The sequence below is a fragment of the Lathyrus oleraceus genome, chromosome 6, assembly GCF_024323335.1.
Source record: "Lathyrus oleraceus cultivar Zhongwan6 chromosome 6, CAAS_Psat_ZW6_1.0, whole genome shotgun sequence".
Taxonomy (NCBI): domain Eukaryota; kingdom Viridiplantae; phylum Streptophyta; class Magnoliopsida; order Fabales; family Fabaceae; genus Lathyrus; species Lathyrus oleraceus.
This window is the reverse complement of record NC_066584.1, coordinates 133,625,549-133,697,637: the sequence shown is the minus strand read 5'-3', so window position 1 is coordinate 133,697,637 and position 72,089 is coordinate 133,625,549.

The following is a 72,089-nucleotide window of genomic DNA, read 5'->3' as shown; positions in this document are numbered from 1 at the left end:
CGTAGTCTCCCTAGTTGTGTCTCCCTCTGTTATCTGGTTAGGCTAGTCCTTTATCCCTCTGTAGGGGAACTACATCGCCCTGATCTTCATACCAGATGAAGTATGTAGGCAGGAGATTGAGCTGATCTCTCCGGGCGCCTTTTCTTTCTTTTGTGTGTGTTGTCTGACCTTTGCTAGGCTCGAGTCTGTGACTCCTTAGCATTTGCTGTCTGTCTGTTTGTGTGTGTTTGACAGCTATAGGCTGAGTCCCCGACTCCCTATCAACCTGTTGTGTTGTTGTGTGCTTGGAAGCCGATGTAGGTCCATCGAGTGGCATTTGGGTTCCAGTGTGTGTGTGTTTTGGTTCGGATGCTGACGTAAGCCCAGTAATTGGCATTCAGGCTCCACGTTTGCCTCTTTGCGTATTTTCTGGTTCGGATGCTGATGTAAGTCCAGTGATTGGCATTCGGGCTCCATGTTTGCCTCTGCCTGTGTTTGTTTGCGTGCGTGTCAGCCGAGCTACGAATGCTCTGATTCTTCTCTCGTCCGAGAAGATACGTATGCATAGGACGTGATATCCTAGCGAGCATGTGTTTTCCCCAGTCCGAACTACTTCGACTCTGATGTCTATGCCTGATAGACTAAGTAGGCCCAGGATGCGACATCCTGCCGAGTCAGTTTCAGTCAGTTCCTTTGTCTCTTTCGGCCAGTGTGTGTGAGTATTTGAGCGGTGTTTAGCAACCAATTTTCCTTTCTATTGTGCGTGGATCCCGTAGAGTACTACGGATGCGTAGGGGTGCTAATACCTTCCCTTCGCATAACCGACTCCCGAACCCATTCTCTTTGGTCGCGAGACCATGTTCTTTCCTAGGTTTACTCTGAGCGTTTCCTTTCCCTCTTTTGGGATAAATAACGCACGGTGGCGGCTCTGTTGTTCTTTCTTTTCCCGCCGGTTTTTCGCGCGATGCGACAGGTGGTATCAGAATTGGAGGTTCCTGGAGATATTTCTTGATTTTGTCAAAGGCTCCTTGGCATTCGTCATTCCATATCATCTCTTGATTCTTCCTCAGTAATTTGAAGATGGGTTTGCAAGTGGCGGTCAAGTGGGAGATAAATCGGGCAATGTAGTTCAAGCGTCCCAAGAAACCTCTGACCTCCTTCTCCGTACGGGGAACTGGCATTTCTTGAATAGCTCTTACTTTAGCTGGGTCAACCTCAATTCCTTTACCACTGACAATAAAGCCCAAGAGTTTACCGGATCTTACCCCAAAGGTGCATTTGTTCGGATTCAATCTCAACTTGTACTTCTTCAACCTCTCGAACAGTTTGTATAAATGATCGAGATGTTCCTCTTCAGTATGAGATCTGGCTATCATGTCATCCACATATACTTCTATCTCATGATGAATCATGTCATGGAACAAAACCACCATAGCACGCTGGTACGTTGCCCCGACGTTCTTTAGACCGAATGGCATTACTTTGTAACAGAAAGTGCCCCATTGCGTCACAAACGTAGTTTTCTCCATGTCCTCAGGTGCCATCTTAATCTGATTATAACCCGAGAATCCATCCATGAATGAGAATACTTTGTGTTGAGCGGTGTTATCTACCAGAACATCAATGTGCGGGAGTGGAAAGTCATCTTTGGGACTCGCTTTATTCAAATCTCTGTAATCTACGCACATTCGCACCTTACCATCCTTCTTTGGCACTGGCACCACATTAGCAACCCATTGAGGATAAGAAGTAACGGCTAGGAAACCGGCATTGAATTGTTTCATAACCTCGGCTTTGATTTTCTCAGACATTTCAGGACGCATGCGGCGAACCTTTTGCTTGACGGGACGACAGTCTTCCTTCATGGGCAGACGATGCACTACTATGTCAGTATCCAATCCGGGCATGTCTTCATAAGACCAGGCGAAAACCTCTACATAGTCATGTAACATCCGAATCAATCTTTCTTTGACACTGTTTTCCAATCCTGCTCCTATTCTGACTTCTTTTCTTTCCACTTCAGTACCTAGATTTACGACTTCGAGTGACTCTTCATGCGGCTGTATAGTCCTTCCCTCTTGCAGTAATAGTCTGGCAAGCTCTCCAGGGACTTCACAATCTTCCTCACTTCCATCTTCGGCTTGGTAGATCGGATTTTCAAAGTCATAATGAACAGTAACGGAATTATTGTCAATAGGATCCAGAGTGGATACGGATCTGCGATTTGTGACGTGAGTGTGTGTAAGAATGCATAGCTTGTTTGAAAGACGACAGGAAAAATAAAGAGCGCAATATTTGAATGCGAAAACGTCCATAGATTTATTGAATATGAAAATATGCTTATGAAATGACAAAACCCTTAACAAATTAGCTACTGTGCCCCGGGTATAGACACAATGCTTTAAGAAGTCCAATTAAAATTTGCAATGCTAAATAGACAATAACAATTACTCCTGACTAAAGGAGATCGGGATAGTGTCTTCAGCCTTCCAATTATTGAGTCCGTCACCAATCGTTGGGAAGATCCAGCCATCTAGGTCGCAATCACTGTCAGCCTCTTCTATAGCATTGATTTGATCTTTGACCATCTTTTCAGAGCTAAATCCCAGACCAGATTTATCAGACTTGTAGGGTATGTTGATCAGTTGACCCCAGCCAGTACAGCCACCATCTTCAACTACAGCTTGAGCATCTTTAAGAGAAATCATAGCAGGAGGAGCACGACCAACCTTGGGCATACAGGGAGTTGGCTTAAGGACAGGATCGGGCGGGGAAACCACTTCAAATGACTGAGTTGGAGTCTTGAAGAATTCACCATCCATTTCGACGTATCTGAAGGTATGCACACTACTGACAATGTATTCTTCTTCCCCACACACAGTGACGATCTTACCCTCTATTGGATACCTCAGCTTTTGATGGAGAGACGAAGCTACAGCACCTGCCTCATGAATCCAAGGGCGCCCCAATAGGCAGGAGTAGGCAGGACGAATGTTCATTACATAAAAGGTAGTGTTGAAAACCTGAGGTCCTATCTTGATAGGGAGAACAACTTCACCGTGGACAACACTCTTTGCACCATCGTAAGCCCGCACCACAATGTCACTAGGCTTCAGTTCAACGCTCTTGCAGTCAAGTTTCTCGAGCACGGCTTTCGGTAACACATTCAAAGAAGAGCCATTATCGATCAACACATGAGACAGGGTGATCCCTTTACACTCAATGGAGATATGCAGGGCCTTATTATGGTTCTTTCCCGCTGGTGTCAGATCAGCGTCGGAAAATCCTAGGCCATTGTCAACAACCAAGTGAGCCACATAATGTTTGAACTGATCGACAGATGTTTCCTGAGGCACATGAGCAGTCTTCAAGAATTTTATCAACGCATTGGCATGAGATTCAGAAGATAACAGCAATGATAACATTGAGATCTTAGATGGGGTATGCCCCAACTGCTCTACAACATCAAAGTCACTCTTGCGAATGATTTTCAACACTTCTTCCATTTCTCGTTTGGCAACGTCTTCAGTAGTAGCTTCGATCGGTGTCTCTGACTGAGAAGGGTTGACTGGTTCCTTTCCTCGGTTTTCGGGAACCGGAGGTGAGATCTCTGGAGAGAAGATCCTTCCGCTTCGAGTAACTTTACTAGTCCCAACAATGTCATTAGGATTAGCAGAATCACCAACTTGCTTTACGCCATGGACATAAACATCACCTCCATAATTCCACAGAATAACTTTGCTTGAGGAATACGGGATCGGCCCAGGTGCAGTAATGATCAGGGGAGCTACTCTGGGCTCAGCAATAATCTTCACAGGTATTCTGGGAGCAGTAATCTTCACTGGAACCTTGGACCTTGCAATCACAGATACTTCTTCAACAGGGTTTTCCGTCTTAGAAACCCTTTCAAAGAGAATTGTACGATCGTCCATCAGCTGTTGAATACCATTCCTCAACTTCAGACAGTCCTCGGGCCGGAGTATGCAGAGATTGCAATCTTCAGTACAACCTGGAAATAAACCAGCTCGCAATAAATTCCTCTTTATGATCGGGAGAGGAGATGTTAAGTCCGCTATAGTAGTGATGAGAGAATCGTCATCGAAAGCATTAACAGCCTTGTCATGATTAGGCATAGGAGCAGTGATGACATTAGGAGTCTCCGGAGGCTCGAACTCAATTTCCCCAGCGTCGATCATGTCCTGAATTTTATTCTTTAACAGCCAACAATCGTTTGTATCATGCCCGGGGCTATCGGAGTGATATGCGCACCTGGCATTGGGATTATAACGAGGCGAAGCAGTGTTGACATTTGCAGTAGGACCTCTGAGAGTGATTAAATTTACCTTCAGCATGCTTTGCAGTGCTTGTGCTAAAGTCATATTGAGCTTGGTAAACTGCCTTCTTGGTCTGTCTTGTCTTTGCTGGAAGTTTTGAGCTGGTGGGGCTGCGATTGTCACTGCTCCAACGGCATGGTCACCATTTTTCTTACTATGATTCTTTTGACCATACACAGCGTTCGATTCATTCTTCCCATGGTAGGACTTTTTACCGCTTGTAGAAGTAGCCGCCTGTAACTTTCCACTTCGAATGCCGCTCTCCACCCGTTCACCTGTCAGTATAAGTTCAGTGAAACCTGATGAAGAACTCCCCAGTAGGTGGCTGTAGAATGGGCCAGTCAGGGTACCCATGAACAGGTCTACTAATTCTCGGTCAGTCATAGGGGGTTTGACTCTGCCAGCCAAATCTCTCCATTTCTGAGCATACTCTTTGAAGCTTTCTTTAGATCCCATAGCCATATTCTGCAACTGTAGCCGAGTAGGCGCTAATTCAGAATTGTACTGGTACTGCTTATAGAAAGCTGTTGCTAAATCAGTCCAGGTGCGGATGTCAGAGCTCTCGAGCTGATAATACCATTCCAACTGGGTGCCAGACAGACTTTCTTGGAAGAAATGGATCCACAGTTTCTTATCAGTGGTATGCGGCTGAATCTTTCTCACATAAGCCCTTAGATGCATCTGAGGACAAGACGCACCATCGTACTTAGTGAAAGTGGGGATTTTGAATTTGCGGGGAATGGTCACATCGGAGACCAGACCCAGACTTTCGAAATCCAGACCAGGTGTCTTCTGACCCTCCATGGCTAGCATGCGTTCCTCCAGCAATTTATACTTATCATCTCTCGGAGAGTACTGTTCATTTTCATACTCTTCATCGTCATCCTCAGGGTTAGAGAAATCAGCATTCTCCTCCTCTGAATCATTCTCCGCCCCCTCTTCTGGACCATTCGGGATTCCAAATTTGATTCCCGTAGCCTGTCCTTTACGCCTTCTTCCCGGGTTAATGAAACTCACAGCTTTCTTGTCCTTCTTCTTTTCGGCCAAAAGAGCCTTCAGTTCCTCCTGCCCCTTGGATAAGCTTAGCATCATCTCCTTGAATTGAGCATTCTGAGTCTGGAGATCTTTGACAGTTTGTTCGAGATCCATTTTTCTGTTTAAGAGGCAGACCGTGAGAATATGGTCTTTTAGAACACCTGTTATGCAATGTTATGTTATGCGATGCAATGTATGAAATGTTTTCAAGGACTTTTGGGAATTTAACTCTGCATAAATCCCCAACAAGAGGGAAATGTTTTATTGCTACTTTTTTTTTTTATGTTCATTACAAAAGGAATAGTAGTAAAAATACAAAGCTCAAGTCTCCCAGGGGCGACTTCTTTTCGGGCGAAGATATGCATTGAGTCTTCGTTCCTCATTAAGCTGACTGGTGAGCTCTAATACTTTCTTCCTTTCTGCATTGAACTGAGCTTCGAAAGTATCTCTCTCTTCTCTCAACTGGGTCCAGGATCTTTTCAATTCCTCAACATCAGTAGGCATATCTGGATAAGGAATGATCTGGGGAGTAGCTCCTTCGGCCTCTGATTCAACAGTCAATGGTCCGACTGCAAGATATGGCATGACAAGTTCGCGAGCTCTGGCGCGCACCCATCTGAGATAAGGCTTCATAGGAATAGAATTTTTCTTTCCTAAATTGCTTCTTTTCACCATGCCCCAAGCTCGTACAAACCTTTGGCGGAGACCTTGAGAGTCATTGTCATAGTCAAACACTGTACCTTGAATAATCATTTCATGTGGACCATCTCTTCGAGCATGCCCAAACTGACGTAGGGCTAAGGCAGGATTATAAGTAATACCTCCCCTTATCCCCAGGAGTGGTACATTAGGGAATTCTCCACAACGGTCGATGAGGGTGACGTTTTCCCTGAGATTGGAACACCAACGGATGTCTGAATGGGAGAGTGCCATTGTCCTTTGAGACCATTTCAGATTTTGATCATTCTTCAAGACTGATTGAGGGAGGTGCGAAATAAACCACCTAGACAACAAAGGTACGCAGCACATGAGAGTCCCTTGCCTCCTCATAGTACGAGTGTGAAGGGAATGCAAGACATCTCCAAGCAAGGTAGGCACAGGATTATGTGTGAGGAATATCTTAATAGCATTCACATCTATGAATTGGCCCGGATTAGGGAATAGCACCAAACCATAGATTAGCAATGCTAAAACATCTTCAAAAGCATGGACATTCACAACTTTTAGGAATTCTCGGGCCTTACTTATCAGAAATTTGGCAAGTAAACCTTTCGTTCCACTCCTTGTTACCCAATTGGTCTCAATGTCAGATTTTGTCATGCATAAAGCTGCGGCAACTTCTTCAGACTTTGGCATCTTTTCTAAACCACTGAAAGGTATTTGGTCCAGGATAGGTATCCCGAGCAGCTGGGAGAATTCTTCTAATGTGGGTACCAACTGATAATCTGGGAAAGTGAAGCAATGATGTTTAGGATCGAAGAACTGGAATAGGACTCTCATCATATCTTCTTTGAAACCAGTGGTAACTAAGTTGAGAAGATGACCATGTTTCTTGTTGAACTGAGCATGATCGGGAAGTTCTAACACCAAATCCTTGAGTTGAGGAGAGATCGTTACAAGATTGATCCGGATAGTCTTCCTGGAAGCCATAGCCTGCTCACCTGTCCAAAGCTAAATTCCTAAGTCCTTGAAATGGTTAGTATGATGATGCTATGATGTTATGATGTTATGCAAACTCAAGTATGTCACACAACAATTATTCCTAGGTTTTAAGGCTTGCATGAGTTCCATAGGCGAGTACCCTCCCCACTGAAGTTTGGTTGGTTCAACCTGTCCTAGAATAGTAACCGGGTTCTAGAAGGATCTCAAATCATTGACCTTTCTTTAAGTCCACTTCAGTGCAACACCAAGTGGTTGACCGAAGCTTCCCTAAAGTCCAATCTCAAAGAGTGTAGTATCGAGTATCAACCAACCTCAGTCGGAACCGAAGCCAGTTATCTCACTACTTTCTAATGGCTAGGATGAGTCAATTAGGGTTCTAAAGGTCTGGTTAATGCTTTAATGACACCACGCGGAAGCCAAATTTTTCCTCAAGTAACGTGAGGAACATCAGGACAACCAAAGTATCACATTAACCGTAGCCATCATTTTAACCATTCCAGTATACGCCGGATAGTCGCGATGATCTATTGCTACTTACCTAAGGTACACTAGATCCGGGTGTAGGATCTTTCACTCAAACAATCCCTTAAAGAAAAAGGAACAATTTAAAACATAAATGATTTTTTAAGGTGGACCTCTCTTTATGGTCCCCAGCAGAGTCGCCAGTTCTGTCATACGGTGAACTGGACCTTATTGGATTTGTAATCGCAATGTCGCGGTTAGCAAGAGTCGCCACCGACTTTTCTTTTATCCCATAAGGAAAGGCGGAAAAGAACAGGAAAGACCTTAATTTAGATTCTTAGGTTCGGGAGGTACTTTATACAAAGGGAAGGTATTAGCACCCTTTGTATCCATGGTTATCCATGGGCTCTTAATTGCTCAATCATTTATGTTTTCCTTGTTTGAAAAAAGTGGTGGAGAAATGTATGAAAAATGTTTTGAAAATGAGAATTTAACTTTGTAATGATTCTTGCATGAATGTATACAAAGTGGTTATCTCGTATAGTTTTTGAAAGTAGTTTAGAAAAATATAACTCGGCAATGATCCTAGTACGGATGTATGCTAAGTGGTGATTTTCTAAAAAAAGATGTTTGAAAGGTGTGAGGTGGGAAAAGTATTTTTTATTATGAATGAGCAATTAAGGTTACACCTGTCCGAGGTCTTTCCGGGCATTTCCCATCCTTATGAGGGTAAAACTGTCCTTACTATTGAGAAGTAAGTAGTTTTATCCTGGGGATGTAGAAGGGTCATCGTAGGGTCATCGATAGGTCATTGAAGGCAACAGTTGTGAGGATACCTTAGCATTCGAAGGGACTATCATCATTTAACCGTAGGCTATACCGAAGGGTCATCGAGGGACAAAAATGGTATTTTCGAAGGCAACGTCCGAGGGACTATGATGATTTTACCGAAGGGTCTTTGCTAAGGATATCCCCATATTCGCAGGACATGACCGTAATATTGTAATCGTGGGGTAATAAAGAGAGGTCCGATATCATTTATTTAAAGTCCATGTTTTAAGTTCATTTGGTAATTATGGTGATACCGCATTAAATCGATACATTAAAATCAACACATTAAGGATCACTACATTAAAATTAATTAGGCAATCAATATGAATCTTCACATTAAAGTGAAACAATTTAGAATCCATCTCCATGAAAGCTTCCCATGCATAAAGCGGAGTACCTAGCCGGCTATTTCTTCGGAAGCATGCTAGCCTTTACACCATGAACACACGGATTAAAGCATCGAGATAAAATATAATTGGAAATTGCACCATAAGATAAATATAACAGCCAGGAATTTAAGCCAAATAATGCAGGATTATCATCAGGTAAACATGAAATGGGCAGCAAAAGGGCAAAGTAGCCCCTGGCCTGGTCGCCTCTGCTTCGCCTAGAGAAGGCTCAGCGAAGGCTCGCTGCGGGCTCGCCTAGCGAGGAGCTAGCGAGCGGCCACGGGTTTGAAATTTGAGAACATTAGGACCTCAACCTGCAGCATGGCTTATGGCATCCAACACATAATTATATGGTTCAGTTTCACAATATTCAAGCACATTTAAATTCTCATGCAAAACTCCAAAATATTTATGAATTCAATTATAATATCCTCCACAAATTAAGAACATGAAGTGATACCATATGCCAAATGAGAGTACAAAACGATATCATATGCAAATTAAGACACTAAAGTGGTATCACATGCAAAATAAGGACACAAAGTGATAATCATGTGTAGATTAAGACCCTAAAGTGATATCATATGCCAATTAAGAAACTAAAGCGATAATAGTGAGGCAAACCTGTTTGCAAATCGAGTTGCAACCTTGAATTGGCGAGCCGGATTGAGTTGGGCGACGGTAGCTTCGGAGCGGGTAAGCGGCCTTCAGGGTTTCCGCCTTCTGAACTCTTTGGACCAGCAGGGTTTCGGTGCTAGGGTTTTCTCGGGATCTCTGTGTGAGTGTCTCCGGGTGAGTGAGTCCGTCTCTGTGTGTTCTTTTTCGTGGCAGTGGAGCATGTATTTATAGTAGTGGTAATGGTGACCTAATGGGCTTAAAATGAGGTCCAAAAATCTCAAACTTTCGCAAACTTCGCTAGGCGAAGGAATTGCTCGCCTAGCGAGCAAACTAGGTCTGGGCTTTTTCCTGGATCCAACGCTTCGCTGGGCGAGTGGCATGATGCAATGTTCGCTAGGCGAAGGAGCTGCTCGCCTAGCGAGCCAGCTGTTTTGGGCCGCCTGTGGATTGGGCCTGTTGTGAGTGGGCTTTTGTCCATTTGATACCAGTGCCTTGCAGAACAAGTCAGAGGGTCTTGGAAAATGTTTGGTAATGCCAACGGGCAAATTTTGGGGTATGACAGGTTACATTTCAAATTTTCCACATAATTGCTTTTATTGATGGTTCTTAACATTTCTGCTCTTAACACTGATGGTTCTCTCATTTCTAACCAAGAGATCCTAAGCACTCATGTGATAGACCATTTTAAGAATTTATTTTCTTCTCCCGTTGGAAATACTATTGACTATGACCTTATCAAGGATATCATCCCCACTCTCATTAATCAGGATACCAATCAAAGGCTCAATGAAATCCCTTCTGATCTTGAAATTAAAGAGGTTGTCTTTAACCTTAACAAAGATGGTGCGCTTCGTCTCGACAATTTTGGTGCTTTCTTCTTCCATCATTTTTGGCATATTATTCAGTACTATGTCATTATGGTTGTTAAGCAATTATTTATCTCTTCTTAGATTATGTCTAATTATAATGCTAACACTTTGATTCTCCTTCCTAAAGTTCCTAATGTTGATTCTATTGAGCTTTTTAAACTGATTGCTTTAGCTAATTTTAAACTTAAAATCATTTCTAAGGTTATTGTAGATAGACTATCTCCCATTTTCCTTCAATCATTTCCAAGGATCAAAATGAGTTTGTTCAAGGGAGATCCATTAAATATTGCATATGGCTCACGTCTAAAGTGGTCAACTTGATGCATAAGAAATCTTATGGTGGCAATTTGGTTATGAAAGTGGACATTAAAAATGCTTTTGACTTTATTAACTGGCTTTTTTGTTGCAGTTCCTTAAGCAATTTGGTTTCAATGATACTTTCACAAACTGGATTTGGATCATCCTCTCTTCATCTAAGATCTCTATCTCCTTCACGAAAGAGGTTCTTAGCAGAAGTTTAACCAATCTTGTTATCCAAAATAAAATCAAGCTTATCCTAGGTCCTAGAGGGTTGGAAGTCCCATCTCATTGTTTGTTTGCTGACGATGTCATGATTTTTTATAGAGGTGACAAAGGCGCCATAGCTTCTCTCATTAATCTTTTTTATAGATATACAATTCCTTTGGGCAGATGGTGAATCATCTTAATTACTACATCTTTGTTAGGTCTATTTCTGAGGCTAGGTTTCACTATATTGTCAATCAGTTAGGTTTCAAGATTGGTCGACTTCCCTTTTCTTATTTGGGGATTCCCGTTTTTAAGGGTAAACCTAAGGCTAAGCATCTTAGACCTCTCCTGGATAAAGATATTTCTATGTTAGCCAAGTGGGAGAGTTCTCTTTTAAGCTTTGCGGGAAGAATTTAAATGGTTAAATACTTTGTTTCCTTTATGTTGGTGCATAGTTTCACCATCTATTAAAGAGTTAGAGAGAAGCATTAAGTACTTCATTTGGTCTGGTGATCTCACTAAGTCTAAGTTGGTTACTATGGCTTGGTCAAAGGTGTGAAGACCTTTTGATCAAGGAAGTTTAGGCCTAAGGTCTATTTCTACTCTCAATGAAGTCTTCAACATGAAAGTGACTTGGGATCTTTTGAGTTCCTCTGAAAATTAGGTTATCTTGTTAAAAGCTAGAGTTCTTTGGGACGACAGACCTATCAGGTATAATATTGCTTTTTCTATTTGGAGCAGTATCAAAAATGAGTTGGTTTGTGTTACTTCTAACACCAAAAATATTTTGGGCAATGGTTATAACACTAATTTTTGGCTTGATTCTTAGTGTGGTCCTCCTCTTGTGAATCTCATTCAAGACCAGGAGAATACCAGTACTCACAATATGGTTTTGATTTCTTACACAATGGTTCATGGAACTTTCCTTCTACTATTACTAATATGATTCCTAATTTGTGTTTGTTTGCAGATCAGGTTGATATTCCTTTAGATAGCATACATGACAGTAAAGTCTAGATTCATTCTACTTCGGGAGATCTAACTCTTAATGATGCTTACAACTTGAAATCTGATTGTTCTTTTTCTCTCTCTTGGTCCAAGCATATTTGGAATTTTGATATCCCTCCTTCCGAAACTTTCATAGTTTGGAGGTTGTTTCATAATCGGATGCCTACGGATGATAATATTTGGTTGCATGGTTGTCACATGCCTTTGACGTGCAGTCTGTGCAAGTCTCATTAGTAAACCTCAGACCATTTTTTCTTTTATTGTCCTTTTGCTTTGCATATTTAGCACTGGTATTTTTAATATGATCAAGATCCTTATAGTGTATAACATTGTTAATATTTTAGAAATTTATGATAGGAGTTGGAGTCCTCAGTGCAAAACCATCATCCAAGCTTCCATAGTCCACATTATTAATTGCATCTGGAGGACCCGTAATCATGTCAGATTTTGTAACGATACCACCCATTGGAAGATGGCTCTTAACCAAATTCTCATTGAGGTGGCCTTCAATATTACTTCAAAGATAGCTAGCTCCTCAATCCATGAGTTCACTATTATCGAGTCCTTCAATGTTAAGTTACATCTGCCTAAGACTCCAAGAATCATTGAAGTTATTTGGAGGCGCCCGACTGATGGTTGGCTTAAGTGTAACAAGGTCGGCTCCTTCTCCACAGATTTGGCTTCTTGTGGAGGTTTGTTCAGAAACTCTTTGAGTGACTTTGTTTTTCGGTTCGCTGATAAGTTTGGTTGCTTTTCCTCTATTCAGGCTGAGCTTTTTAGGGCTATAAAAGCCATTGGTTTTGCTTCTAATTTCGATTGGAATAATATTTGATGTGAAACTGATTCTTCTTTTGTTTTGTTGGTTATTCATGATCCTAATTTGGTCCCTTGGTTAGGACCGTTTGGGTTAACTTTAGTCAAAATTAGTCTTTTAAGATTTCACATTTCTCATATATACAGTGAAGAGAACCATTGTGTGGATTTGTTAGCCTCTTTGACTATCAATTCCTCTTTGTTGCTGACTTGGGACACGCCTCTGGAGGCCTTTATCCCCTTACTTGTGCACAACAAGTTGGGGCGTCCACATTATCGTTTTGTTAATTTATGAGAGAGTTTCGATCTAGTCCCCCTCTTTTATTTTTTTTATTTTCTAATATATATATATATATATATATATATATATATATATATATATATATAATATATATATATATATATATATATATATATATATATATATATATATATATATATATATATATATATATATATTGTAGTAATCTATAAGATTACTAGCTAAAAAAATTAAAAAATATAACTTTAATATATTAGTAAAAAATTATAATGATAATATTTTAAATATTTAAAAATTAAAATGATTGTCTGTCATAATTTTTTTTTTAATTTGCGTGGTTTTCATCCATAGAACTTTGATCTTTCTTTACAGCCAAAGATATGGTACATGTCGGTGTCTTTCCTGATGAGTGGTGATTAAAATGTTATGCGAAAGTAGGGCACTATTAGGTGACACACACTGAGAATTGGGCGTATTGGTTTGGGCACGCGTAGAAAGCACTATAAGAGGGTAAGAAACATGGATAGCATCCCTACATCTTTGTCAATTATTACTTTCTAAATCCAACAAAAATAATAGAAGAATTGAGAAATATTTTTAAACAATTTTAATTTGCGTAATTAAATATAGAAAGTTGGAGAGACCTATAAATAATTGGGTAAAAAATGCTGTAAAAAAAATTAGATAAAGAATATGATTTGTTAAGGAAAATTTGGATCACTAAATTTGTAACTTTTTTGTAATAACTCTTAAAAATATAATGAATTAGATAGTTATTTTTTCCCTTAAAATAGGTTGTTTGATTGAATTGAATAAATATATTTTTTTCTATTAAATTAAACTTAAATATATTTTAGGATGCAAATTTATGGTCTTTCAAGGTGTTTTTTCGACTATCTAATTTTCTTTTTCTTTATCACGAATTCTCTAACAATATCCACCTTTATTTGAAATCGTGGTTATGTCAATTTATCTATCAACCACCTTACTACTTTTAATCATGTTAAATTAATATTCAACAACTTTGATAAAAGCCACCCTTAAACATTGATCTTGCCACTTGCATCCATTTATTTTCAATCACCCTTTTTCCTGCTCAGGCAATTTAATAAGCCCACAAGAATGGCTCTTCAACCATATTAGACTGACATTGCTTTTGAATGCCTCTCCAAAGGTCCATGTTTTCGATTTTTTATATCCTTGAGTTACATTCAAATCATAAAACACAAGGCCATCATAATTGTACCTTTGTGATGGTACAATCTTCAATCTTACCTTATCACGAATCAAATGATAATTAGAGGCCTCTATCATACCCCAATTTTGTCCGAGTATTTTTTTTAAAAACTTTCATGTATCCGACTTTACTTAACTTTCCATCGTCTGCATAGTAACATGCATTTTATCACGCATAATGCCTAAAATGTCTACCAAAATAAATTTTCGGTTTTACAAACAGACTGATTGAATCGTTTCTTAAATATGTGTAAACTTAGCGGGAAAAAAATTTAAAGACCGGGTTTGCAGACATCAGTTTTATTGACCTACGATTCACGTAGTTCAACCTGGCGTGCTCATTTAATTTTTTCGACTCCTTTTGCGGTTGCATCTTGATCAGTCTGAACCTTTTCAATCGTGCGTTTTTTACTTTAAAAATTTGATCAAAACCTGTCTGTTTTCTAGAAGTTTATTTCGCTCTGATCATTTTAGTGTATTCATTTTATTTTTTTGAACATTTTTGTGCCTGATTTTTATTCATTTTGAATCCTTTCATTTTTCATTTTTTAGTCAAAGTGTTCGTAGAAAATAATTAGAATTTACTATGCAATTTCTATGATTTTATTCTGATTATTTGATTTTATGTGTTTTGTTTAGTTGTATCTCTTTATATCACAAAAATTGCTAGGAGGTATTTTGGTCATTATTTAAAAATCTCTAAAACCCTAGTAAGTTTCATATAAGTTATAAGAAGTGTTAATGAATAAGGGAGACAAAAAAAAAGCATCCGCAGCAGCCAATGAGAGGGTTCCCCATTTTGAAAAAGTCAGCAAAGTGAAAGAAATTAAAAGAAATTCTCCATGGAAACACTTTCTTTTTCCCATATTTTTTCCTCTTGTTTTCTTCTTTACATTTTCGACGGGTCCTCTTCTTCTTCAGTCAGTCACGACCATTACCTCCCTTTTCTCCTTTCCATCTTTTCTGGCGCCCTTCGTCCCTGCTCCACCATCTCCTCCAAGCAAACCCACACTGTCCCAAACCACTACCCTTCATACAACAATCTCCTTCGTTCAATCCCTTCACACTCGTCATGCAATCTCTTTCCTTCTTCCATTTTACACCCCCACGATAAACTTCCCAACCACCATACTAAACCTTACTCCGACGACGAACCATTGTTAACAATTGGAATACCTCCATATCTCTCACCTTAAATCCTTTATCCTCCGCTTCACAGCTTCATAAACCTCCCTACTACACAGTCCACCTCAACACCGTGCTTCATCACCTAAACTACATAAACACCATTCACTATTCACCTTCAACACAAACCCCTCCCTCCAATCCGTTTCCAGCAACTTTCAAATCACACCACTATAAACCATCACGAAAACACTCCCTCAGTTTTTTCTTCCCTGCAAACCACAAGTTCCCCCCGCCGGATTCATATCCTCACAACAAAATTAACTTCAACAGTACCACAATAAACTTGAACTATCGTTCATTCTTCACCTTCCATCATTCAAAGCATTCCATACTCGACATTACCTAACATTCAACATACACAAATTATTGAAGTCAATAGGGTACTCAGCATACACATGTGAGTTCTCAGGTGTTGGATCCCTCTCAAAGGATGTTTAAGAGTGATCAACTTTGATGCGGAAGCTTTTGATAGTAGTGATCCTTTGCGTCATTTTCATGGTTTTTGAGTTCATTATTCCACTTCCGACACAGTAACACAAGCCATTGCGGACAACTATATCTGTCACCATCAATTCAACAACTTCGACAACATCATCACAAAATCATTTTAGTCGGTAACCTTTTCATTTTAAACAATTTGTGTGATGTGCTGATTGAGTTAAATGTTCATTGTATTGTGTGGATCCATCCCCCCATAGTGGGTTAAATGTTTCCCCATCCCTAGTCATGTAATAACTTAGATTTATTGCTTTCCAGTTAGTTCTATATGCATGTTAATAACTAAGATAAAATACAAAATGATAAATAAAGAATTTCAAAAGAAACAAAAAAAGTACTTGATTCAACGTCAAGTTGTTTTCCGAATAAAGCTCACACCATTGCAACGTGAATGTTTGATCCAATGTCAAGCATTCTCCATCCGCTCCATGATCCATTATCCACATCCCTCCTCCATTCCATTCTCAAACCCATTCTATCATCTCTTCTCCATTCTCTTCTCGAACTCCTTCTATCTCTCACCTCCGTTCTTCACTCACACTTTTTCATAATAAATTCAAATGCTTGATCCAACGTTAAGTACTCTTTTCAAAACCATTTTCATAACAAATTAGAATGCCAAATGGGGTTTACGTGTTTGTACACAACATTCAAGTAATTGGGTTGTCGGCCGTACCTAGCCTGAGGACCCGACACTTGACTTCCCCCTGGAAACATCTAATGATTCAAACAAGTTAGATCTAGGTGTTATGAGGAAGAAAAAGAGTAGTTAGGACTCCATTGTCCTCTCGATTCCCAAGTACTCTGATTGTTGACTGTACTTAGTCAAGGGTCAGAGACTTGTATCCCCCTAAGTTCCAACGATTAGACTTGCCAAAATCTTTTCACAATTCAAATCTATTTTTTGGATGAAAAAGAGTGGTTAGGACAACATTGTCCTCTCAACTCCCGAGTTATTGGACCGTTGACTGTATCTAGCCAAGGGTCTGATGCTTGTCTCCGTACATAAAATCAACCATAACAAACCAAATCATCTTTTGCCTTAGTACACTCTATTCAAAACCTTTAAATAAGAACGTGTTACTTTCGTTCTACCGTGAACGATGCTTAAGCCTCCATGTGCGAGCAAGTAATGTTTAACTGCTAGAGTGTGACCCAAGCGTATCCATTTTACTGTAAACAAGCAAATACTTTCCACTCCAATGACAGGGTATACAAGCAAGTGAACAGTAGCATGTGAACGCCAATATTATTCAGTAAAAACAACCCAACAAATGTTTCGTTTGTGAGCCGAACTACGAAACTCTGACTTCCTTATTGCACGTATGAGGATACGTAGGCACAAGGGCCCAAATCCTTGGCGAGCACACTAAATTAAACTTATTTTCTCCCATATCTTATTCTCTCATCTCATTCCCGATAGCAAGCAACTTACAGATAAATAAACATCCATACGCATTTGATACAAGTAAGTGGTTCCCATGGAGTACCATGGATGTGAGGGGTGCTAACACCTTCCCCTTGCATAACCGACTTCTAAATTCGCTCTTGGTTGCGAGACCGTTTCTCTCATTTGGGGTTTTATCGCTATTTTCCCTTTCCTTTGGAATAAATAAAATCTGGTGGTGACTCTGTATTTTTCGCGGCGCTTCACTTTTTATCTTTTATCATTCAAAGAAAACCATTAACATAAGCTAACATTCAATCATAAGTTTAACTAAAAGATTCGCATTGAGTACAACGGATGTTAGGGGTGCTAATACCTTTCCCTTATGTAGTCGACTCACGAACCCAAATTTGGTTTGACTACCATTTTCTTTTTCTCTTAAGGGTTTTATCGATATTTTCCCTTTCCTTATTTGGAATAAATAAAGTTCAATGACGATGTTGTTTGAATCATTTTTCTGCGAGCACGCGAATGCCCTGCGAAGGATCGTAATTTATGAGATGCGACAGCTGCCAACTGTAGCGGGGTATTCATTACCATTAGAGATATTGACTAAATCCAAGGTAAATCATACAAGTCGAGTCGCCACCGCACTTCTATTTATCCAAAGGAATGGTTAGAAAGCGAACAAAAACCTAAAAGTTTTATCGAATCAAAAACTAGTAAAATGTCAGAGATCTGGGTAAGGGGGTTGGTTATGCAATGGGAATGTGTTAGGCACCCAAAGCATCCTAGGTACTCCTAGGGAGCCCTTTTCACATTTGTTGTAAGGTTGTTGTTTTTTTTTTTTGTGAAAATTTATTTGTGCAAACATGATTGAAGGGATGAGAAAAGAATATACAAATTTATTTACATTTTGTGTTTGAATGGATGAACCCATTGCCTACGTACCATCTTAAAAAAAGATTAGGATCAAAACCTCATAGTTCGGGGTAAAAAAATTCAAAAAAAAGTTGGTGAATTGATTGGTCCAAAAACCTTAAGGTCTTTTGTTATCAAAGGGAGAAAACTCAACCTAAAACCACAAATCCACCATGTGAGGATAGCTTCAATATGCTAGTGAGGGGTTAACCCTATAATAAGCATGGAAGACTCATTGTCCATCACTAAGGATAAAGGTGAGTATTATATCTACCTCAAGGATAATTCAAACCTAATAGCTAATGGTTATAAAAAAAGGGTTTGATTAAGAAGGTGGCCATTGAAACCACAAAAAGTATTTGAATGGGTTATATTTACCAATTAAAAGTATTTACAAAAATATGGTTAAAGTGGATTAAAAGGTTCAATTCATAATAAGTGTTATAAAAAATAAGTTTTGAAAATCAAAAGCATAAGGCTTAGGTTTCTAATGTTGAAAACAAAAGTTATTGTTTGCACAAAAAGTTTTGGCTTGGGTTAGAATGGGGAAGAAAAAAAAAGGGTTAAATTCCTAAACATACAAGAGATAAGGGAAAAGAAAATAAAACCACATTAGGAGTTCCCCTCTTGAGATCATATTGATGATCCAAGTAGCTCCCATCCTTTGGAATAAGCAGTCACAAACAAATATCTCAAGCCTTTAAGCATAGGTAATCGGAATAAACCTCCAGGGGGTATCCCCCAAATAAAGTGGAACACCAGGCCATCTCTGCAAGAGTCATGTGAGCCCTCACAAAAAAACTCAACAAACAGGTTAGAGAAACAAGATAGGGTAATCAAGAGTTGCCCCCAAATCAAAATGTAACCACATGAGTCATGCCCTTTCAATTCACAAAAAAAAACTCACAAAAAGCAACCAAGGGTAAGAGGCCTAAACCTCCTGTCAAACACATGCATCAAAAGGGTATCAAATTCACCCATAATACCTCATATATTCAGAAAATTCAAATTGAAGGCATAAAGATGATGAATATAGGGCAAACCTGATTGGAGAGATCGAATGAAATTGAATTGCACCGTTGGGTTTGCTGAGCAATCTGAGGGTTTGCCTCTGGAGGTTGCTCTGAACTCTGTCAGCTCTTCTCTCACTTTCTTTTTTCTGCCAGGGTAATAGGAATGGCCTGTCCTTTTGTTTCACTGAAACTCTGAATTTATAACCTGGTTTTTGTGGACCTGTGGGCTCAAATGAGAGAGGCCCAAGTCCAAATTTTTTTTTTGTTATATTTTATTTATTTATTTATTTATTTTCGTTTTTTTTTTCATTTTTTTTTAGTAAACAAAAGTAAGAGAAACAATGATGTATAATTCAAGCATGCTTGGTGATCTCAAACCAATCACAAGGAGTCCCACCCAAAGGCAAAGGGAACCAAGATGCTCATGATCCTTGAGGCTATGCAAATGCAATCTTATGATGCCATGAGGGATCTTAGGGTCAAAATTGGGGTCTTACAGATGCCCCTATTTAAGGTCATTCTAGCCGGAGAAGTGAAGGTTAAAATCTTCGTCTCGACGAGGTATAATGGGCTTAAATAATAACAAAGAGACAAATTTTGGTCCCTAAGAGACCTCATGATGCAGATGTATGTATGCAAATAGTGTGAACTCTGTGGGGATATGTGTCCACAAAAAAGAAAAGACATCTGGAGAAACTGACAATCCATATGAGAAATACACTCAATGGGACAGAGACTCTAGGGACTCTTACGGGGATAGGAGAGAGAATAAAATGCGTGAGCAGGTCACGACTCAACGCTTGGGGAACAGAATTCCAAAGGGAAAATGTCCAATGGAAAGACCCGAGCTGACTCAAAGGTGCATGTATTGGGGAATATGCCAATACAGCAAAAACTATCCACAACGGATACTTCGGATAAAAATCCGGATGAAAACAATCCACTAAGGGACTTCGCTGGGGATGCCTAAAAGGACACTCCTAGGGAAGCAGCGGGACAAGGTATTACCGGTTACTGGGTAATAAGCTCAAGGAGACATGTGATCTGATCGCCGGTATGAGGGTGAGATACAACATGCTCGGGAAGAATGAATATCTAAGACCGGTATAAGGGTGAGAGATATCAATCAACCAAATCATCTGAGGAAGACCTAAAAAGGTATAACTCAACTCAGGAAAATCTGACTCCACAGAGGACAAAAAGTCATAATAGGGAGCAGAGAGGAGGGAACACCAGGGATACCGGTTACTGGGCATATAATAGGTGACCAACTAAGGCGTGAATTGGGGAATATCCCCAAAACACTCATCATCCAGAAGAGGGCTAAAAGCAAACTCGATTATGGGATGGACATTCGACTCCGAAAAGGGGGTACGAATCTTACTCAATTGGGGAAGAACAAAAGGCTTCGACCAAAGAGTGCATGAGATATACTATCTATTACCGTCAGAACGTAGATAATATACTCGCATGGACGATTATCCACAACCGGTTACTGGGTTAGTAAAGGATAAATCGACCGAAAAGAAAAGGCATCGGGATACCGAAACTAGGTATATAATGATGACCAATTCAGGGGAGGAACAATCGTTACTAACAACAACAAGATAGACGAGAGATGACCCGTTGGGGATAAATTGCGTAATTAGAGCAATTATCCAAGAGATATATCACCGGTTACTGGGTGGTATACTAAAAAATTAAGGAATGTCAATATTGAATTTTGTATAAAGATAACCAACAAGGAGGGAATTACATCTACCGGTATGAGGGTAGAGAACCACAAAAGAGAGTACCCGTCATCGGTTAGGATGAACAACAATCAAGGTTTAACTCTGCACGGGGACAAAATGGGGTTTACAACTACCGGTTACTGGGTAGTAGACCATAGAAATATGACTTACAACTACCGGTATGAGGGTAGAGAACCACAGACTCCGCCGGGATAATAATTACTAATTATTGAGTGATTATTCATTTACCACGGGGAAACAGGAAAAGAGTCTCAAGAGACCGATCTAGTATCAAACTAGATAGGCACACCAAATCAAGACTTGTCCCGGTGAGGATATAACTTAATGGGGAAAACCATCCCAGTATATGTGTTGGGAAGGAACAAAAACAATCAAGATCCACGAGGATATAACCCGTGGGAAATATGGAAGAAAGGATAGACGCTTTCTGCTTATGGAGCTGACTCTATATGGAGAGATCAGACACACGCGTCTGCTTGGGGAAGTATATCACCAAATAGCAGGAGACAACAAACAACGATATATGGCAAAGAATGCAACATGAATACCTGAATGTTATATTATGCATGAATATGCGTGGTTTATGTATGATGTATGCTGACAGACAAACATATCTAACACAACCAGGTCCAGGAATCAACCACCCGGTACTACATCTCGAGAGAGAAAGCCAAGTTCACCAGAGAGTATCCAATCTGTTGGGGATCAGAGATACCAGGAAGCAAAGAACTCTGGAAGGGATGAATCATCAATCATTCCAGCTGGGGACGAGAGTTATCACAGACAAGGTCCACCACACCAACAACTCTATTGGGGAATCTATCCGAGGAGATAAATGATTTATCGGGATCAACCACCAAATACCGCTCTTGCCCAAAGAGATCCAAGCTGCTGAGGAAGAAAGATTACTACTCTGCTGAAGGGAAGAGAGGTGACTCTCAACAAGCAACCCACTTGGTAGGATAAACCACAAGAGGTTCCGGAGGGAGGAGATACAATCATGCCAGGAATATGGACAAAAATCTTACCCTGTTGGGGATCGTACCACCCTTGGGAGAGCACTGAGGATCTCCTAAGTATCCTTTCGTCATTGTGAATGTTCACTTTGTTTAAAAACAAATTATAAAAAATTTGATCATTTAAAACAATGATATTTTCTTAATCAAAACATGCAAAACATTTGTTGAATAGAAACAGATAACAGTGCCAGTAATTGGATAAAAGGCTCAAATTTATTTGATAGAATGGTAGTCTGCGAATGGCAAGACTCCATAGATCTTTACAAATTTGAAATTGGTGATATATATTGGAAAAGGGCTACATTGAACATAATGACCATTTCTCCACCAATTCTGAATCCGATGTATTTGAAGCTTTGGTTGATAATGAGCAAGGATCTCTGACGGACGACAGTTGTAGAACAAGGTCTTGTCAGGATGCAGTTACTTGCCAAATCCCTAATTTTTGCCTAGATTGCCCCAGGATGAGGTACTCAATCTAGCGGGATACATATATCATTATTATATATTTTTTGTGTCTCTAACTTTTGCCTGGACCGCCCTTTCGGGTTTTCAATCCACCGAGACGCTCATTTTTGCCTAAGCCGCCCTTTCGGGTTTTCAACTTAGCGAGCTATTTAGTTTTTTTTAGGCGAAGTATTTCTTGACTGCATCTGAATTCACAGGACGAGTGAAATCCTCCCCATCCATAGTTGTAAGTATCAAAGCACCGCCTGAAAAGGCTCTCTTAACAACATACAGACCCTCATAGTTCGGAGTCCACTTGCCCCTGGAATCGGGCGCGAAAGACAAAACTTTCTGGAGCACAAGGTCACCTTCTCGGAACACACGAGACTTGACCTTCTTATCAAAAGCTTTCTTCATTCTTTGCTGATATAACTGACCATGGCACATAGCCGTCAATCTCTTCTCTTCAATCAAATTCAGCTGGTCATAACGACTCTGAACCCATTCAGCATCAGTCAACTTGGCTTCCATCAAGACCCTCATTGACGGGATCTCCACCTCTACAGGGAGTACATCCTACGATCTTGATTTAGCGATCATATCATCAACGTACACCTCAATCTCCTTATGCATCATATCATGAAACAAGGTAGTCATAGCTCGTTGATACGTGGCTCCGACGTTCTTCAAATCGAAGGGCATCACTCGATAATAGAATGTTCCCCAAGGTGTGATGAATGTTGTCTTCTCGATATCCTCGGGTGCCATTTTAATCTGATTATATCCGGAAAATCCATCCATAAACGAGAAGACTTTGAATTTAGTTGTATTGTCTACCAACATATCAATATGTGGTAGAGGGAAATCATCTTTCGGACTAGCTTTATTCAAGTCTCTATAGTCCACACACATCCGGACTTTTCCATCTTTCTTAGGAACGGGCACAATATTGGCCACCCATTGAGGATATATAGAAGTCACCAGGAACCCCACATCAATTTGCTTCTGAACTTCCTCTTTGATCTTCACTGCCATATCAGGATGAATTCTTCTGAGCTTCTGCTTTACAGGCATGCACTCTGGCTTTAGAGGTAGGAAATGTTGCACAATATCAGTATCTAGACCAGGAATGTCTTTATATGACCAGGAAAAGACGTCAACATATTCTCGTAGCATCTTAATCAACCCCTTCTTAACAGATTCTTCCAGAAGTGCCCCAATCTTTACCTCTCGCACACAATCTTCAGACCCCAAGTTGACTGTTTCCAGATTCTCAAGATGCGGTTGAACGATCTTATCTTCATGCTCAAGTAAACGGATAATCTCATCAGGAATCTCTTCATCATCATCTTCCTCTGCCTCAAATACAGGGAATTCAAAATTGGGAGATGGTGTTGGGTCATTATGTTCAATTGGTCTAGAAATCAACCTGCATAATGATTTTTGGATATGAAAAGCTTTAGAATTCAAACAAGGCAAATCATTATGCAGATGAAAAGATTGATTTTTATTCTTATTTAGGGTTTTATGTGATCACCAATTTCATGCAAAAAGCGAAAAGGGAAAATAAATGGAAAAACAAACATTTAACATGAATTTATTGAATGAAAATATCATCGTGTTTATGTGCCAACAATGTCATCACTCCTCCTTTTGGCATGGGAGAAGGGTTTTTAAACAAAGTGATCATTACGTTGACTTATGGACAACTGTTGGAATATCCACAACGACCCAATTATTGCAGACCCCACCAGGGATGATGAAGTTGCCAGAATCCTTTGTATCTTCTTTTAAGACGGCAACAGCCTCCTCATCTAGACCAGTGTGGATAAAACCTCCACTCTTGAATAAACCTTGCTTGTTGAAAGTACCAGAAGAAAAACCTATGCCAGCCCGGGATTCGTTGTCTTCTAACTCAATCATTTTTCCTAAACCAGTGGTTGCACTACGCTCAATGGCCAACTTTGCATCTTTGTAGGAAGCAAATGAAGGAGTTCTCTTCTCAATAGGCTCAGCTATAGATAAAGCTTGGAAAGGAGTTCCAATTTCAACCTCAGCATCTATATAAGAGAAGGAAGACAAATGGCTAACTAGGAGAGCCCTTTCTCCCCCTACCACCACCAGCTTCTTGTTTTTCACGAATTTCAATTTCTGGTGTAGGGTGGATGTCACGGCGCCTGCTTCGTGAATCCATGGTCTTGAAATGTTGGCTCTAGTGTAGTACCGGTGAGTCAGCTTATCTTCAAAATAAATGAAGGACACAGAGTTAGACCACAGGGCAAGGGACCGGAAACAAAACCTGCTTATGCATATGATGCATGCATTGCTTGTGCATATGATTTGTTTTTTATTTCAAAGGAACTTTAGAGTTTTATTTGCAAATTCTGGAAATATTAAGCATTTTATCACATATGGAAATATCTCATCAAATAATATCAGGGAAAAGAAGTGCAGCGTTGTTAATCATATACAAGAGAAAAGGAAAATAATCATCCTATGGATCCCTAGAAACAATCATCTAAAGCTCGGGACACAGGAAGATAAGATGCGCGAAGCCTCTTCACCTCCCTCTCATAGGCTGCTTTCATATCGGCCTTCTCTTTGGCGAGTCGATCATACTTCCTCTTCCAGAACTTAGAAGACTGAGGAAGTAGAGAAATCCATACATCATCAGGGTCATCAATAACCTGATGCTCAAGAAACTCAATCATCGCATCCTTCTCCTTAATCTGCTGAAGCAACTCTTCACGTTCACGGATCCAGGCACGTGAACGGTCTTCATCTCTTAACTCATCTACTCCTTGATTAGGGAGGGTTGAAGGCCCAGCCATAATCATAGGTGTAGATCTCGGATACTCGTAAGGCATGAGATACTCAGACGCCCTCTTCCTAACCCAAACAGTGTAAGGCTCCAAAGCGATGCAATTCTTAGGACCCAACTCTTTCCTTCCTTTCCTATGAATCTTGCGCCAAGCGCGGACCATCCTAGCTTTCAAGCCTTCGGGATCTTTACCATCCTGAAAGAATACACCCTCTAACAGAATGTTATTGGGTTTATCCTTTAGGGGGAACCCAAGCTGCCGACGTGCCAAAACAGGATTGTAGTTAATCCCACCACATGTACCAAGAAGAGGTACATTGGAGAATTCGCCACAAGAGTCAATAATCTGCACACCATCATACACACGGTTATACCAAGAGATATCATCATTAGTGAGAGACATGAGTCTCGTGGACCACCGTAGACATCCCTTATTCTCCTTGAAGGCGAACGTCTGCGGTAAGTGAGAAATAAACCACTTATACAACAGAGGCAAACAACACACAATGGCGCCACCACCCTTTGCATTTCTCATATGCAAATAGAAGTAGGTATCGCCCAACAGAGTCGGAACGGGATTAAGAGTAGAGAAGATCCTAATAGCGTTCACATCCACAAACTTGTCGATGTTGGGGAATAATACTAGCCCATAGATGAGAAGTACAAATATGGCCTCAAAGGCGTCCTCACTCATGGCCTTCCCATACATAGTAGCTTGAGCAATGAGGAACTCAGAAGGGAGACCTTGAATTCCACCTTTGGTAGTCATATGAGCACCAACCAGAGATTCATCTATGTGTAACATGTCTGCTATCTCTTGTGAAGTAGGAATACTCTCCAAGCCACTGAACGACACCTGATCCAGAATAGGTATACCCACAAGATAAGCATACTCCTCAAGGGTAGGCAAAAGCTGGAAATCCGGAAACGTGAAGCAACGGTACAAGGGATCATAAAACTGCACCAATACACTCATCAATCCTTCATCCACCTGAGTGGTCAGAAGAGGAAGAAGCTTCCCGAAACGAGCCTTGAAACCCAAGGGATCTAATACATAAGATGTCAAATTCCTTAACTCTTTCAAGTCTGGTTGTCTGAAACTGTATTTCTTTGTATTCCTTCTTTGTCTTTCCATGTCTGAAAAATTTGCAAATAAACCCCCTTAAGTTCCTTGAAAATTTTCTTATTATTTTGATGATATGAATGCAAATGGGTGCATGAATGCATGGATGCAACAATCACACTCAAGGATCAAGCAAAGCACACCAAACAAAGGTCATGGGATGGATCATGTTATCCTTAATATCAATCATCCATTTTGGTGGATTATGGTTTACACCTTATCAACACCCAAGTTCCATTGATATTAAGGATACCTGAACGGATCAACCATGAATCAAGGGTTTGTTGTAAGTCACGAGCATGGAGTTTAGGTTAAGAACCGCCCAAAAGGGAGTGTACTAAGGTTTAAACCTGCCAAGCATGTTCTACAAGAGGTTCCCATAGTCATCATCTCATCTTTCGAATATTATCGGAGAAACGACTACTCGTATTCCAAAAATATTCTCAAGAGAGACTCTTATGAGTGTAGTATCGCGTAACAATCATATCAAATCTTACAGTTGAACGACCTTCGCACTACATCCTAAGCATAGGTCAAGATGGGTTTGGTAAACTAAGGTCCTTGGCTTCTAAGGTCTATATTGGAAAAGTAATGTCTAACCACAACTTACTTGTATGACATTATTGATCCCAACATAACCTCCACCAAGTGAATGGACTTGCAAGTCAACTTGCTAAGGAATAACTCCACACAAGTCGACAAGACTATGCCATTCTCCTATCCTAAGTGCACTCGAGTTCGGGTATAGAACTCATCTCACGAAGATCACCAAGCATACAAGGAAATAATATTCAAACAATTCAATCATTACATACAATACAGTAATCCCAAATTGCACAAAAATATGTCACAAAAAAAAATATACAATACAATACAACAAATATGAAAAGTAGGCAAAACCCACTAGGCAAATTATTTGTCCCCAACAGAGTCGCCATTTTTCTGTAGCGGGGTATTCGTTACCATTAGAGATATTGACTAAATCCAAGGTAAATCATACAAGTCGAGTCGCCACCGCACTTCTATTTATCCAAAGGAATCGTTAGAAAGCGAACAAAAACCTAACAATTTTAACGAATCAAAAACTAGTAAAATGTCAGAGATCTGGGTAAGGGGGTTGGTTATGCAATGGGAAGGTGTTAGGCACCCAAAGCATCCTAGGTACTCCTAGGGAGTCCTTTTCGCATTTGTTGTAAGATTGTTGTTTTTTTTTTTGTGAAAATTTATTTGTGCAAACATGATTGAAGGGATGAGAAAAGAATATACAAATTTATTTACATTTTGTGTTTGAATGGATGAACCCATTTCCTACGTACCATCTTAAAAAAAGATTAGGATCAAAACCTCGTAGTTCGGGGTAAAAAAATTCAAAAAAAAGTTGGTGAGTTGATTGGTTCAAAAACCTTAAGGTCTTTTGTTATCAAAGGGAGAAAACTCAACTTAAAACCACAAATCCACCATGTGAGGATAGCTTCGACATGCTAGTGAGGGGTTAACCCTATAATAAGCATGGAAGACTCATTGTCCATCACTAAGGATAAAGGTGAGTATTATATCTACCTCAAGGATAATTCAAACCTAATAGCTAATGGTTATAAAAAATGGGTTTGATTAAGAAGGTGGCCATTGGAACCACAAAAAGTATTTGAATGGGTTATATTTACCAATTAAAAGTATTTACAGAAATATGGTTAAAATGGATTAAAAGGTTCAATTCAGAATAAGTGTTATAAAAAATAAGTTTTGAAAATCAAAAGCATAAGGCTTAAGTTTCTAATGTTGAAAACAAAAGTTATTGTTTGCACAAAAAGTTTTGGCTTGGGTTAGAATGGGGAAGAAAAAAAAAGGGTTAAATTCCTAAACATACAAGAGATAAGGGAAAAGAAAATAAAACCACATTAGGAGTTCCCCTCTTGAGATCATATTGATGATCCAAGTAGCTCCCATCCTTTGGAATAAGCAGTCACAAACAAATATCTCAAGCCTTTAAGCACAGGTAATCGGAATAAACCTCCAGGGGGTATCCCCAAATAAAGTGGAACACCAGGCCATCTCTGCAAGAGTCATGTGAGCCCTCACAAAAAAACTCAACAAACAGGTTAGAGAAACAAGATAGGATAATCAAGAGTTGCCCCCAAATCAAAATGTAACCACATGAATCATGCCCTTTCAATTCACAAAAAAAAACTCACAAAAAGCAACCAAGGGTAAGAGGCCTAAACCTCCTGTCAAACACATGCATCAAAAGGGTATCAAATTCACCCATAATACCTCATGTATTCAGAAAATTCAAATTGAAGGCATAAAGATGATGGATATAAGGCAAACCTGATTGGAGAGATCGAATGAAATTGAATTGCACCGTTGGGTTTGCAGAGCAATCTCAGGGTTTGCCTCTGGAGGTTGCTCTGAACTCTGTCAGCTCTTCTCTCACTTTCTTTTTCCTGCCAGGGTAATAGGAATGACGTGTCCTTTTGTTTCATTGAAACTCTGAATTTATAACCTGGTTTTTGTGGACCTGTGGGCTCAAATGAGAGAGGCCCAAGTCCAAAAATCTTTTTTGTTATATTTTATTTATTTATTTATTTATTTTTTTCGTTTTTTTATTTTTTTTATTTTTTAGTAAACAAAAGTAAGAGAAACAATGATGTATAATTCAAGCATGCTTGGTGATCTCAAACCAATCACAAGGAGTCCCACCCAAAGGCAAAGGGAATCAAGATGCTCATGATCCTTGAGGCTATGCAAATGCAATGTTATGATGCCATGAGGGATCTTAGGGTCAAAATTGGGGTCTTACACCAACGCTGTTGGGGAAATAAGCTCCAAGTTACAGAGAGTCAAGCCTAATTTAATTCGATTTGCGATAAACTTTCTCACTTTCCAGTTCAAAAGCAGAATACAGGGTTCTCGTTAGCCTCACTTGTGAACTGCAATGGCTACATTACATTTTCAAAGATCTTCACATTGAATTTCCATAACCTACTTCCCTCTATTTTGACAATCACTCTGCGGTTTATTTAACTCATAACCTAATATTTTACAAATGCTTCATGCATATAGAGATCGATTGCCACATCATTCGTCAAAAGCTAGAATCGAGACTAATTAAACTCTTCCCCTTTCCTTCTTCTGCCCAACTTGCGGATGTTCTGACTAAGCCATTTTAGACTCTAACTTTTTCATCCTTTTTGGCCATGCTTAGACTCCTTTCTATCCACATTCCAACTTTTGGGGGAGAGTCAATAATATTTAATTATCCTTTTTACTGGTTGTTTTTATTTTAGCAATCAATTAGCTAATTTTATACTAACTACATGATAATTTAGATTATTAGTTAGTCTCGTTGGTGTATAAATATAACAACATTCTAATGTATTACTTACTTTTGATACAATAATAATATGAGTTGTATTTTCATAATTCAACTTCAATGACCTTTAAAAGCTTACACCAACAATTGAACTTTATTTTAATATTCATATTCATATATGTTTTAGATTTTAGTTTATGTTTCGTTGATTAATTTTTTTATTTAAAAATTAAAATTTTAATCAAAAAATAAATATTAAATATAATTTGGGTCGACCTGAATAAGCATAACCTGCAAGGGTTGGGATTGGACAGTTAAATTTTAGTGAAAATTTTACTTCATACCCCTGCAATTATACCAATACCCCTACATTTCTTTAAAAATATCAATTTTACCCTTGTTTGTTTTTAACCAATTTATCATTTCACTTTTAACCATTCAATTGAGACTTCCGAAAATTACACTATTCACCCTCGTATCGGAACTCATTGGAAAAGACTTCGAAAGACATTTGGTTTACTGCATAACGTATTCCGAAAGAGCTACTTGAAGAGTTTTGGTTCAGTTTTGAAAAAAGAACGTTCTGGAACACTTATCATATGTGTTATGGTTAACAGAGTAACATTTACCGAAAATCTTTTCCAAAGACTTCTGGTGTTTTATTTGTATGATCCAGAACTCTTCCTTGCAGACTTCTGGTTTTCATATTAAAAAAAATACTTTTTTTATTGTGCAGGTATGAAAATTCTTCCCCAAATATGTGTAGATACTTCTGATGCGTTTTTAACCACTTAAAGATTTGGTATAGGGGAAGAGGTGATCAGATGGATTAAAGAGGTAGGAATCCATAATAAAGTAACTGTTATCATCACTCATTCAGATATTGAAATTGGCAAGAGAGGGGGAAGTAACAAATTAATATTTAGTTGTGATAAAGGTGGGAAATACAAGGATACTGATAGTGGAACACAAAGTGCATCCAAAAAATGTGGATGCCCATTTAAAATCAGGTCGACTCTGGCGAAAGATGGGTCTGGTTGAAAGATTGATATAAAATGTGGGGTCCATAATCATGGTTTATCTGATAGATTAGAAGGTCATTCCTTTATTGATAGGTTGACCACAGATGAGAAGCAACATGTCGTTGATTTGACAAAGAGACATGTACCACCTAGACACATATTTCTTTCCTTGCAAGACCGAGATCCAGAGAATGTCACTCGGATTACACAAATATACAAGTATAAGAGTATGATAGAAAAAGAGATAAGAGGTCCTAGAAGTGAGATACAACATTTGCTTAAGCTTATTGAGGATGCAGACTATGTGTATTGGAGTAGAAAAAAGAATGACTCAAAAGTTGTGAAAGAGATATTTTGGGCCCATCTCACTTCAGTTAAGTTGTTGAATATTTTTCCTATTTTGTTAGTTATGGATAGCACCTATAAGACAAAAAATATAGACAACCTTTGTTTGAAATTGTTGGCATGACATCAACTGAGTTGACTTTTGCTGTCGCATTTGCCTATATGGAGTCTGAGCAAACAGAAATTTTTTGTTGGGTATTGGAGAAATGATTGAAAAAATAACAAGTGTACTATTTTTCCTTTTGTAGTAATAAAGGGGAAATTCCCTAAATGTGGATCTCAAGAACTGCACGTTAATATCGAGTTCAAATCATTGTTCAATTAAACAAAAACTAGTGTTGGGGTTTTTTAATTCAAACTTATAAAAATAAGGGCAAATAAAATAAACACTGTAAAATAAGGGTTTCAAGGAAAAGAGGAACATGTCAAGGAAGGTGTATAATTTGTTCCTGTAACAACTCTGAGTCACTATTGCATCGACAAATATCAATTAACTACTACCATTTCTCAAGTGTGTTTTCTCCCAAGTCCTTGGTGAGAAAACCTTTAATCATTCAACCCTAATTTCTATGTCCATAGGAAATTACTGGTGAAATTAAGCCTTATTATATCAAGAATCCTCTAGTTCACACAGGGTATCCCTAGTCCTAGGTGATATCTATTGCAAAGTAATTTTATGAAAACCTTATTAATGGCGGTCCAGCCTAATTGATAACCATACAACAATCTCAATTGGTCCGAAAGAGAAAGCATTTAACACATCAAAAGATTACCGTAATTATGAAAAACAATATTATCAATGCAATCGTAAACTCAAAGTCATTACAGATCTAAATTAGGAACACACCCATAGCATTAGGGGGTTTAGCTACTCATATTGTTCAAAATAGATTCAAGATAAAGCATAGACATTACAAGTAATTGGATGACTTGGATCTTCAATTGCTTCCCCTCATGAAAATCTTCCGCTCTCTGAATTCCTTGATCTCTGTAATTCTCGATCGTCTAATAATTCTCTGTGCTCTGTTTTCCCCTCGCTAAAAAGTGTCTTCTTCTCTCGTAGAAACTCTTCTGAAATAGTGAAAATCCTTTTGCATTGGTTGAAAATCCCCAGAACGTCTTTGTTGCTCAAGCCCGTCTAAAAGCCCAAAAATTGGAATATTTTGCGCCTAGGATGACACGGCCCGTGTCAGCTGACACGGGTGACCGTGTTAGGCCCCTGCCTTGGTCATCATCTTTAGCTTCATCCTAGGTGGGCTGACACGACATGTGTTAGGCCCCTGCCTTGGCCTTCCTCTTCAGTTTCATTGGGTCCTCTTCCTGACACGGCCCGTGTCAGGTGACACGGGTGGTCGTGTCAGGTGACACGGGTTGTCGTGTCAGGCTTACTGAAACTTTGTAACTTCTTTCCTCGAACATCGAAGCTCTCGACTTTCTTGCATTGAGTCTGTTGGATCTTCTACTTGGACCTAGAGGGAATAAAAGATGACAACCAAAGCATAAAATCCCTAAAACACGAAATAAAACTAAAAATTGATAAAACTCTTAAATAACTTACAAAAATGAAAACTAACTTAAAAGGTGACATAATGCAAACAAAGTATTTTAGAATCCTTGGCTTCTTGTCGAATAAGTGATGAAAACACAGTAAAAATGGTGATCAATCACAACCCCAAACTTAGCTCATTGTTTGTCCTCAAGTAATGTTCTAAACGACAAAGTGTGTCACTTCCCAAAATTGAAATTTTCTTACCACAATACTGCTGAGATCTTTTGCCACACGCTTTCACTCTTTCTTTCACAATCCTTGCTTTTCCTAATTGATTTTCAGCCGCACTTCCACAACGTACTGCTTCACCTGTCAACTTATATCACACTTTCACCAATTCTCTCTGGGTTAAAGTGTTTACACTCACATTTCAGAATATGCAATATCGACTCATAAATTTGAACAGTTTCTTCTTTTGTATCAACTACACATAACACACACTTTTTCAGGTCTTTCGGGTTGTAATAGGGCTTGGGTTACTGTGGGGTGAATACAAAGAAAAGGGAAAACAAGTGGTTTAGGTTCAGAGCCAATGTCATTATTCTTTTCACTGTGTTTGTTCTACATATCATTTCCAATTCTTTTCTCTTTTCAGTTTTTATTACTCAGTTCTCTTTTTTCTTTGATTTTATTTTTTGATATCCAACTGAGTGTTTCTCATTCGATGAGTGCTTTTATCGTTCCATCAAATTTCTCTTTTCTTTTTTTTCTTTTTTCTTTTTTTCTTGATGGTCATTTTTCTTAATCTTTTTCTGCACTCATCTTGCTTTCAGATGCTTATGGAGTTACCCTAAACTTAGAATTTAACACAGCTTAAAGAACATAAAATTTTCTCTGAACAGGGTAAGAAAGTGTTTGGGTCAAACAGATGTTGTTATATATACAAACAAAGGGTACATGCTCAAACGGGGTTAACAAGGGATAATATTAAAGGGATGGCTAGAAAGGCTCGGGACTATTATTCAAACAACGTGCCTCAGTATGTGTATACATGTAGTAATATTTCTAGAGAACTTACGCAAACTCAGAGTGATAAATACATACATAAATATCGCTCATGATGACAAATGTGTTTGGCTTTTTATTCGCTCACCATGTTGGGTAAAGCTTGACAGAGTACACATTACTTCTAGTATGGTGCATCTTCTTACTCAGCTAGGAATGCACAGGGAACCTACGTTGGTCGCATCAGCAGGTTCATCTCATCCAAAATCTCCCTTTTCCGAGCCTACTCGATGCCTTGTCTTGATTGCTCGGTTCTAAGGTCACCAAGCTCAGTTTGTACCCATGCCCACTAGTCGTGATTCATGGATGATGACCTAGCGCCCTGCTTGGTTGGCTCTTGGGGAGGGGGTACAAAAGGATCCTGATGCTGCTCGTCTTTATTCATCTGTTCACCTACTACCATATTTTTAGCATCGTAGCCTTCCTCTGCATTAGGGTCAACACTCACATATAACCAATTAGCACAATCAGCAATACTTACTCTGTCAGGATTAGGTAGTGCAATGATAAACCTTTTATGGATCATAATAGAGTAGTAATCATGTGCAATCGAAATCATACCTTGTTGGATGAGAATATCAATTTTTGTCTTACTTGCCACCGGGGTCTCTTCAAGCAAAACCGCTTGATAACCAAAATGTTCAGCAATTTGGGTAATCATGGCCCCAACAGAAATATGTCATACCCCAATTTTGTTTGGGTAAGGAAAAATCTTTCACCAGCATTTACTACCGGATGTTATAGGGCATAAGCTTTATCATGGCCCCAACAGAAATATGTCATACCCCAATGTATTTTATTGGTTTTTTATGATCAAAGATTGAAATTGCAATATTTTTTTGTGGCATGTTTTATTTTAGGCCTTTTTGTCACATTTTATTTTGGTTAATATTAATGTGCTAAAGTTGACCAAGTTGAAAATCCATTTAAATTGCATTATGGCCCAATCCATTTTCAGTTTGAGATATAGTTTAATCTTTCTTTTGATTAACACAATTAAAATGTTAAGGTAAGGTTAAAAATGTTAAAAATGATTAATTGTATAATTAGATGCACAATCTAAGATATTCCAAATAATCCAAAATTCCAACTAGTCCAAGAAATTCATAATAATCCAAAAGTTACATAATTAATTCCAAGTTTACATAATAAAAATAGTTACATAATTATCCAAAAAAGAAGTTTCAAATTAAAATTGTACAAGTTCTGTTACAATAAGTCCCAAGTTCTGTTACACCAAAAAGAGGTTTGAAAAAGTGGAATAAGCTGTAAACCCAGCAGGTCAAGTGGCGAATTTCTTCATAGACATTGCCAAAAAAACTCTTTTTGCAGCGCCCCCAATTACAATCCCTAAAGCAAGCGCAAGCCCCTTTTCAATCAACATCTATTCACCTTTTACAAAACCTGCAAAATCAATTCAAAAGGTTAAAAGAGCTTACCAAATAAGCACTTATAAAAAACTGAAAAACAATGGATAAAATGAACAGATTGTATGTTGCACAGTGAACCAAAGTGAATGCCCAAGAACACGTTTTATTATCCAAATCAAACAACTCTAAATCCACAAAGTAAACATCCCACAAAATCTGGAAAAGAGATAATCCAACAAGTTATCTCAAAACCAAAATTCACCATATATATAACAACAACCAAGATTAACAGTGACAACGTTTTAAAAAAAATCCAAGAGAAAACAATCAAAATATTTTTTTCCTGTTAACCTCAAACCAAACAAAGTACACGACTGGAAAATCCAAGAAGAAGTTATCAGAAATATTTTTAACAACAAAATACACATTTTTGAGAATCCGAGCAGAACAACCAAAAATATTTTGTAAAACACAAAGACCATAACATTCGAACCAAGAACAACAAACAACATTCAAAATCCAGAAAGAAGAAAGAAGAATAGAGGGAGACGAGGAGATTTAAAAAAGGAGAAGAAACTTATCTCTACAGCGACGAGAAGCTCACGTCACCGGACGCAAATCAGGCCAAGTAATCTTTTTTCTTTCCTTTCCTTGCTTGAATCCATATACGTGTTGTTCGTCACTACAAAACAGAAGAAACCCTATGTTAATTTCTCATAATCATGATTATTGAAGGGTAGATCGTAAATTTAGGTTTAGATTTTTTATTTCTTACCGCCGATCCGGTTGATTGAAGAGGTTTTTGGAAGAACCAAAGTTGGATTTGGAATCTCCGGCCAAAATAAGGTGGGGTATGTGTTTGATTTTTTAGGGTTAGGGTTGGAGGTCGCCGGAGAAAAGGGCGGCGCCGCCGCGGTTGACAGGCCGCCACCGTCTTCTCCGGCAGGTTTGGCCGTGAGGGGTGGTGACGGAAAAGAGAAGAAGTTGCAGAGAAACTTTGTGAATGGAAGTGAAGAGAGAGAACGAGAATGAGAGAATGACTCTCTCTCTCTCTCTCAAAATACTTGTTTTATTTGGTGATAAGGGTTGCTGCATGTAACACCCCTTTTTCTACCCCAAAATACTTAACATATAATCAGAGTAAATAAGCACGCATATAAACAAAAGGGCGTCACATCGACGTTTTCAAAAACTAAGAGCTTTCAAAAACCAACATCATTCATCATCAATATACAATACACATGGTCATTTAAAATAACACATTTCAATTATCATAAATATTCAAGCATATGCGTTCGCAGCGGAAAATAACGAATATCCATGCATTTCATCAAATGATCCATGTCCCATACCATGATCATCTCTCAATAATCTCTTCAATTAAACATGTTCACAATTAATAACATAAAACGTATCCAAATCAGATATGAGTTCCATACTATCAATCTACCCAGTGTTACATTACCAGAGCATTGACTAACTACTTAGTCTCTAAACGAAGTACCACAACTCTCCAGCTAATCTCGAGTGAGCTACCGTCCACTTACTTCAGCGATACTACTCCTGAGTATCTGTGCGATACCCATGTAAAGGTAACATTCAAACAGAAAGGGTGAGAATTCAAATCATTATGAAGTAGTATTAATCAAGCATAATGATTAAATCAACAATTAAAGGAATTCATCACACTTCATATAACCATGTAAATAATATTAACCAACATTTATTTCACAGGTTTCAAGCACACATAAAAACTCAAGGAGTATAATATTCAAATCCAATATTATATTCTCAAATATACACATAACTACAATTATCACATAATCACATATTCAGTCAAGTTATGTATCCAAACATCCATCAAATTCAATTACCATATCTCATACGCACATCACAATCACATCAATGCAAACACTCTATTATCACATAACTCTAATGTGACTCAATGCAAGACATGTGACTCTATGCATGTGGTTCTAATGTGAACCCAACATTTCACCGCTTTCCGATTCAATATATAGAATCCAAGCCACCACGTCTATTTCCAATTAAGGATCAACGTCTGCTACGCCTATTTCCAATTAAGGATCAACGTCTATATGGACCAACGTTCCACCACTTTCCGATTCAACATCTAGAATCCAAGCCACCACGTCTATTTCCAATTAAGGATCAACGTCTGCTACGCCTATTTCCAATTAAGGATCAACGTCTATATGGACCCAACGTTCCACCGCTTTCCGATTCAACATCTAGAATCCAAGCCACCACGTCTATTTCCAATTAAGGATCAACGTCTGCTACGCCTATTTCCAATTAAGGATCAACGTCTATCTACCACGCCTATTTCCAATTAAGGATCAACATGTGCTACCATGTGAACCCACAGTTTCACCGCTTCCACTATGAAGCCGACCATGCATGCCATGAATGAATGTACAAATACCAATACATATGCAATTAAGATCATCTCTACCATCTTAACATTCCACATATCACCATAATTCAACTCTATGAATTATCCATCAATGGTACACATACACATTCATAACAATATATCATTCACAATCCACCAATGGTACATATACACATTCATAACAATATATCATTGACAATCCACCAATGGTACATAAACACATTCATAACAATATATCATTCACAATCCACAAATGGTACATATACACATTCATAACAATATATCATTCACAATCCACCAATGGTACATATACACATTCATAACAATATATCATTCACAATCCACCTATGATACATATACACATTCATAACAATATATCATTCACATAATATGCAATTAAGATCATCTTTACCATCTTAACATTCATAACAAATACACCATTCACATAATATCTATTAGAGTCACCTTTCTAATGCTTTAAACCCCAACCCAAAATGATTCACGAGTTAAAAGTTATGAATAAAACCGTGCACGAAGGCGTTACTAAAAAGTTGTTATTTTCTAAATTTTCCAACATAATTTTCATCTTCTTCAACCCCAAAAACGTCCATGAAATAATATCTAAAATTATTTTATTCCTGATACAAAGTTATATCCTTCTGTCTTAGATGTCCAACGCTTCAAACGACACCCGATTTGGACTTATGGATCAAAAGTTATGACCAAAACGATTCCGACAGAAAAACATAAAAAAAGGCTCGCGATTGCGACGGACAGAATGCAGAAATTTCTGCGGTTTTCATCGTTGGAGGACTTTCTGTAACACCTCAAAATTTGCCCTCCTCTATTGGGACTAGTTTAGCATATTGCATCTCATTTTTAGGACATTAGGCATTACATCTTTGCATATCATGTGGGAAATGAGCAAATCATCCTCCTAAGTCTTTCTCAGAAGATGAAGAGGTTAAAAGATTCAAGCTTGAGGGTCTCATGGATTGATCACTAGTCATCTGAGGTTTGTACTTCAATTAGGGTTTTTGGTTTCTCAAGGAGATTGGGTATTATTTTGATTGCAATGGTACATCACCATCATCATGGTCTTATCATCACCAAGAGGTTCATTGTGCCTGATCATGTGCTTTGGGATTAGGGTTTTGACCTCTGGTCAACCCTAATCAGTTGCATTATACCAATCAGGGTTTTTCAAGGAGATGAGGTCCTTAATGAGATGGAGATCATCATATGATTTTGTTGAGCTTGTATAAGCTAGGGTTTCATTTTGGAGCCATTTCATCAAGTTATTGAGGCTCAAATTCATCTGTGCATGACCAAGTCATCTATCAACTGCAAAAGTCAACTGCATGGTCAACTGTTGGATTTGGAGGTGGGAAGTGATTAGAAATACTTCATTCATGTTCAAACAAGTCTCATTTGACATTTCAAACATCAACATTGAAGGATTTGAAGTCAGATCAAAACTTTCCAAAAATAGCAAGTGACCTGTAATTTGGAATTGCCAAAAATGGAAAGGTTTTCAACTCAAGATTACATCATCAAGAAAGCTTCAAATGAAATTTTGTCCAACATGAAAGTTGAAGATCTTTCTCTCCCATTTCCAAAAAGTCCAAGATCATGAATTTCTCATGTGTTGTTGAAGAGATATGGATCAATCTTGGCCAAGTGTGGTTTGAACTTCAAATGTGCATAACTTTCAAACCAAAAGTCCAATTCAAGTGGTTCTTTTTGCATTACTCTTATTTTGACCTCTAGTTTCCAAATCTTGCATTGCATTGCATGAATTATCATCTCATAATCATTTGCCAATTCTTGAATTTTTGGAGGGAAATCTTGAAATTTAAAAGTGGTGCATTATTTGAACATTTGGCAATTACCATTGATTTTAAAAATGCATTTTAAGTGAAAATCAATTGAATTCGTGTACTGTTCACATGCATTTTTCATGCATAAGGGTGAAAGATCAAATTTGCCAAAACACCACCAATCTTAATCAAATTCATTTGCACTTGGCTTAAGCTTAATTAGGCATGATTAGGAGGGAGTATAAGTACCTAAACCTAACTGTTTTCACCATTAGCCACGATTTCAGATCTGAATCACAAAACTTTCCAATTTTTTCTCTCAAACTTTTTTCCAAATTTCTTCAAGCATAAACCATTTTCATTGATCAATTCATGTTCGTGGAGTATTGGTAAGCAATATTGGACTTGGAATCAAGAGGATTCGTGCACATTGAAGCATAGTGAAGCTTGGAAGCAACAATGGTGGAATCAAATTATGTTGAAAGCAAGTGCAATTAGGCTTTGATCTTCCTTCCAATCACCTTAACAAGCATCATAGAGAAGTGTTGGAGCATTGCCAAGGCCTGTAGCTCGAGATTCACAAATCTGCACTCCAAGAGGTTACAATTCGTGTTTCTTACTTTTGAAATCCTTTGCCATGATGTTATAGATCTTAATGTGCTGATTAAACTGAGCTTGGAATCACAAATTTTCATGCTAAATTGAGTTAGATATGGTTAGTTAAAGTTTTGTGCATGATTCTTGATTTGCTCGATTCCATTGCTATGTGATGTTTTATGCTTAATGCGTGCTTGATTTGTGCTCTCCATTGAATGTACAATGTGTTGATATGCTTAATTTTAAGTTCTGGAAATATTGTTCTTGAGGTGTTCTTGAGAATTACTGTTCATGGCCGTGTTTTGAAGAAGATAAAGTTCAGGAGAATAGGCCACGGTTTAGATCCATTTTTTTACCACGCAAATCCGTTCTCTATTGTGCATGCTAGGGTTTAACGCGATTGGTCAGGGAAACTTCCCATGCAGCGTCCTGATTGGCCAGTGCCGCGCGTTTCTGATTGGCCAGTGCCGTGCGTTTCTGATTGGCCAGGCTTAAACTTAAATGAAACACAGCGTATTGCTTGGCGCCAGCTTCCATTTTCAAATTAAATAAAACAAATTCCATTAATCCATTTTACTTGTTTCATTTTTATTTCATTTTCATTTCCATCTTTAAAAATTCATAACTAATTGAGTTTTGATCCAAAAAATACCAGGATATTTGCATTGTGTCACATTTTGTCTCTAGTTTTTTTATCATCATTTTTCCATAAATTGTGCTTGGCTGGATTGTATTTGGTCCTAGGGTTTGTGTACATGTATCATATCTTGACATTGCCTTGCTTCTTCATTTGTGAAATGCTCAATTTTAATCCAATGCTTCTTAAATTTTACATGTTGAAACTAGACATCCTGCTGGACATTTTGGTGTTGAGTTTGCATTTTTATCAATTGCCATTGCTGATTTATGATTTTTCTAAGTTAGGTGTGACAATTTGTGTCACACCTTGTGATGTCCAACTTGATTGATGAATTTTCCATGCCAAATGAATTCCAATTGATGTGATTTTTTGTATGATGCTTGATATGGATGTTGTGATGGCTCATGATTTTTGTTGGAATTTTTGGGATCATTTCTGATTTAATTGGGATTTTTCATTCTGGATGGTCACATTTGAGCTTTTGATTTGCTTTGAACTTCTTTTGATTGGGAAATGCTTGTTCTTTATCCAATGGATGTGAAATTTTGCACACTATTTCTAGACATGTTGAATGTTGTTTTGGCTTTGGTTTGAGGTTTTTACCATGTTTCATTTCTGTTTTAGGCTTGTGCTAAGTTGGTGTGCCAAGTTGTGTCACATATGTGCTTGATTGTGCTTACCTTGACTATGCAATTTGATTACCATGCCTAATGTTGTCCAATTGCTCTAATTTTTTTTGTGTGATAATCATGTTGTATGTTCTATTTACTCATGAATTTTGTTGAGATTATTTGAATCATTTTTGAATTAATGTGCATTTGTTCATTCTGATGTCACAATGTGGTTCCAACTTGCATACCTTGCCATGTTTGGTTCATGAAATGAATTTGGTGAATGATATTGACATGAGACCTTTTGGATTGTGTTCTTGATTGGATGAGGTTGATTCATGTTAAATTTCATGTTCTGTTTTGGATTTTTTCTCCATCTTTGACCCTAGGCCTTGACCTAGTGGTTGGTTGCTTATGTTTGAGCTTTGATTTTAGGTTGAGCACTCAAGTTCCATAGTTAATGATGCTCTATCACTTGAGCCTTTGATGTTTACTTTTGACTACTAACTTTGTGTGTTTTGTAGGGTTGTTAACTCATTTGAGTTTGACTTGTTGGCTTATGCCTTTGCTTATTGGGTTTGACTGTTTGGTATTAGTTGTTGTTTGTTTGTCTGTACAGTTGAACTGATTTGTGTGATGTTTCCACAGGTACATTAGTTGCTCTAAGTTCAATTTGAACTTGCTTTTGCTTGGTTGCTTAACCACTGAGGTATAACTCTCTTGACTTCATGTAGTCTGGAAGACCTGTCCTGTTATGTGGGCAGGCACCTGTCTGAAGCCCTCCTTAAGAGGCAATGCTTGTGAATGTTTATTTTTGTGCCAAGCAGGAAAAGTCCTTTGATAAGGCAATTGGCAGATAAAAGAGATGTGCAATCCATCTCCTGCTACTCAGTGTGTCATCCATTTTGCTCACACCTTGTGTTGATGCATTGTGGATATTAACCCAAGATCTTTGTTGTGTCAGTCATATATGGAGAAGAGTTCCAACTTTCTGAACTCCCACTTTCATTTGTCTGAAGCTCTCCCAGGCCAGGGATAAGAGATGTGGGGTCTTACCCTCACTTCCCATTTCATCTGCTTCACCCTAACTCTCAATGTTAGGGTTAAGAGCTAACATCACCCTGTTACAGTGGCTTGTTTGTCGAGGTTGACATGACCCCTCGACTAAAGCTTAACCTTGTGTGAGCCCATCTGTTTGTATATAGTGTGTGTGCTTGCTCTTGTGTTTGTATGACTTTGCTTGCGCTGTTTAGGATAGCTTGCTTCCTGTGCAAGTTAGATAGAAACCTCAACCTAGGACCATTGGGGATTACATGATAACTATCAGGCTCGAGTCAGTCTCCCTTTTAGTTTGTCATTTCCCAGTCTCTGGTTAGGAGAAAGTTTCTCCCCTGTTAAGGGGAACTACGTTGCCCTGATCTCATACCAGATGAGGTACGTAGGCAGGAGATCGTGCGAGATCTCTCAGGGCACCCTAGTCCTTTTTGTGTGTGTTTGCTTGACAACTAGCAGGCTCGAGTACCAGACTCCCTGTTAGCTTGTTTGTTCAACCTTTTTTGTTGCTTTTGACGACTCAGCGTCCGGTTAACGTCTTGTGTGTGCGTTTGGAGTCTGACGTAAGTCCAGCGATTGGCAGTTGGTTTCCTGTGTGTGTTTGTTGGTTCGGAGTCTGATGTAAGTCCAGCGATTGGCATTCGGTTTCCATGTTTGCCTGTTTGTGTGGAGTCTGACATAAGTCCAGCGATTGGCAGTCGATTTCCTGTGTGGGTTTTGTTTGGCGTGCGTGAGCCGAACTACGGTAGCTCTGATTCTCATTCCAGATGAGATACGTAGGCATAGGATGCGATATCCTAGCGAGCCCGTTCCCCTCTTCTTCCATCTGTGTCTTATTCCAGTGTGTGTGTGCATTCTTTTGAGCAGTTTTAACAACCTTTCTTCTATTCTTTTTGAGCGTGGATCCCGTCGAGTACGACAGATGCGTAGGGGTGCTAATACCTTCCCTTCGCATAACCGACTCCCGATCCCATCTCTCTTTGGTCGCGAGACCATGTCTTTTCCAGGTTTACTTCAAGCGTTTCCTTTCCCTCTTTTGGGATAAATAACGCACGGTGGCGGCTCTGTTTGTTTTGCTTTTTCCCGCCGGTTGTTTTTCGCGGATGCGACAGCTGGCGACTCTGCTGGGGATTAAAGAAGTTGACCTCTTGCTGGTCCATCTTCCCTAAGCGAGTCACTCCTAGCGCTCTCTAGGATAGTTTAGGTTGCTTTTATTGCTCTATTTATTGCATTTATAATTATTGTACTGTGATTATTTGCATAAATGTTTGCATGCATCATATTATCATTGTGCTGTCTTCTGTACAGGTGGTTCCTCTGATTTTTGGGGTGGGTGTTCTGAGTGGGGCTAAAACTCAGGCCCGAGTATACACCTAGGATTAGCGTGGTCTCATGTTGCCTCTCATGTTTGGTCAACATGTTTTGGGCGACGTGACATACCACAAGCCGGACGAGGTTCAGTTGAGAATGCTCTTCCTTTGTGGAGTATCCACCCTGGTTGAGTCACCTCATCTGAGCTATTGACTTCGGTGACCGTTCTTTCCCGGATCTTTGGTTTAGACAATTTTAAGAGAGCTGCAACGGCACACCCGAAAGGGCAAACCCGTTGAGTATCTTTTCCCGATTGTCGAGACCATTATCCGCCTTAGGATGACCTGATTAGAATTCACCTGTGAGGGGAGGGCTTGATTCTTACAGATGCATGTTCTGATGGTGACTTTGATGGTGACTAATGGTTCAGTTGTTGATCAGAGTCCTATTTATAAGTCGGATTTATGGATTTATTTCCGAGACGCCGGAGTGCTGTCCGTGGTATTTATCAGTGGGAATCCGTTTATTTCAGGATTCCCTGGGCTGGTTCAGAGGATCTGGTGGTTATTTGTTTAGAGGACTTTCTGATGATGATGGTGACGCATTCTTCAGTTTCGTTTATTTCGGAACTCCCGAGTCGGATTTATAGTTACTCAGTACCTCAGATGGTTGTGATCAGTTCAGAGGCCGTAACTCAGTGCAGTTGATGATCAGATGACTTGGAGGATGGCACAGTGCATTGCATTCATACATCAGCATCATTCACATTTTGCATTTATCTGCATCTAACACATGTTTATCCATATGCAGGGGACATTCTTGATCGAGATCCTGGTTGAGAGACTTCTTTGTTCCAGATATGAGGACTGGCTTGAAAGACGATGTTGTCTACAGCTTCTTCGACCCGGAGATTGGTGTGCTGAGAGATATGATAGCATTGATTACACCTGACCATGTGGGGATGTTTCGTGAGGCATACGGTGGTATTCTGAAGTTGGTTTTCAGGCTCACAGACAGTGATAGGAGCGCCATCTATACTCTTCTCCAGTTTTATGACCCGGGCTTGAGATGCTTCGTGTTCCCAGATTACTTATTGGGACCCTTGATGGAGGATTATGCTAGCATCCTGGGTATCCAGATCAGAGATCAGATTCCATTCTATGTCACTAAGGAGGAACCTGATGTTGCTGAGATTTCTCGTGCCCTTTATTTGAGCCCGGAGGTGACCAAGGGGGGTTTGAAGGAGAAAGGAAAGTTACCTGGTTTTCATCTGAGTTTCTTGGAAGCTAAAGCCAAGGAATATGCTGTTGTGGGTAATTGGAGGACTGTCTGTGCTTTGCTTGCTGTCAGCATCTATGGGATCATCCTATTTCCTAATCAGAAGAACTTTGTGGACATTAATGCCATCAGGTTGTTTATGCAGAGGAATCCCATTCCTACTCTGGTTGGGGATGTATACTACTCGGTCCATAATCGGAACGAGAAGCGGCGTGGGGGACTGATCAGATGTTGTGCTCAGATGTTGTACAAGTGGTTTAGGAGGTATTTGCCGTCCAGAGGTGCCTTTGTCTTTCTTGACCCTACTGTCAAGTGGTCATTCAGGTTGATGGGTTTGCGGGCCAAGGACATAGCTTGGACTCACAATGGTATGGCTGGACGAGATTTCATTTACAGTTGTGGGAGTCTTCCCAATGTGCCTCTTATAGGAGTTCAAGGTTGCATTAATTACAACCCGGTGCTTCTTAGGAGGCAGATGGGGTTTGCTGTGGAGGGTCCTCCTCTCGGGCGAGAGATTCAGGAGTCTTTTTACTTCCCAATTGAGGGTAATCAGCCAAGGTTGAGGCAAGTGTCGGATGAGTGACGTGACATTCAGAGGAAGGGCAAGGTTCCTTTTGGTAAGGTTAACAGTAGGTCTTTTCCTCCGTTTGACGATTGGCTTAGGAAGAGGATAGAGCTCACACATCTACCATTTCCTGGAGGTGATCCTTGGTGTCCTTGGATTGAGGGGCCACGTTCTTCTGTCAGCATGGAAGAGTTCCTTGAGATGAAGAAAGCCAGAGATCAGTTGCAAGCAGAGAAGACTGAATTGGAGATGAGTGTTGCTAGGATTCAGATGGCTAATCAGGAGATTAAAGGGAGGATGGAAGATCAGGATAAGAGATATGCTCTTAGGGTGAAGCGCTTTGAGATAGACACCGCTTACTATGGCAAGATCAACCAAGCATTGGAGTCGTCTACAAAGGAGCATGACATCACTAAGGATAGGTTGGCTAGAGCTTCGCAGGTCATTGAAGACGAGAAGAGAAGACAAATCCTTGTGAGGGATCAGAGGGAAGACAGGGTCAGAGTCCTTATCGCCGAGTGGGAGGCAAAGCTGAAGATTAAGGAAGAAGAGAACGCGAAGATTATTGCTGAGAGAGATCACTATCTTGCTGAGAGGGATCATTACTTCAGACAGATGAAGATTCACCAGAAGGAGATAGGAAGATTGCAGCAGGAGAACACTGAGCTTAGGTTCGCGGTGAAGTTTACCAAGATGGTTAATGATGTAGGACCGTCTGTGGGACCTTCTTCAGTGTAGACCTTTCTTATTTGTGTTGGATTACCGTCAGGCCTGTTGACGGAATTCACTTGTCTGTATTTTCTTTCTGATTCTGGAGAATTGTATTTGATTTGTATCAGACTTGATGTATGACTCTCGCACATATGGTGCATTTTTGATATGCCATGGTTGTTTTCATTCAGTGATTGATCTTCAAGCTTTATTTGCTTTCCTGTATGCACTCACATAGCACACACATGGTTGGGTGGTATCTTTGCTAAATTATATATCTCTGATCTATATGATGAAATCAAATGGTGAATGTCAGAATATTGTTGCCGGATTATTATCTGTCTCGATGAAGCCATGATCGAAAGGCAGAGTGTTCCTCATATGGATAGACGTTGCATTCATGCATAATCATAATAACTTGTCTTCTATTTTGCAGGTGTCAATTTCTAACGTGCTTGGTTGTTTCAGGAATCATTGCTCGTGCGCGTAGAGTCATTCCCTTGCACACAACCCGTCCGCACCGATATTTTACCAGACGCAACACACCAAGGCTGATGGATCTACCTAATAAAGATTTTCTCGAGCTGAAGGAGAAGATGAATGAACTGATCAATGTTATGCAAGGGTTTGCCGTCGGGCAGAAAGCACTTGCTGATAAAGTGGAGAAGCTCGAGCGGGCTTCAGCTGCCAACAGTGGTGTTAACTTGGAGGGTGTCTCTAACCATGGCTTTGGTGGTTCCAGGGATGGAGGAGATCTCGGGAAGAGGACAACTGTTGGTGTAGTGACTAATAATGCTGGTGGTTTTGGTGCTGCCACGAGCGATAGACTAGGTCTGGTGGGCAACAATTTGAAGGACAGCCTGTTTCCTCCTTTCTTTGGGGCTGAGGAGGATAGAGAGGAGGACAGGGAAGCAGATCAATTCTCTATGCTGAATGAACCATTTGGTCAGTATGGTGTCCAACAGCCAAACAAGGAGATTCAGTTGCTGGCAGAGAAGATCAGAGCTTTAGAGAGCCATGCTACTCCGGGGTTTGTTAATATGTCAAATATGGGGCTGGTCGAGGGGATTGTGATCCCACAAAAGTTCAAAGCGCCTGTATTTGACAGATACAATGGGAGTTCCTGCCCAGGAACTCACCTCCAGGCTTTCGTCCGCAAGATTTCTGCTTACACGATGGATCAGAAGCTGTGGATGTACTTCTTCCAAGACAGTCTGTCTGGAGGATCCTTAGAGTGGTACACCAAGCTAAAATCTTCTGACATTAAGAGCTGGCAAGATCTTGGAGATGCATTCTTTAAACAATACCAGTTCAATGCTGACATGGCTCCTAGTCGTACCCAGCTGCAGGGTATGTCTCAGAAGCCTAATGAGGGGTTTAAGGAGTATGCACAGAGGTGGAGGGAGCTGGCTGCCAGGGTCCAACCTCCGTTGGTGGATAGGGAAATGTCGGATCTGTTTATGGGTACCCTTCAGGGGACATTTGCTGAAAGAATGGTTGGATGCCCGATTACTAACTTTGCTGATATTGTGGTGGCCGGGGAGAGAATTGAAAGTTGGTTGAAGCTGGGGAAGATCCAGGGTAATGCTTCGTCATCTGGATCGAAGAAGCCCTTTGGAAATGGTCAGAGGAAGAAGGAGGGTGATACCAGTGCCGTGTACACCCAAAGAGGACAGAGTAGGGATCGTTACTATCAACACACTGTTGCGGTAACCATTCCTGCTGATAATCAGCCTAATCAACAACAGCAGCAACAACTGCAACAGCAACGACAGCCATTTCAACAGAGACCGCAGAGGGCTGGGTATCAGGTGCGAGGGCGAATGAATGATCGTCAGTTCGATAGACCACCTGTGACCTATTCTTTCCTATTGAAAAAGTTGAAGGACTTGGGGTTGGTTCAGCTGAGGACGTTGGCTCCGTTGAGACCTGATAAGAGGCCAGCCAGTTTTGATGAGAATGCCAAGTGTGAGTTTCACTCGGGTGCACCTGGACACAACATAGAAAATTGCAAAGCTTTTAAGCATGTGGTCCAGGACTTGGTGGATTCTAAAGCGATCAACTTTGCGCCGTCTCCAAATGTTAATGCTAATCCCATGCCAGCGCATGGTCAAATGGGGGTGAATGCAATCTCTGATGAGGGCAGAATTGGGCTGTTGAATGTGGATCAGTTGAAGACTCCGTTGGCTGAGGTCAAGCGCCAATTGTTGAAGAATGGGGTCTTTCCGGGCTGTGATGACTGTTGTGCTGCGTGCACTGTTGCTCCTGATGGGTGTGTATTGTTGAGGGAGGCTGTCCAGAGGCTGATGGATGAGGGAAGCCTCAGATTTGAGAGAGTGGATTCGGGGAAGGAGAATGTCTCCACCATAACTATCTATTTCGACCCGGTTGATTTGTCAACGCTGGCAGATGCGGCTCGAGTTACTATCACGGTACCTGGGCCAATTCCTTATGACAAAGATGATGCCGTGCCATGGCATTATGGTGGGGAGGTGTACTGTAATGGGGAGAGATTGGAAGATCAGGCTGCAGGTGAAACCACCATTTCAAAGGTGGATAATGCCGGACCCAGTGGTTTCACTCGCAGTGGAAGGTTATTTGCCCCTGATGCTTTGAGGGGTGGGGAGGGAGAGAAAGAAAAGAAAGAAAAGGCCGAGGCTTTAGCCAGGGAAAGAGGAAAGCAAGTGGTAAATGAAGGTACTCCTGTGGTGACACCGGCGCCTGGTGGGTCGGAGAAAGAACTTGATGATGAAGCTGAAGAATTTCTGAGGATCATCAAGAAGTCAGAGTACAAGCTTGTTGACCATCTGCAGCAGACCCCATCCAAGATCTCAATCTTGTCGTTGTTGTTAAGCTCCGAGGGGCATAGAGAGGCTTTATTGAAAATTCTGAAGAGAGCCTATGTTCCCCAGGAGATAACAATTAATCAGTTGGAGACGGTGGTGTCTAATGTCAATGTCAGTCATGGGCTGGGTTTCACCGACCTTGATCTAACTGTGGATGGGAGGAATCATAATCGGGTTTTACACATTGCAATGGAATGTAAAGGGGCCGTGCTCTCGCACGTGTTAGTTGATACCGGCTCCTCTTTAAATGTGTTTCCTAAGAAAGCCCTGGCAAAGCTGGACTGTGAAGGGTTAATCTTGACGCCCACTGACCTGATAGTGAGAGCTTTTGACGGTTCTAAACGGGCAGTGTTCGGAGAAGTGGAGCTCCCGGTGAAGATCGGGCCCGAGGTGTTCAAGTCGGTATTTTATGTCATGGATATTCAGCCGGCATACAGTTGCCTGTTGGGTAGACCATGGATCCATGCTGCTGGGGCAGTGACCTCGACTTTGCACCAGAAACTGAAGTATATCTGGGACGGGCAGGTCGTCACAGTCTACGGAGAGGAAGACATCTTTGTCAGCCACTTGTCATCGTTCAAATACGTGGAGATGGACGGTGAGATATGGGAAACGCCAAGTCAAGCATTCGAAACCGTCAAGGTGGAGAATGCTCTTTTTGCCAAAGAAGAGGAGAAACCGTCCATTTCTTCGTACAAGCAGGCTGCTGAGGTGGTGAAGAGTGGGGAAGCTCCTGGTTGGGGGAAGATGATGGACATCACCGCCAAGAAAGATCGATTCGGGGTTGGTTATCAGCCGGGCCGAGGCTCGTCTGGACAAGGCAGAGGACGTCGTCCGTCATTCACATTCACCAGTGCTGGAATGCTGGATCCATATCACATCTGTATGGTGGGTGGAGAAGTTGACAGTGACTGCGAGATGGATCAGTGGATAAAGCCGTGCGTACCAGGAATGGAAGTCCAGAACTGGAAGGCTGAAAAGATCATCACTGTCACTCTACTTGAAGAGTAATATTTTTCTGTTTTCAATTTTATCTGCATGGAAGCCATACGTTTTGCCCGAAACGTAATGGTTCATTGTAAGGGCCACCTCATGTTTCATTTTGCAATATTTGCATCATAAATAAATGGATGTTTTTCATTAAAAGCGGTGTTCCCTGTTTTTCATTTATTTTTGCAGTTTAAAAAACAAAAATAAAAATGGCAATGTTTTCATTTTCCTTTTCAATTTGTCTCGCTCCGGTTCTAAAGCAATGCATGAATCAACATTCATGCAGATGCGATCATTCGCCTGATCTCGTTGATAATAATCCTGTTACACCCTCATATGACTTCGACAATCCGATCTATCATGCCGAAGAAGAAGGCGAAGAAGATTGTGAACTGCCAGAGGAGTTAGCCAGGTTGTTGAAACAAGAGGAGAAGGTGATTCAGCCGCATGAGGAGCAAGTTGAGGTAGTGAATCTGGGTACCAACGAGGTCAGAAAGGAAGTGAAAGTTGGGGCTGCTTTGGAGGCGAGTGTCAAGAGCAGAATGGTAGCATTGTTGAAAGAGTATGTCGACATCTTCGCCTGGTCTTATCAAGATATGCCAGGGTTGGATACCGATATCGTTGTGCACAAGTTACCGTTGAGAGCAGATTGTCCTCCAGTGAAGCAAAAGTTGTGCAGAACTCGACCTGAGATGGCCATGAAAATTAAAGAGGAAGTGCAGAAATAGTGGGATGCTGGTTTCCTAGCTGTCACTAATTATCCGCCTTGGGTCGCGAATATTGTGCCGGTCCCGAAGAAGGATAGGAAGGTGAGAATATGTGTGGACTACCAGGATTTGGACAGAGCTAGCCCGAAGGATGATTTCCCACTACCTCACATTGATGTGTTGGTAGATAATACAACTCAATTCTCGGTGTTTTCCTTCATGGATGGCTTTTCTGGCTATAATCAAATCAAAATGTCGCCAGATGATATGGAGAAAACAACGTTCATCACACCGTGGGGCACTTTTTGTTATAAGGTGATGCCATTTGGTCTCAAGAACGCCGGTGCTACTTATCAGAGAGCCATGGTGACTTTGTTTCATGATATGATTCATCATGAAATCGAATGCTATGTTGATGACATGATAGTAAAGTCCCAGACAGAAGAGGGGCATTTGGTAGATCTGGCCAAGTTATTTGACCGGCTGAGACAGTTCAGACTGAGGTTGAATCCGAATAAGTGCACTTTCGGGGTGCGGTCCGGTAAATTGCTGGGGTTTATCGTAAGCGAAAGAGGAATCGAGGTTGATCCTGCTAAAGTAAAAGCAATACGAGAAATGCCTGAACCGAGAACGGAGAAAGAGGTTCGTGGTTTCTTAGGTAGATTGAACTACATTTCACGGTTCATATCTCACCTAACAGCCACGTGCGAACCAATATTCAAGTTGTTAAGAAAAGATCAAACGGTCAGGTGGAATAATGATTGCCAAGCGGCATTTGAAAAGATAAAGGAGTATTTGCAGGAGCCTCCGATTCTGATGCCTCCTGTGGAGGGACGACCGTTAATTCTGTACTTGACGGTCCTCGAGGGGTCTATGGGGTGTGTATTGGGGCAGCATGACGAGTCTGGTCGAAAAGAGCATGCCATATACTACCTTAGCAAAACGTTTACCGACTGTGAAACAAGATATTCACTGCTCGAGAAAACTTGCTGTGCTTTGGTCTGGGCTGCTCGCCGACTGAGGCAGTATATGCTGGTTCATACCACTTTATTGATTTCCAAGATGGATCCAATCAAGTATATTTTTGAGAAGCCAGCATTGACCGGACGGGTTGCGAGGTGGCAAATGATTTTGACTGAATATGATATACAGTATACTTCACAGAAAGCAATCAAGGGGAGTGTATTGTCTGATTACCTCGCTCAGCAACCTATTGAGGATTATCAACCAATGAAGTTTGAGTTCCCTGATGAGGACATCATGTTTCTCAAATCGAAGGATTGTGAGGAACCAATCCCGGAGGAGGGGTCTGACCCTGAATCCGAATGGATTCTGATGTTTGATGGGGCCGTTAACGTGAATGGTAGCGGAGTTGGTGCTGTTTTGGTTACGCCGAAGGGATCCCATATTCCTTTTGCTGCCCGGCTAACATTTGAGTGTACCAACAACGTGGCTGAATACGAAGCTTGTATCTTGGGGATTGAAGAGGCGATTGATTTGAGAATCAAGAACCTTGTTGTATATGGAGATTCAGCTTTGGTTGTGAATCAAGTTAACGGAAAATGGTATACGCATCAATCTCATTTAGTTCCATACCGGGATTATACGAGGAGATTGTTGACGTTTTTCACCAAGGTGGTTTTGCATCATGTGCCTAGAGAAGAGAATCCATTGGCGGATGCTTTGGCTACTCTGGCTGCCTTGATTAAGGTACAATGGTGGAATCAGTTCCCCAGTGTTGAGGTGGGACGTCTGGATAGACCGGCTTATGTATTTGCTGTCGAAACAGCACCTGATGATGAGAAGCCGTGGTATTACGATATCAAGCGCTATCTAGAGACCCAAGAGTATCCTGAGGGAGCATCCAAGAAGGATCGAAAGACTCTGCGGAGGTTGGCCATGGTGTTCTATCTGAATAAGGATGGGGTTTTGTACAAGAGAAATTTCGATTGGGTCTTGCTCAGATGTGTTGATGATAAAGAAGCAAGCCAGTTGATGAAAGAGGTTCATGAGGGGTCGTTCGGTACCCATGCCAGTGGGAATGCAATGGTGAAGAAGCTACTGAGGGCTGGTTATTATTGGATGACAATGGAGGCCCAATGTTTCAATTTCGTGCGGAAGTGTCATAAATGCCAGATTTATGCTGACAGGGTGCACGTGCCTCCAAATCCATTGAGCTTGATGTCATCTCCGTGGCCGTTTGCTATGTGGGGTATTGATATGATTGGGAAGATTGAGCCTACGGCTTCGAATGGGCACCGGTTCATATTAGTGGCTATTGACTACTTCACCAAGTGGGTGGAAGCAGCCTCTTATGCGAACGTGACGAAGCAGGTCGTTGCCAGATTCCTGAAGAGAGACATCATTTGCAGATATGGGGTTCCCGAGAGAATCATTACTGATAATGGTTCTAATTTGAACAATAAGATGATGGCAGAACTGTGCCGGGAATTCAAGATCGAGCATCACAATTCTTCTCCTTATCGTCAGAAGATGAATGGGGCGGTCGAGGCTTTAACACCCTTCTAAATACCCCAAATATTTAATTAAAAATATTAACATATAACAATCAGAGTAATTATGCCCCGAAGGGTGTCACACCATCATTTCACAACAATCATCCAATATCCTGTCATGCTCATTTATTTGATCAAAATAAGACTCTTTTGCATAATTCGCAGCGGACACAAAATATCGACATTCAAATCATGTACTACATTACATGTAAGGTTGATCAACGACTAAATTAAAACATAGTCAAACATCCCCTCCCGATGTTACATCTACCAGAGCATGACCACTAAGGACAACACTAGACTCCAAGGACTAGCTTCTACTCAACTCTGCTCGTTACCTGAAAACATAGTTGTAAGGGTGAGTTCCTCAATCGATAAATAAGCATTATAAAATATTATGTCATGTTAAGTAATTTATCACATCAATCACCCTAATTGCAACATACATTCAGTAACAGCACATCCACTCAACATCATGCTCAACACCAACATACAACATAAGTATAATCTCGTATCATACTCCATAACAACACAAACACACGTATAATATTGGAATACATCCATTCATATTATACGCCATACATACATTATGCAATGAGACTCCACACATGCGGTACCGACTATTCTTGAACATATAGTTCAAGCTCACCGATCAACTCCAGATACGGCTACTAAGCTCACTAGTCCCAATCATTTGAGATCTAATGACTCACTCACTAATTCCTCACCATGGGAATTAGCTACAGCCCCGAAGGCTAGACTATGCACACTAATCATCTAGTATGCAAACATCAACAACAAATCCACATTGATTCACTCACTAATTCCTCACTATGGGAATTAGCTACAGCCCCAAAGGCTATGCTATGCACGCTAATCATCTAGCAATGCAGCACCAACAACAATTCACAACGGACATAAGCTCACACTCTAAGCCATACAACAGTCCATTCACAACACAGGCATAATATATACATTCACATCATTATGCATGCCATCATACATCATCAACACATCATTATTGTGTAATTCAATTAAATACAGTATTAGCACTCTCTACTAATACTTATACTGCTCACAACAGCGGGGTATAATCCCTATCACATCATGTGCCAACATAGGCCAGCTCTCAATTATGTACACAATATTAAAATATCCATTTTTCCACTCTGCAACATACGATATCAATTTTTGATGATGACAAAGGACCATCATGCACGTCTACGAACAAAGATTTGAAGGCTTTGAGTCGACCATAGGTGTCAGCTCAAAGCTCGCAGGTTGGCGCAAAGGCTCTGCTCAACTGGAGGGAGTCAGCGCAAAAACCCCTTGCGTCGACGCATACAGTCGACGCTTAACTCACGGGTCGGCGCAAAAATGCCTTGCGTCGACGCATGCAGTCGGCGCGTGCCCCACGGGTCAGCGCACGCCGACTCTATGGTCGACCGTTCGCGCGCAGACTCAGATTTCTGAGTTATTCCAAAGTTCCGTTAGCTTAACGCATATCCGGTTTTCCGGCCGCTTCCTCATCTAAAACCATCTCTAAAGAAAACAATTTGTCTTGTAAATTGGTAGCGCCGATTCAAGTTTTCAATTAGGATTCGTGTCATAGTCTAACATTTACGACTCACACAACTATCGATTCAATTTACAGATTTTAACACAGGTTATCCAACATCAATTTCAGCATATACAGTCCCAATTAGGGTTAAATCAACGGCTTATCACTACCCATTACATATTATCCTATAATACCCATTAATCGACGATAAACCCCCCTTACCTGAGTTAATCCGGCGACTCTATAAGCTTCCGGCTCTTCCTTCTTCAACCTTCGTTCTCTGGCTTTTTGCCCTTTTCCCTTTTCTGCCTCCTTTCCCTTTTCACGTGAAAAGTTTCTTTTCCAAATGAGACCCTTTTTTCTTATTTCCAACATATATATTTTTCAAATAATAATAATAATAATCCAAAAATAATAATAATAAAATTCTCAATTATTTAATTAAATTAATAAATAATTTATTAACTCAATTTAAATAATTATTTTATTATTATCGGGGTGTTACAACTCTCCCCCACTAAAAGAGTTTTCGTCCTCGAAAACATACCTCAAGCGAACAACTCTGGGTAAGACTCCTTCATCTTACTCTCCAGTTCCCAAGTCGCATTGCCACCTGCTGGTCCTCCCCAAGCTACCTTCACCAAGGCAATCTCTTTACCCCGCAACTGCTTCAACTCTCGATCCTCGATCCTCATAGGTGATGTTTCAACAGTCAGGTTATCTCTCACCTGTACATCATCTACTTGGACTACATGCGACGGATCATGAATGTACCTCCTCAACTGAGACACATGAAAAACCTCATGCAAATTCGCAAGTGACGGCGGTAAAGCGATACGATAGGCTACCTCCCCTATCCGCTCCAAAATATGATAAGGACCAATAAATCGAGGTGTCAACTTCTTCGACTTCAAAGCTCGACCAACACCAGTTATCGGAGTAACACGGAGAAACACATGATCTCCCTCTTGAAATTCAAGTGACTTCCTCCTCTTATCATGATAACTCTTCTGACGACTCTGAGCAATTCTCATCTTCTCCTGAATCATCTTAATCTTTTCCGTAGTCTGTTGAACAATCTCCGGTCCAACCACAGCACTCTCACCGGACTCATACCAACATAAAGGTGTCCGACATCTCCTACCATACAAAGCTTCAAACGGTGCCATACCAATGCTCGAATGAAAACTATTGTTGTAGGTAAACTCAATCAAAGGTAAATAACAATCCCAAGCACCTCCTTTTTCCAAAACACAAGCTCTCAAAAGATCCTCTAGTGACTGAATCGTCCTCTCAGTCTGACCATCAGTCTGCGGATGATATGCAGAACTCAATCTCAGCTTAGTTCCCAACGCCCTCTGCAAACCTTCCCAGAATTTCGATGTAAATCTAGGATCTCTGTCCGAAACAATACTCGACGGAATACCATGCAAACTTACAATTCTCTCAATATACAGCTCGGCTAATCTCTCTAACGGATAATCCATTCTGATCGGAATGAAATGAGCCGACTTCGTCAATCTATCAACAATCACCCAAATAGCTTCAAAATTCTTACTTGTCCTCGGTAAACCAGAAACAAAATCCATACTGATACTATCCCACTTCCACTCTGGAATAGCCAACGGTTGCATTAGCCCAGACGGCTTCTGATGCTCAATCTTTGACTTCTGACAAGTCAAACAGGAATAAACAAAACTCGCAATTTCTCTTTTCATTCCCGGCCACCAAAATAACTTTTTCAAATCATGATACATCTTCGTAGCTCCAGGATGAATACTCAACCCACTACGATGCCCTTCCTCAAGAATACTCTTCTTAAGCTCGGTAACATCCGGAATACACACCCGATTACCAAATCTCAAAACACCATTCTCATCAACTCTGAATTCACCACCTTGACCTTGATTTACTAAAGTCAACTTATCAACCAAAAGCATATCGGATTTCTGACTCTCTCTGATCTTATCCAGAATACCACTCGTTAACTTCAACATTCCCAATTTAACACTATTGTGAGTACTCTCACACACCAAACTCAAGTCTCTAAACTGCTCAATTAAGTCCAATTCCTTAACCATTAACATAGACATGTGTAATGATTTCCGACTCAGTGCATCAGCCACTACGTTTGCTTTACCCGGATGGTAATTCAAACCAAAGTCATAATCCTTCAGAAATTCTAACCATCTCCTCTGTCTCATATTCAGCTCCTTCTGATCAAACAAATACTTTAAACTTTTATGATCACTGAAAACTTCAAATCTTGACCCGTACAAATAATGCCTCCACAACTTCAGAACAAATACCACAGCTGCCAACTCTAAATCGTGCGTCGGATAGTTCCTCTCATGAACCCTCAGCTGTCTCGAAGCATAAGCTATAACCTGCTTATTCTGCATCAATACACCACCTAAACCCAACAATGAAGCATCACAGTAAACCTCAAATGATTCTGACGGACTCGGTAATATCAGAATAGGAGCAGTAGTCAACCTTCTCTTCAACTCTTGGAAACCCTCTTCACATCTTGAGTCCCAAACAAACGCTTGCCCCTTTCTAGTCAACATTGTCAACGGTAACGCCAACTTAGAAAATCCCTCAATGAACTTCCTATAATAACCAGCCAATCCAAGAAAACTTCGAATCTCAGCCACAGACTTAGGAGCTTCCCACTTAGCTACCGCTTCTATCTTAGAAGGATCAACAGCAACACCACCTCTTGAAATCACATGACCAAGAAAACTAACCTCTTCTAACCAAAATTCGCACTTAGACAGTTTAGCAAATAACTTCTTTTCTCGTAGAACTTCTAAAACCACTCTCAAATGCTCAACATGTTCTTCTTCAGATTTCGAATACACCAAAATGTCATCAATGAACACCACAACAAACTGATCTAGGTACGGATGGAAAATCCTATTCATATACTCCATAAATACTCCAGGCGCATTAGTCACACCAAAAGGCATTACAGAATACTCATAATGTCCATACCTTGTTCTGAAAGCGGTCTTTTGAATATCCTCAGTTTTCACACGTATCTGATGATACCCAGATCTCAAATCTATCTTGCTGAACACACTCGCACCAACCAACTGATCCATCAAATCATCAATCCTCGGCAAAGGATACCGATTCTTGATCGTCACTTTATTCAGTTGCCTGTAGTCCACACACAACCTCATAGTACCTTCTTTCTTCTTAACCAATAACACTGGTGCACCCCACGGTGACACACTCGGACGAATAAATTTCTTGTCCAACAGATCTTCCAACTGACTCTTCAATTCAGCTAACTCAACAGCAGACATACGATACGGAGCCATCGATATCGGTCTAGTACCAGGTACCAAATCAATCGAGAACTCAACTTCACGTTCTGGCGGTAATTCATTCACTTCTTCTGGAAACACATCAGGAAAATCACACACCACGGCTAGATCGCCAATCACCAGTTTATCTTTAGCCTCCAAAGTCGCTAACAGCACAAACAACTCTGCCCCATCTGCTACTTCCTCGTTCACCTGCCTAGCTGATAGAAACAAATCCTTTCCTTCCTCTGACATCTTCTGGAAAATACTTTCTCAGGAACCTTTCCCTGAACACAGCCCAAGTGATCTCAGTATTCCCAGCAGATTCCAACTCAGTGCGGGTAGCAACCCACCAATCATCAGCTTCCTCTGACAGCATATGTGTACCGAACCTGACCTTCTGGTTATCAGCACACTCAGTTACTCTGAAGATCCTCTCGATCTCCTTCAACCACTTCTGAGCACCATCTGGATCGTATGCTCCCTTGAACATTGGAGGATTGTTCTTCTGGAACTCACTCAGTTGACGAGCAGCTCCCATTCCTACAACATTTGGATTCCCTCCAAGTACTCCAGCCAGCATACCCAGAGCCTCAGCAATCGCAGCATCATCTCTGCCTCTTCCAGCCATCTCTATTCTGAAAACCCAACAAACTAAAACAATAAGTACTGATAGGGTTACACAACTCCTATCCCGTACAGGGAAAACAGAATAATTACGACTCGACACGACCGACTATGCTCTGATACCACTAATGTAACACCCTTCTAAATACCCCAAATATTTAATTAAAAATATTAACATATAACAATCAGAGTAATTATGCCCCGAAGGGTGTCACACCATCATTTCACAACAATCATCCAATATCCTGTCATGCTCATTTATTTGATCAAAATAAGACTCTTTTGCATAATTCGCAGCGGACACAAAATATCGACATTCAAATCATGTACTACATTACATGTAAGGTTGATCAACGACTAAATTAAAACATAGTCAAACATCCCCTCCCGATGTTACATCTACCAGAGCATGACCACTAAGGACAACACTAGACTCCAAGGACTAGCTTCTACTCAACTCTGCTCGTTACCTGAAAACATAGTTGTAAGGGTGAGTTCCTCAATCGATAAATAAGCATTATAAAATATTATGTCATGTTAAGTAATTTATCACATCAATCACCCTAATTGCAACATACATTCAGTAACAGCACATCCACTCAACATCATGCTCAACACCAACATACAACATAAGTATAATCTCGTATCATACTCCATAACAACACAAACACACGTATAATATTGGAATACATCCATTCATATTATACGCCATACATACATTATGCAATGAGACTCCACACATGCGGTACCGACTATTCTTGAACATATAGTTCAAGCTCACCGATCAACTCCAGATACGGCTACTAAGCTCACTAGTCCCAATCATTTGAGATCTAATGACTCACTCACTAATTCCTCACCATGGGAATTAGCTACAGCCCCAAAGGCTATGCTATGCACGCTAATCATTTAGCAATGCAGCATCGGGGTGTTACAGAGGCAGCCAATAAGAATATTAAGAAGATTGTGTAGAAGATGGTCGTGACCTATAAAGACTGGCATGAGATGTTGCCATTTGCATTGCATGGGTATCGAACTTCGATGCGCACATCTACTAGGGCAACGCCTTTCTCACTTGTATATGGAATGGAAGCCGTGCTACCGGTTGAGGTTCAGATTCCTTCTTTGAGAGTCCTAATGGACGTGAAGTTGCAAGAGGCTGAATGGGTAAGGACTCGGTACGAAGAATTGAGCCTGATTGAGGAAAAGAGGCTGACGGCCATTTGTCATGGGCAGTTGTACCAGCAGCGGATGAAGCGTGCTTTTGACCGAAAGGTACGACCTCGTGTGTATCACGTGGGTGATATGGTACTGAAAAGGATCCTTCCTCCTCAAAACGATCGTAGGGGCAAGTGGACACCCAATTATGAAGGTCCATTCGTGGTTAAGAAGGTTTTTTCTGGCGGAGCCTTGTTGTTAACGACCATGGATGGCGAGGATTTTCCATCCCCTGTGAATGCGGACGCAGTTAAAAAATACTCCGTATGAAGAGACCCGCTGGACGAAAAGAATAAAATAGTCCAGGCAAAAAATGGGCATCCCGGCGAACCGAAAAGAATGAAAAGGTTCGGGTAAAAATTAGGGATAAAACGAAAAAAAACTGTACACCCGGCAAGTCGAAAACCTGAAAAGGCGGCTTGGGCAAAAAAGGGTATCCCGGTGGACTGAAAACCCGAAAGGGCGGTCCAGGCAAAAGAGGGATTGAAAACGAACAACTGCGTCTAGCATGATCGTTTGTACTTTGGATATGACATGGATAATCCCCGGTAGGGATCAGTCGGAAACGTCCTGTTCAGAAGGCAGAAAGTACGGAGAGTCCGAGGACATATGGGGTGTAACCGAGTTGGAACTCGATGAGATCACGGTTTCACATTGCCATTAGGATAGATTTTTCCTTTTGTGCGCAGTTACCTCTTTTCAGGGATTGCTCCTTTGTATTGCTCAGTTATGAGCCGCACTTTTTTTTTTCAATCAATAAAATGCATATTCAGTCAAATAATTTTGTTTTTGTTTTCATTACCGCTTTGATTGCGAAAACATCCAATTATTTTTGATAAAGAATCTTTGCATACAGGTCCCTTCCAATGCATGTTTATAAGATTGAAATTTGAAATCTTATTCGGAAGGTTGAGTGACTCAGGTGTTGAAATTTTGGCATACCTGGGGCACGTTTTTGTCTAACGATCCCTTTTGCAGGTGCTGTTAAATATTTTCCCTCACTTGCAGGTTGTGATGTGAAGCTTTTGACAAAAGATCCCCGTGGAGTCCAATCAGGGACGAATGAATTGAGGAATGGTGAAAAGACGGCGAAAGACGTACGACGATCCTTGAGAATTAATCAAGAAGACTCTTCAAAGTCTGAAGATTAGAAAGTTTGTACCCGTCTAAAGAGTTCGATCTCCGTCGAGTACGAAGACGTCGGGAATACAAGGTGATGAATCAGAAAAGTCCAGGCGAGTCTGGGAGTTCTCAAAAGTGGAAAGTTGACATTGGATTTGGATGATGAATGTCATGGTTCGACGAGTCGACGGGTGTTCTGTGCCAGAATTTCCTTGTTTCCCCAAGTAGTGGCGGAGTTGTTATCTCCCCAGCAGATTCAAGGTCTGAGTCTTCCCTAGCAGGGTCGGGATGGTTATCTCCTCAGCAGGTTTGAGATCGATGTTTTCCTCAGCAGCCAGGCCCGAAGGTTGCTATTTCCCCAGCGGAAGTATCTATTGGTAGTGGTTTCTCCAAGCAGAGTCGGGATTGTTATATCCCCAGCAAGTCGGAGATTGTTGTTTTCCCCACAGAGTGCGTGGGTGGTTTAGTCCCCAGCGAAATCCCCAAGTGGATCGGGTTCCGTGGAGGTCATCCCTGGTGGAGGTGGTCCTTTTCCCAGCAGCAGTGCTATTCCCCAGTAGGGTGGAGGTTGGAGTGCTATCGAGTTCCTCAGCAGAGTGCCTCGAGCTCCCCAGGAGGGTCCCTTGAGGGGGATACTTTTATGCATTCATCATATAGATAAGCATAGCATATTGCATAGTTAATTGCGTAGAATTTCCATGATTATGGAGCAGTATGCTAAAAAATATCATGCATCAGCATTGTGAACATAAGCTAGTCTCAGACCGTGGTTATTGTTTGAGGGGTGGTTTCGCCAGAAGGTGAAGATGTTACTCCAAGGAGTTTGGCATTGTGATTTTAATCAACAGTATTCCCCAATAGTGCGATATTGGAGGAAGGATTTCTGTCGGGCGGAGACGGAAATGATAATCAGAGGAGTTTTGGGGTCCAAAAAAGGAAGGAAAGAAAAGAGAAGGAGATAATCCCCAGCTAAGCGCAAATTGTTCGTTTGTTAGGGTTGAATAGAGAATAGCCGGTTCATGGCTTGTTATCCCCAGCATGGGTCGTTGGCATGCGTGCCGCTTCGTTTATCACTATTCATTATTTCTGCCGATGCTGACAGACATGACGAGTTTTCGGGTATTCAGACCGTTATGGCATTCAGGCCAGGTTTTCCGGTGATCAGACCAAGGTGGGCACTCAGGCCAGTTTCCGATTTTCAGATCGAAGAAGTTTCCGACGTTCAGGTCGAAGCACTTGTGGCACTCAGGCCAGTTTCCGATATTCAGATCGAAGAAGTTTCCGACGATCAGGTCGAAGAACTTGTGGTTTTCAGACCAGATTTTCCGATTTTCAGATCGAAGAAGTTTCCGACATTCAGGTCGAAGAACTTGTGGCACTCAGGCCAGCTTTCCGATATTCAGATCGAAGAAGCTTCCGAAGTTCAGATCGATGCAGCTTGTGGCACTCAGGCCAGCTTTCCGGTATTCAGACCGAAGTGGCGTTCAGGCCAGTTGTTGGGCATTCAGGCCAATCTCTCGGTAATCAGACCGATAATAATAATACTCTCATGTTCCGATGTTCAGTATTCAGACTAATGAGCGGTGTTCAGGCCATGGTTATTTCTGTGTTACCATTTATTTTGGTATTCAGGTCAACGTTCTTTTCGGTATTCAGGCCGACTTTCTCCATACCAGACGGATTCTTCTTTCGAGATCACTTCTTTGCCGATTCTGACGGGCATTGTTAATTATTTTCCCATCAAAGTGCAAATTATTCTTCTGTTCTTGGTATTCAATCACTCTTCACCCTGATCATCTGAAAGCCGAGGCTATTCATATCGACAGGTTCATAGTGGATTGAATAGGGGCAGCTGTAACACCTCAAAATTTGCCCTCCTCTATTGGGACTAGTTTAGCATATTGCATCTCATTTTTAGGACATTAGGCATTACATCTTTGCATATCATGTGGGAAATGAGCAAATCATCCTCCTAAGTCTTTCTCAGAAGATGAAGAGGTTAAAAGATTCAAGCTTGAGGGTCTCATGGATTGATCACTAATCATCTGAGGTTTGTGCTTCAATTAGGGTTTTTGGTTTCTCAAGGAGATTGGGTATTATTTTTATTGCAATGGTACATCACCATCATCATGGTCTTATCATCACCAAGAGGTTCATTGTGCCTGATCATGTGCTTTGGGATTAGGGTTTTGACCTCTGGTCAACCCTAATCAGTTGCATTATACCAATCAGGGTTTTTCAAGGAGATGAGGTCCTTAATGAGATGGAGATCATCATATGATTTTGTTGAGCTTGTATAAGCTAGGGTTTCATTTTGGAGCCATTTCATCAAGAGATTGAGGCTCAAATTCATCTGTGCATGACCAAGTCATCTATCAACTGCAAAAGTCAACTGCATGGTCAACTGTTGGATTTGGAGGTGGGAAGTGATTATAAATACTTCATTCATGTTCAAACAAGTCTCATTTGACATTTCAAACATCAACATTGAAGGATTTGAAGTTAGATCAAAACTTTCCAAAAATAGCAAGTGACCTGTAATTTGGAATTGCCAAAAATGGAAAGGTTTTCAACTCAAGATTACATCATCAAGAAAGCTTCAAATGAAATTTTGTCCAACATGAAAGTTGAATATCTTTCTCTCCCATTTCCAAAAAGTCCAAGATCATGAATTTCTCATGTGTTGTTGAAGAGATATGGATCAATCTTGGCCAAGTGTGGTTTGAACTTCAAATGTGCATAACTTTCAAACCAAAAGTCCAATTCAAGTGGTTCTTTTTGCATTACTCTTATTTTGACCTCTAGTTTCCAAATCTTGCATTGCATTGCATGAATTATCATCTCATAATCATTTGCCAATTCTTGAATTTTTGGAGGGAAATCTTGAAATTTAAAAGTGGTGCATTATTTGAACATTTGGCAATTACCATTGATTTTAAAAATGCATTTTAAGTGAAAATCAATTGAATTCGTGTACTGTTCACATGCATTTTTCATGCATAAGGGTGAAAGATCAAATTTGCCAAAACACCTCCAATCTTAATCAAATTCATTTGCACTTGGCTGAAGCTTAATTAGGCATGATTATGAGGGAGTATAAGTACCTAAACCTAACTGTTTTCACCATTAGCCACGATTTCAGATCTGAATCACAAAACTTTCCAATTTTTTCTCTCAAACTTTTTTCCAAATTTCTTCAAGCATAAACCATTTTCATTGATCAATTCATGTTCGTGGAGTATTGGTAAGCAATATTGGACTTGGAATCAAGAGGATTCGTGCACATTGAAGCATAGTGAAGCTTGGAAGCAACAATGGTGGAATCAAATTCTGTTGAAAGCAAGTGTGTCATACCCCGATTTTGTTGAGCTCAGATTACCTGTTCCAAATCTAGCATCAAAGAGGCCAATCCAATTTCTAAGCACCGAAGGGACTTCGCAGAGTTACTTCTTGGATCACCAAAGACCAAATTGAAACCCTAATTTACAGAGCATAAATAGGAGAAAGAAATCAGTGAAAAAGGAGAGGGGGGAGAGGCAAAGAGAATTTGAAAACAAAACCCTAAAAATCGGAGGCGGCCGCGATTTCAAGGGAATAAACCCTAATCCCAAAAATAAAAAAAAAACCCACAAGAGAGACAAAATCAGAAGCTTGCAAACTCACCGCCACCATAGGAATCCTCGCCAAAGGTGAGTTTATAAAAACCTTTGCCTCTATTTTGCATGTAGATTGAAGTTTGAGGAAGGTTGGGGACGCGAGAGAGAGGGTTGAATGCAAGGTTAAGTGAGCGATTGAGTGAGATTGTGGATTGGGAGAGTGATTGAGTACGAAGCGATGATGGAGGAAGTGAGGTTGAGGGCATTTGAAAGTTGGGGACGCGATCGAGAGAGAGGGGTCTGGCGTGAGTGAGCGATTGAGGACGCGATCGAGTGAGAAGGAGAGAGTGTTTGATTGAGATGGAGAGAGCTCGGAGATGACTATTGGTTTCTGTTCCTATTTCATTTTTTTTTCTTTCTTTTTATTTGTTTCTTTATATTTAGTAAAATAGACATTGAAGCCTTTAAAAAAAACTTTTACGTTTAACATTCCCATGCTTAATTAATGTTGTTTCTAGTTAATGTTGTACATTAACACATCATTTTGGTATTCCCAACCCCTTAATCTCTAAAACCCAACAGCCAGGCGGCTGGGCTTTTTGGGGTAATCCAACAGATTTTTTTATTATTATTTTGGTTTTATTTTCTTTAATTTTTTGTTCCAATATTTTCTGATTTATAAAGCCCGTTTGTTATTGTAAATAATAACTAGTCATGAATGGCCTAGTGGAGAGAGGGTAGTTTCATAGTCTTAAGTGGAGTGGGTTTGATACTCATGTATAGCATTTTATTTCTTTTGGCATTTTTTTCATGTTTATGTTTTATATTGATTTCTCCTATGCTCATAGTTTTTTTTATTATTGTTTAATAACGCAAATTTGATTTCTTTTAATTTCATCATTCATTCAAAGCCGTTTTAAACTATTGAAAATCACACTTTTCTCGATTCAATATCGAGCCCACTTCCACACCCTTGTAAGTCGATTGCTTTTTAAGCATCGCCATCAACCTCACATAGCTTACTCTTGGGTTTTCTTACAATGAGCCGGTTCTCTTGCACTTACACTCAATGCATTGCATTATTTGTTGTTTGGGCCCGATTTAATTATTTCATGATTTTTGAATCCCCATTTAAACAAGATGTACCCCACTCCCCCGATGTGTATATAATTTTGTATTGTTTTATTTCTCTATTTGTTTTAGATACTAACACAAGAGTAAAATCCACCATTTCTAGAAAAATACAAAAAATATGACTCGATCCAATGTCGAGTATTTTCTCAATAAACAAATCAACTCATTTTCTCCCTCCTATTCCATTCCATTTCTTTCAAACTTTCATCAAACGCTTGATCTAGGGTCAAGCCATTTTTTCTAATCAAAACTCAAAAAATATTAATCCCTATCTAAACACTTTTCAATAAAGATGGAAATGGAACGTGGTGTATACCGCGCACTCCTGAGATTAAGATTCGAGACGTATGCCTCACCAATCTTAACTCTCGCCATCTTCTAAAACTGTCAATGTGGTTTCGTCAAACCCTTTCTCAATCAAATCTAAAATACTTAAATCTTATTTAACACTTTTTCAATAAAGATGGAAATGGAACATGGTGTATACCATGCACTCCTGAGACTAGGATTCGAGATGTATATCTCGCTCATCCAAGTTCTCGCCATCACCAAAATAAATCCAATCAATCAAACTCTTTTCTCGCCGCCGTGCGATTAATCAAAAACCTTTTTCGTAAATGAAAGATATATTGTCTTAAGGTGATGCAAAACAATGTTTCGGCCACGATTGTTGAGTAGAGATAAATGACGCTTTTCCGAATGTAGATTTATAAATCCGTTCGATGTGTGGTATGCGTCCACTCCTCATCTGTTTTGGGTAAACCAATGTTTTCGTTGATTAATACAGTATAGCTTTCGCTAAAATCGACCAACAAACAAACATTTTTCTACCCAGAACTACGTAAGCCTTGATTTCTCTTTTGAGATACGTAGGAGCAGGATTTGTAAATCTTGTCAGGCCCATTAATAAAAAACTTAGGTTTAGTCCTTCGTCAAAAATCCAAAAACATTTTCCTCTCTTTTACTCTTTCTTTCCCACCTAATAACTTGAAAAGCCTAACATTTCAACTAACACTAACGCACACAACTAACCTAATGATTCCCGTTGAGTACAACGGACGTGAAGGGTGCTAATACCTTCCCCTTGCGTAATCGACTCCCGAACCCTGATATTGGTTGCGATAACCATATCTTATCCTTTCATTTGTCTTGGGTTTTATCGATATTTCCCCTTTCCTTTTTAGGAATAAATAAAGTTCGGTGGCGACTCTGTTCAGTCCATCATTGCGAGCGTGCGATCGCGCTTCGCTTTGAAGTCGTATCCCCATTTTTTCGAGGTGCGTCAGATGGCGACTCTGCTGGGGATACAGTCCAAAATCGGCCCCTAAGCGAGTCAAGCCTAGTTAGAACGTTTGTGTGCCTTTGTTTGTTTAATTGTGTGGCTTTTCCTTATTTATTGCTTTTTACTATCTTTATTATTATATTGTTATATCAGTTGAATATTGGTCCTATTGTGATTGTTGGTACTTGGGTATTTGATTGCAAACCATGTGGGAAAGACTCTACACCCGAGTCTAGAGTGAAAAAACATAAGATAGGACGATGGTTGAGTAGTACGGACTCCCGAGGTGAATACTTCGTAAGGGTCGGTACGAGAACCTCACTTAGAGTAGATTCTTTTGCAAATATTATCGCCCGAGGTGTATACCTCGTAAGCGTCGATGTTTCAAAGGGGTCCATGACTCTAAGGACCTTTTAGAACATTAAACCTTTGGCCAACTAGAAATGATGGTTGCGTAGTATGGATTCCCGAGGTGAATACTTCGTAAGGATCGATACGAGAACCTCACTCAGAATAGATTCCCTAGATGGAGTTGATGACCGGAAAGTATTTTCCGTAAGCGTCAAACAGTCTTTTGAATCCATGACTCTGAGTACCCTGTCTAGAACCCAGTCGATGGTTGCGTAGTACGTACTCCCGAAGTGAATACTTCGTAAGGGTCGGTACGAGAACCTCACCCAGAATAGATTCCCTTGATGGAGTTGACGACCGGAAAGTATTTCCCGTAAGCGTCAAACATTCTTGTGAATCAATGACTCTGGGGATCCTTTGTAAACAAAGCCCTAGATCATACCCGGTGAGAACCCGTTTTGGAAAAGCAATCAAATTTATCCATACCTCGGACCTTTGAACCTATCCAAAGAAAGAAACAAAAAAAAAACATTGCATCCATTCATCCATTCATTGCATATGCATAAAAGCAAAACTCTTAGTTTGTTTCGCATTATTTCAGGAATCCAAGACTTGTTAGCAAGATGAATCCTGAGAGAAGAGGCACTTTTCAGTTCAAATACAAGAACGTGGACCTTACCAGCCTGCAGAAGTTGAGTGCCAAAGTAACACCCCTCAAACTCAACAGCTTCGTACAAAACTATGGAAAAATTCTGGACATCCTAAATGAGAATATGGACATGATGACCGCAGTGACTATTGCCCAGTTCTATGATCCACCTCTACGTTGTTTCACGTTTTCTGACTTCCAGTTGGCTCCTACCTTGGAGGAGGTTGAGAGGATCATAGGCCGGAATTTGAAGGATCATAATCCATTTCCTAAGCTCGGTGAAGATATTCCTCCCAAGAGGATAGCTTCAGCTTTGGGTCTGAAAGTTTCTGAAGTCGTGGATAATTGGGATGTGAAAGGACCTTTCAATGGTTTTTCTAGGAAGTTCTTGGAAGATCAGGCCAAGAAGATGGAAAAAGAAGGGAATTGGGAAGCCTTTTATGTTGTGTTAGCCGTGTTGATATATGGGATAGTCCTCTTCCCAAATATTGACCATTTCGTGGACCACCTGGCGGTGAGAATTTTCCTCTCTGGTAACCCTGTACCGTTCCTCTTGGCAGATCTCTACTACACTCTCCATGATCGTCATGAGAGGAAGGGAGGAATCGTCTTATGTTGTGCACAGTTGTTGCATGCTTGGTTTAGATCCCATATGCCCGAAGAAGGTCCTTTTGTCTCAAAGGAACTCAAGCCCTTCTAGAAGTTAGCTTCCCTCACTTCCAGTCATGTTAAGTGGTATATCAGGGATTGGGAAACCGAGAATGTGATTGTCAGCATTGGAGACTTCCCCAATCTGCCTTTGATAGGAACCAAGGGTTGCATCAACTATAACCCCGTGCTATCTCTGAGGCAGCATGGGTACCCTATGAATGGACCTCCAAAAGCTGAAGCTCTAGAGCCTTTCATCTTACATGGTGTTGAAGCGGATCATCCCATGGTGAAAAAGATCAAGAGGTCTTGGCGAGCAGTTATCAGGAAAGGTAGGGAGTTGGGTAAGAGAAATGTCATTGCTCAAGAGCCTTACACTTGTTGGGTTAGAGAGAGGGTTCAGATGATTAAACTCCCTTATCCGTTTGATCCTTCTATCTATCCATTAGTTCCGGAGCCAGAACCCATATTACCTGAAGATGTAGAGAAGCTCAATGCCCGTATCAAGGAATTGGAGTTGGAAAATGCTGATTTGAGAATCAAGCTTGGCCGAGTCTCGATAGAGAATGGAAACTTGAAAGACGATCAACAAAAGAAGGATAAAGAGCTTGAAGTCTCCAACAAAAGGGCTAGGGAGTCTGAAGCAAGGAGAGAAAAGTTTGGACAAGCGCTCTATAGCACTAAATCGGTGTTTAAATCAAAGGAGGAGGAGTTGGATAGAGCTCTACTCCGGATTCAAAAACTCAACAAGACTCTGGAACTGACCCTTGAAATGAAAAGGGAAGCACGGCTGATTTCCGAGATTCGTACTCGTGAACTGGAGAATACCGTTCAAAAATACAAGGATACTCTGGAACGCGAGAAGCTGAAGACTAAAGAGTCAGAAAGAGTTTGCACACGGTTGAAACATCATTTGGATCGAGCCGATGCTAGAATCCAGACACTTGAAGGTAGGGATCAGGATGCTGCCTATATGGTGTTGCTAGGAGAGTGCAGATATTGGAGAAACCTCTATAGGGACATAGAGGTGACCAAGGCTGAAGACGCGCGCATTATCCAAGATCTCCAAGGGATTTACACTGAGTGGAAGGGCAAATTTCTGAAGCTGTCCAGATTTGCGAGTTCCATCATGCAAGAGCTACCTGAGAAGCTGCAAGAAGTTGATTGGTGCATGTGTCCAGAGAACACCCCGCATCAAGTATTTAATTTCATTAAGTTTTGTAAGGCAATGTTAGAAGGGTTAACTACCGACCTTGCTACGGTTCGGAAAGCCCATAAGCCATGAGCACGTTGTTTGTATTTGAACTTTGATATGAGATTAATGAAAAATCGCTTTTGAGATTCATTTTATTGTGTTTCATGTCCTTATTATTTTAAATATTTGCGAACAAGTGTTGTGATGTTTTTGAAATGAATGATGGAAACTAACCAAGAGTTTTGCAAACAAAATGCATCCATATATGCATTCATGCATTTTCAAAACAGAGTCTCATTCTGTCCTTTCTTCCTCCAGTTTCACGCTGAATTTTCAACACCAATATAATACTCGTGCCAGAGCTCGTCAAAGAATGGCAGATCAAGAGCATGAATTGGAGCGAGTGAGCTTAGAGCTCGAAGACCTGCGTGGAAACATGGGTCAGGTCATGGAAATATTACAGGTCATCAGGGCAAAGTTAGACACCCAAACAACGGTTGTTTTAGAAATCGCCGGCCCATCGATTGAACCCCAACCTGCAAGGACAGTACCAACAACCTGGCCAACCTATGGTTTACCTCCCGGTTTCACGCCTACAGTTGAAGGCGCCCCTGGTTTTGCACCATCCGCTCAGCAGACGGCTCCTCTACCGACCATCAATGAAAATCATCCAGTGGTTTACACGTTCGCACCTCCTCTCGTGCGCGCACATGTGCAACCCTAATTTGAGGATCAACAACATGCTCCAGACTTTTCAGATAAAGATGAGGAAAGGAAGGAGGACATAAGAGGGATGAAGGAGAATTACCAGATGCTTGAGAAGAGATTGAGGGCTATGGAAGGTGACCAAGTCTTTGGTGCTACCGCTAAGGAGATGTGCTTAGTATCAGGTCTTGTGATTCCTGCGAAGTTCAAGACCCCAGATTTCGATAGGTATGAGGGCCACTCGTGTCCTAAGAGTCACCTTATTATGTACTATCGAAAAATGGCTGCGCATGTAGAGGATGACAAACTTATGATACATTGCTTCCAAGACAGCTTGAGGGGTGCTCCCTCTAAGTGGTACTTAAGCCTTGATCAGAGTAGGATTCGTTGTTTCCAGGACTTATCTGATGCTTTCATCCAACATTACAAGTATAACATGGACATGGCCCCAGATAGGAGGCAATTACTCAGCATGTCCCAGAAAGATAAGGAGTCTTTTAAGGAATACGCGCAACGATGGAGGGAAGTGGCCTCGCAAGTCGAACCACCTCTGGCTGAGAAGGAGTTAGCGGATTGGTTCATGGATACAGTCAAACTTGTGTTCTATGAAAGAATGGTAAGTAGCGTATCTGCAAGCTTCTCTGACCTGGTCGCCGTGGGCATAAAGGTCGAACTTGGATTGAAGAATGGAAAGATGATGACTACCTCTGAAACATCTGGTAGTAATGCCAAAAAGTTTCCTAGAGGATTTCAAAGAAAGAAGGAGGGTGATACAAATGCAATATCAACCAGTCAAAGGAGGAGTCATTTATGGAAGAAACAACATCAACCTACTCAACAATGCCAATTTGCTCAACAACAACCGATTTATCCAGTACAATATGTTCAACAACCATATGTGGCAGCTGTCACACCGAATTTCAACCAATCACAAGCTCATGTCTATCAACCCGCTCAACAAGCGCCGGTATACCAGCAAGCGCTCGCGCCACCTGCTTATCAACAGCCAAGGGCACAGGCTCCTCGTCCACAAAATCCTCCAAATCAAAATAGGGTACAGAGAGGTAGAGTTCCGTTTGCTTCAATCCCTATGACATACACTGAATTGTACCCATCATTACTACAGAAAGGGTTAGTGACGCCCAGATCTTTGGGTCCTCCACCAAATCCTTTACCTCCATGGTACAATCCAGATGCCCATTGTCCTTTCCATGGGGGTGCCCCTGGACATGATTTAGAAGGATGTTATGCTTTAAAGCATATTGTGCGAGACCTGGTTGAGAAGAAGATTCTTTCGTTTCGAGACGTCGGACTCAATGTCAAAAGTAACCCTTTGCCAACGCATGGTGACGTCAATGCCGTCGAGGATGCTTCTGATGTGTGTATAATCAAAAACGTGGAAGATGTTAAAACTCTGTTGCTAGCGCTTCATGCAGGATTGGTGGGGGCTAGATTGATTAATGCATGTCACGACGACTGTGAGGAATGTGCCATTCATCCAAAGGATGTAAAGTGGTGCGAAATGACATTCAGAATTTGATGAATCAAGGTGTTTTACAAATTTGTGGTCCAACAATAAATGAGGAAGTTTCAGTCATTGAACCTGTTTTTAATATACCAGAACCGTTTGAGGTAACTTATCATAGAAGAGATATTGTTCATCCGTCACCCGTGGTAGTTTGCATGCCCACCCCTTTTCCTTTTGAAAGCACCAAGGCGGTACCCTGGAAGTACGACATAACATTGGTAGATGGAGTGGTAGATGGAAAGCCCGAAGCTGCTGAAAATAAGAAAGGTTTGGAGAATGTTGACACCGACATCACTAACATCGCAGGAACAAGCAGGA